Raw genomic sequence first — 72,089 nt, forward strand, 5'->3', positions numbered from 1 at the left:
CCTTCACTAGAAATTCTAAGGATTGAGTCTATACCATTATGGGAGAAATGGTATCCTAATGCTGAAAATGCAGGAAGTAAAGCTTTCTTTTATCTTAGAGAGATTCATATTGGAAACTGTCCCAAACTGAGGGGGGATTTACCAGATAACCTTCCATCTTTGACATTACTTGTAATCAGAGATTGTAAACGTCTACTTTGTTCACTTCCTAATTCTCCATCTCTGCGCGTGTTGAACATTCAGAATTGTGAGAGTCTAGAATTCAAAGTACACTCACCTCTGTGCCACCAATCACTGACATCATTGTTCTTGCATGGAAGCTGTGACTCACTCGTGTTCTTGCCTTTAGATCTCTTCCCCAATATCAAGTCTTTGGATATATGGGGATGTAAAAATCTTGAAGCACTTACTGTTTCAGAATCAGATGCAACCCGTCCAAATTTGAAGTCCCTCCATTCCTTGCGCATAAGGCACTGTCCAAATTTCACATCATTTCCCAAGGGTGGATTTGCAGCATCAAAGCTCACTTTGTTAACCATCAACTACTGTCAGAAGTTGAATTCTCTGCCTGAACAAATGCATGACCTTATGCCAAGTTTGAAGGAAGTTCAACTGAGGGGATGTCCCAAAATTGAGTCATCAAGTACGAGGCCACTAAGGATCAGGATTTGCAGCAAACACATGGAAGGCAAACAAAACCTCTCTGATCCTCTCTTTGCAAGGTTGAAAGGTCTGGCTACTGATCAAAGCCCCTCATCAAGTTAGACAAGATAAATGCAATGATGGGCAAGCAATCACAAGGAACTATGATACAAATTTACAGTGTAGTCAAGTAACATAACCTAGATGATTAACAATGGGTTTGATCAATCATAGTTTCTACCTATTACGTATATAATGTAGAACAATTCACTAATGTTCTCTTTGTAAGTTTAGCTTTTGGAAAAGATGATTCATGGGAGAAACATTTGACTTCTTCCACTTAAATAAATAATCTAGGATTAGACTCCAAAAACTAATCATTTTTACCTCATTGGATAAGAGAAACTATGATGACATACTGTATGATGGTAAAGGAATAAAAGAAAATAGAGCAAAGGAATTTGAAAAAAAAAAGGTAAAAGATTAATTATAACTAGAAAAGGTATATTATATGGAAACATCACTCGTACAAAGTTAAAGTTTAGATCTATATTTAAAAACCAGAGTGATTAATTCCTAAAACCTAACAACATGTTATTCCTTTACACTTAAAAAGTGCGATTCTTTTAATTATTAGAGAAAATAAAATATTTGTAAATATAAAAAGAATACAATATCATGAGAGTTTAATTTTATAATTTTCAAGAAATTTGAATACACTAAATTGTAAAGGATTTCCTTTCAAATTGTTTAATATTTTATGGGTTAAATATGCTTGTGGTTATTTAATTTTAGGTGAAAATTAGAATTAATCCATTTTTGAAACTTTTAGATCAATTTAGTATCTTATTTTTATAAATGTGTGGATTTAATCATTTCACTCAAATTTCAAATTTTATTAAGTTTATTTGAAGTTTTAAATATGTTTCTCAATTAACATTGAAGTAAAAATATGTTAAATATGTATACAACTTAAATGCTACAATGTTTAAAACGTGAAATAAACTTAATAAAATTTTGTTTAAATAACTAAATTTACGCATGTCTAAAGTTGTCGAGTGTAACATCCCATTTTAGTAATATAAAATCATTAAAATAAGAGATACAAAAAAGATAACTTACAACAAACTTTGAGATTTCAACAGAAGAAAAATCTAGACCTAAAAAGCAAAAGAGACTAACTATATTGTTGCTTCACCACCAACCCCTATGCTAAGATAACTGGAAAGATGTCTTCTCTAAGCTCACACCCATAAAGGTGATCATCGCAAAAGAGAAAACACACAGACAAACAAAAACAAAAGTAAGGGTAAGCTAGATTCAAAACATTACATCATATCAATTGAAATATCTCGCATAATAATCATACAGATAACATAGATCAACTCAAACATCTTAATGTAAAAAGACCTAGACTGAGTGTCCAGACTTAGAATGAATGTCAAGCTATGGCAGGTTGTTTGTGGTGGTCTCTACTACTTGGCAAAGTCATTGCTAATAGGTTTCACCCTACCACACTCACAAAGGTTAATCTATTTCATGCCTTGGATCGTACTGGAAACATCCAAGACTAAGACCTCCTGTTACTTTCACCACATGTGTAAATCTTCTCTACTTGAGAATGAAAGACCATTAGAGTTTCAGAATAACCCCCAAGAATGAGCTCCCTGCATTCATTCTAACACACTTGAAACCACACCAAGAAGTTCCACCTTGGAACTAACCTTCATAACTTTGAAACCATTGATATCACTTCACATTCACATAGTACATCAATACATGAGACTACTGATCATACATTAAAGAAATAGAAACAACAATACAAGTCATCAGAAATCACCCAATAACAATTTATTCATGGCATCTTGATACTCACATTTAGGTAAGGAAAACAACTCTAAAACTCTCATCAACAGCTTTGGAAGGGTCCAAAACCCCCAAAACGACCTAAAGAACGTCCAAAACAGACATCCAGAACCCTGAAAACTCCCCAAAAATGTTGTAGTGCAATCTAGTGGTGCCCAGTGGCACCACACCGTGCCGCCCAGCGGTATCAGACCAGTCAGCTAACGCCTAGAGACACCACACCTGTGCCGCTCAGCGGTATGACAGTAACAAAAACTACTACGAATTTGACTTTCGGGACCTTACCCCCAACTTCTATAAACCCCTAGGACCCTCCAAAACTTGAGAAAACTTAGGGAACCCTGTTGTCACTCAATTTGACACTTGAAAACTCATTTTTCAATCCTACAAGCTACCCAAGTTCACTTCTACCCTTTTAAACTCTCAAACCAGTTTGCAACCTGCATAAACAAGTCAAATTGCACTTGCTAAGACACTCCAAAACCACATAATACTCCCAACTGTCCTACTTCTCATTTTCATCCCTTAGAACCTTTAAAATGGGCTAAAAACTCAACCAATGAAGTCACTTTCCATTTTAGAACATATTTTACCGGTTTAAGCACCTAAACAAGTCCTAATAGGTGTAATAACATACCTCTAACCTTCCAAAACAGAGCAGACCACTTACCTCAACATTTCACTACTCAACACCCTCTTTTTACACCAAAAACATTTGAAAACAACCTCTATAAACTACCCTTTTTTATTTCACACAGCTTTTAACCATATAATCCCTCCTAACAAGTTCTAAATTATCTCATGACAGTCCCAAAACAAATCCCATGGCATTCCCATACCTATTTCTAAATTTCACTACCCAAAACCCCTTCTTTTAAGCTTAAAGTACTCTCACAACCACTTGAATTCATTTTCAAACAATCAAATATCCTTATCACACACAATTAAAACATTATACAGTAGCAAACATATTATCACATTAATTACAATAACATCATATCATTAAAATCACCAATTTACATACGCCAATTTATCCAAACACACCATATTTTACTAAAACGTCTAAAATTTATATAATTACTAAATTTACACTACAAACACAACTAAAACAAAGTATAGCTTCCCTTACCTCAAAATAACAGCTCAATCCACGAAAGCGTCCCACCGATTGCTTGAAACGCAAGAAATTCCTAAACGGACCCTACGAGGCACCAAACTTGAAACAGACAGAGTTCTTAGAACTCTAAATTCACCAAGAGCAAGAAAAGATAACTAAATGATACATGCATTGACCGAAGCAAAGCGGATAGAAAAATAAGTAGAAACTTACTTGCTCTAAAACAAAAATTGATCGGTAGGATTTGTAGGCCTTGACGCCGTGATCGTCTAGGTACCTCCTTATCGTCAAACACATGACTTAGGAGCAAGAACATTTAAAGAAAAGGTAAAGAACTCTAGAAAATGGGTTTCTAAAGAGATTATGTCTTTTAAAATAATGAAACTCGTTTATAATAAAACTATTTATAATAAAACCGTTTAATATTAAAATAATCGAGTCTCACTATTTTTACACTACCACCACTTCTAAAATCTATTTTTTTAAGGTTTTACACGAAAGACTAAATTGAACCAAAGTTTCAATAAATTTCATTTTTCACTAAAAGTTAAAAGATTATAAACATATTTAACCCATATTTTAAATAATTGTTCTGATGAGACAATTTAAAATTTTATAGAATATTTCAATTATAACAAAATAAAAAAAAACAATATTTTAACATTAAATAAAAATTATTAATTTAAAAAATACTTGTTAATAATTTTTCGGTACACACTAGCTTAGTTTGTTTTTGTATAAAGTGCACCAAAAACGTTTCAGTTAACAAAGTGTTTATCTTCTTTGTCAGTATTAACATATGTTATTTTTAATTTATGTTAACCATAATTATTTGTGACAAAAATTAGTTATTCTTTAAAGTTTTTTTTGCTTACATTTGTTTTCCAACTTCTATATCTTTATTAGTTGACATTTTTCCGGCAAATATTGGCCACAATCCTAGGAGTTGTTGGTTAAAATATTTCGGGTGTTGCTCCCTCCACCACCCAAAGTGCTCTTGCACCTCCCCACTATTTTCTTTTATTCCAAAAATACACTACACCTCCCCACTATTTTCTTTTATTCCAAAAATACCCTACACCTCCCCACTATATTCAACAATCTTTCTCTTTCTCTCTATATTAATGGAGCATTCACATGGCTCAGATTTAAACTTGTGATATATTACAAAATTTTATTTACATTTTCCCTTAAATAAGTTTGATTCAATCTTATTTTCACTGTTCAATATATTTTTTTTTCTTCAAATTACTTAATAAATGATAAAATTTTGTTCTAAATTTCTAGAAAAATGTTTATATATATGTGTGTGTTTTTTTTACATTTAATATCTATAATTTTTAACATTATATTATGTTTTAACTTACCGACATGTTTGACTCAAATAACTTGAATAAAGTATTTAATTTATTAGATAAATAATATAAAAATATTATTAAATACTTAAAATATAAAAGAAAAGTTATTTGTTAAAGATTTGGAATTTATTTAGTTCTTTCGTCATTATAAAGTTAGTATATAATAATAATAATATATTATTTACTATTAATATTATTATGTTTGTTATTTTGTATTTGCATCTAACTTTTAAGTTTATAAAATGGAAGTGGTAGAAGCACTAATATTGAAGTTTTCTCTGAATTTTATATTTTGAAATATATCACAAATTTAAATCTAAGCCATATGAATACTCAATTAATGCAGAGAGAGAAAGAGAAAGATTGTTGAGGATAGTGGGGTATTTTTGGAATAAAGGAAAATAGTAGGGAGGTGTAGAGTATTTTTGGAATAAAAGAAAATAGTGGAGAGGTGCAGAAGCACTTGGGGTAGTGGAGGGAGCAACACCCAAATATTTCTCACTCAACATTCGAAAAAAAAAAATCCTAATAACAATGAACCACAATATCTAAATACACCATAAAATAATTGTTACATCTTCAAGTGAAAAAATATGATAGACATTCACCAAAAAATAGCATCAATAACACTGGTCAAAGAAAATCATGACTAATGTTGATACTGAAATAATCCTGACCTACATCACCAGATAACAATCTTAGCACTATCAACCATAACATAAAATTTTTCAACATTGACAAAAGTATTGACATGCACAAGTGCAAAAATAGTCTTACAAGTGTTGACAAAAAAAATCCTAACTAGTATTGGTGAAGAAATCATCTCAACCATTATGTTGATTAATATTCTCAAGAAAAAGAATAACATTAATTGAAAGTTATCTCGATCAAAAAATGTGTTTAACACTAATAAAAAATACATTATCACTGATGTTAACCAAAAAGACTTAACTAATATTAATTGAAAAATAACATTGACCCCATATCAAGCTTTCACAAAGACACCTAAATACTAACTACCAAAAAATAATCGAATTCAACTTTAATATGAAAGAAACCACCAACAATATTAGTCAACAAAAAGATATTAAGTTGACGGCATAAATGAAAGTGACCAAATGATGTCTTCACCAAAATAAAGTTGACGAGAAATATAAAGAAAAGAAACAAGAATTTTAAAAACGGGAGAATATGAAGAATAGTAAATTCTTATAAATGAAATTTGAAATTATACAACTTTAAGTAATTAACATACTCTTGTTGAAATTAGTCCCACAACCACCTCAACTAATATCAAACAATTTTGACTAACATCATTCAAAAAGTGCAATAGTAAACTATTAATTAAATCCTTCAAAGTGCATATATTTAGCCATCAAATTACGATCTAAAATTAAGGAATTCATAAATGAGTTTTTAAAAATGTAATCTGTCAACTATATCAAAATTTTAAAAGATATGTATGATTTAAGTATTTAATGTTAACTTATATTTAGGAACCAAAATAGTACGTGCTTAATTTTAAAGGTTAGGATAAAACAATAGAAATTTTGAAAAACATATATTATATTTCTTTAGTTTTGTAATTTAATGGGATGCATTTTGAGGGACAAAATAGTAGTTTACTCTCAAATTTGAATTCCAATTCACATTTTGACAAGATTCAATTAACCTGCATTATCTATATAAAAATCTGCATTGAAATTTAGCTATGTGAAGCAAGGGGCTGGTTGGGAACATAGACGATTAGTTTTTGCTGAACAAATTAACTTTTAGATGAGTAAACTGTAATCATAAACAATTAGTTTCGTTGACCCTGCCACTCCATTCCCTTCATTTTGCAAGTGAAAATGATAAACAGCAAAAAAGACCACAACTAAAATTGGTAAGAACTTTGATTCTGAAACATACAACAAAGCTAATCTAAAGGGAACTAGGGGAGCCCATGAAGATAAATATATTATTTGCTACACCCATTAAGATAGAAATTCCCGAATACGGACAGGTCTTTTGACTGCATTAGTAAAGCCCTGCAAAGAAATCAACAAGACACAATGACCGTATTAACGAAACAAATATTGCTATTAACTTAAATCATAGCTCCATTTTTCTTAAAAGTAGCGAAATTACATGCAATAATTTTGATAATATGTTTCTCTTATCGTCTCCAATGCTCTCGAATATGGCTTTGAAACCACAACAATGCATCTTTATTAATTAAATGCAATTACATTTTATTTTTCTATCAAGTGCAAGATAAAATAAAGAAACTTCCATTTTCATTCATTACTAAAGAAATGTAGTGTACCTCATTAAATTTAAAAAGTAAAGGGTATCGATCTTTCTCCAAGATAGCTTCTTCTGGTAGAGATCTGTCATTACTTTGTACGCCCTTAGTATTTACCTTTTTAAACCTGCCATGAAGCAAAGAAAGATAAGCAGTAAATAAGGACTATAGAAAGACAATCATTTAGTAAGGAACAATTGCCATCCATTAACCCAACAGTACAATATAAACATCCAAGTGGAACCATTACAAAAACCAATGGACATAAAATCTTTTTTAATTAGTAGTAATCAGTTGAAGAGGAGATTTTCATTGTGTCTTTGCCCGATTTTACCAAAGTCAAAAATAAAAATCAAAGAAAAAGCCAATAATTAAAATAACCTTGATCCAGGCCACATGTAGCTGCCGACAGAATCAATATTTTTACCAGATATAAACATAGTGATATACTATGAACAACTGTAAGACAAAATAATGTGCTCTCGTACTAGATGTAGGTAAGAAAATGAATAACTGTTTCAAGAATCATGATGCTGGGTAACTTCTATGGGAGATAAGACCAGAGAGATTTATTGCACTGAACCTACTAGGAAAAAGGACTTTGGAGTGCGTTATTTCTCCTAATCAACCATTTACAACTCCAAGGTGCTTCTCCCTCCTAAATTTTTCTATTTGACAACAGTGATAACAACATCAACCAAGTAACTTCTCCAAAGAAGCTTCACCCAGTTAAAGAACCACTTCACGTTGAGCCCTTTTCTGTTCTCCTAGTATAAAAAATCCATAAAAGGAGGTCTAAGACGTGATTTCATTAAGCACATCAAATTTGAACTAAATTCTAGAAATACTTTTTAGGTACTGAAATCAATACCATGCAAGCCCAGGAAATATCTCAACCTGGACATACAAATTTATTAAGGAATATGGACTTCAGCTAGGTTTCAATTTAAAAAGACAAAATAAGTTTCCAATTTCAGACCCTTAATTAAGTTTCCCAAATTAGAAGCTCTTATTACAGTATATAGATTAGTTTAGCAAACATGATTCTCATAAGTCTTATTTTCAACAGTGGTATCAAAGACAGGTTTGTCTTGGTGACCGACTCAGACGAGTATAATGATCCCTATACCGAAAGTCTTCCTGGTAAAGGGTATTCAGGTAAGCAAGTTTCGTTAAGATACGGCTGTTGGAAAGGGCTACTCGTGGTTGTAGTTAGTTGGGAATGCCTCCGCTAGAGGGGAAGTGTACCTATGTGGAAGAGACTCGCCCTTCAAGGGGAGATTGTTGGGAATCCAAGTGAGTCCAAGTCTCACATCGGATAGAAATGAGAAAGTAAAGCAGTATATAAAGGTGAAAGACACATTAACTCATAGCCTTAAGGTTTTGGGTAAAGAGTGGTGTTGATCCCTTATATAGTTGGCTCAGATGTTATTGGTGTTTGTGTAACCCATAGGGAACCTCCTCCTCAATAGACCCAATAGTTTTAAGAAATAATAATTGACTCGACATACAAATAACTCAAGAAGAATCACCTATCAAAGAAACTGGAAGAACTTCTGGTTGCTTTTTTAATATTTCCCACGTTTTGTGGTTTCCCAATATCTGTTGTACTTGAACTTTTATTGGTATTCAAGTTTGATGAAACTATTGTGGGATTTGCATTTGATTTCCTTGCCACAGCATTGGTATTGGCTAATGGGATGTTGTGAGTTTCAGTCTCAATGATTCCATGCCCTTCATTTGCTAAAGCCCTAGTTTTGTCAACACCAACTTGTAAAATCTTATGCTTTTCAACCTGTAACCATAAAATAATGGAGCATAAATAGAAATGAAAAATGGATATAGACATCCCTAACATAACTACTATATTTTGAATAAGTTTTGGATAGTAAGATTATGAGTCAGTTTGTTTAAAATTAAAAAATAAGTATTTCTGAAATAAGTAAATTTTTTTAAAAATCACTTATTTTACAAGTAGATGGAACTTTCTTATTAAAAAAAAGCATAAAAATATTTATTTTTAAAATAAGCAAGTTAGATAAACACAAAAAAAAACATAAATTTGCTTATTTTATTAAAAAATATTTCTCTCTCAAAAAAATAAGCGCAAACAATCGCACCTTATATTTGACATTCAAATTTCATTTTCATTCTTTCAAACTTGAAGCTTTAGGCAAAACTAATTGTTAACCCTTCAGTCAGAGCATTAATTATACAAATAGGTATAACTATAGGTGTTTATACAAGTTGTAGAGCTAACCTAGTTGGGCTTGCAACTTATATTGTTATGCCAAAACCTTCTTTCTTTCCTTCGATTTAAAAACAAAAAGGACTATCATTGGTCAACAGACATATTTTGCATATATAAAAATAAGTTATACAAGAGGAGACAGAGGCCAAGGTTTGAATATCCTCCTTAAATAGAAAAGGATGAGAAAAATTTGTAACTAAACTAAAACGTCAGAGTTAATGAAATCTAACCTCATGTACCAAAAGCTGCTTCATAGCTACAGAAAGCACATAATGATTTGAAGTATAATCCTGCAGAAATGTAGAGAATAGAAAAGATATTAAAATCTGGCTGAGATTGACATACTTCAAAGACAGAAGTATGACCCATAATCCAAAGTCCAAACCTTGAAGTTTATAAAGTCACTGATAGGAGGAACAAAAGACAGTGCCAAACCATCTGCTACTTCAGACTTCAGGGTTTGATACGGCATATCTGATTTCACAGTTTTATATGTTATAGCATATGATACCATTTTGCTAACTAATTGAGCAAGATCATTCTTCTCCGTGTCAGATAGTACTTGTAATGCCACCTAAAGACAAGAAATCCACATCAAAAAAGGGAGAAAAAAAAAACAGTGCAACTGGGGCTGAACCAAGCAAATGAGTCAACTTGTCTTTCAGAAAAAGACACCAAGTCCGTTACTACAAACACTGGATTAAAAATCAAAGAACTGGTCTTTATACAGTTAGGAATTTATTAATGAAAACATAAACAAAATACATGAGCTAAATTAAAAAACAGAATTAAAGAAAGAAAACTAACAATGAAGGATCTTCATAAACAGAACTGTAAAAACAGTCTTACAGTCTGTTGCAAGGCTGTGAATATAGAGATTGGGGATTTATAAGTTCTAGTGATTAAATCAAACTGGACTAAGGTTTTGTTCGAACTGAATTCAATAATAAATAATAAGACTAAGGCTTTCTTCATCTTGACAATTTCTTTGTCATAAACATTTCCACAAATAATTTATCAACAAAGAATAGTCTCTCTCTACCAACACACTTGAACATCAAATAACAAGGAATCTGCAATTAAATCTACTCAAGCAACTATAGAGGATGAAGACAAGGTGACAACTGATTGGATAACAAAACCATATTCAGAACAAATAGAATTAGTACATCACCGGTCTTATAGTTGGCGGGGACAGAATATGTAACAATGGAGAAATTAAGTCTTCTACAAAGGAACTAGCTGATAAGTGCCTTCCAATATGCGGTGGGATTTTGTGGTGCCAATTATTCAAAATGTCCATCTTTTCCATCATCATTGTACGATATCTGAAGATGTTTATAAGATACATCAGGAAATTTGTTTTGTATGAAAAGTGCACCATAAAATTTTTCTAAACAAAATACAAGAAGAACAAGATACCTCTGATAGGACTTTGGCCATTCAATGTTTGGTTTCTGAATTTGAGATACTATATGATGTACAGTAATTGCAACTAGGGGCAAATATACTGATGAAAGGAAAGATAGAGAAGTAAGAGCGATATTTAACTTGTAAACAAAAATTAAAGTAGGCCAATTATTTTCTTACCATAAAGGGACATATGATGTGTATGCACTATATATTGATGCAATAGATCATAAACTCCAAGATTGTTGAAGCACTTGACCTTCAAACAGATATCAAAACAAAACTCTAAATGATTCAAAAGAATAAGTGAATGAATCCAAGGAAATAAGTTGTGTTTGATAAATGCTTACAGTTTTCTGCATCAGTGGGTCATGATAATTGAGCCGCAAAACATTTTCATGAATTCCATCCAGAATCAAGTCACTATCACCTCTGCATATAAATATTCCTATTTTACCATGAAGATATATTTGAAGAAAAGAGGAAGAAACAAGTAAGACAGTAAAACATGGCCAACCGTTTTGACACAAGGGAGTACAGTGAGTCAAAGTCAAAGGAATTCCCTCTATGAGATTTTCTTTCCAACTTTTTTGTTCTTCGCTTATGGAAAATCTACACAGAATATCAATCAATAATGAACAAGGTCAATTTAAAGTTGTAATATTAGATAGCTACTGGATAAATAGACAAATTTAGTAGAGATGAATCTTACCTCTTTCCAGATGTCAAAAACATTCTTTGATGTGTCCTTCTGGCCAACTACTTGAGAACCAATATCAAACTGTGCACCAAGTAAAACAAGTAAAAAATAATGCAGCATGTAATGAAAAAAAAAACACATTTCCTCACTCAAAAAAAATTGTTCTCCAAGTTCTGAAGTGAACATAAAGCCAAAAAAATGCTCATGAATTATAAGGCCAAAAAGAGACAGGTTTCTCTTCTTTATAATACTATATGCTGACAGGAGCTTTATAATACAACTGGATTGACGAGGTGCTATTGGCATATGGTCAGGTGACGGTTCAGAGTTGGGAAGGTGTGGGGTAGGCTGGTGTCTAGTATATGCATAGCCAGGTTTAAACCGTTCCACTTTGAGTGGTACAATAACCCATAAATGCACATTGGACAGACTGGGCCTCAAGTTTGTGATGTTCCGAAGGTGGAAGGTGTACAAAACATAAACAACCAAAAGGGTGAAGATCATCATAACTCAGCTGTCTGGAATAAAGATGAAAGAAAGGAGAATCGAGGCCAAGAACTTGGGAGGGAAGGCAATTGATCAAGTAGACAACAATGGTCAATGTCTCAACCCAAAAATGAGAAGGAAACGAAGCCTGAAGAAGTTATGTTGATCATTGTTTATTCATTGTTTTATTTTTCTTATTTTGTAATACAGTTGTATCTCTTTTTCTGTTTCTTTATTTTCTTTTTATTTCTGTAATTTTCGGACGTTATACACTAGTTTCTAACCACCCATAACTACTCAACTTCTTTCTTTTTCTCTATAAGTTCTGTCTCGCAGAACTGCAAAATGTATTGTAGGCACCCATATCTCTGAAATATTGTTCTCCCTTATCCATTTTTGAACCACAAAATGAGAACACATTTAAAATGTTATTCTTCTCAAACTTGTTTTCTGTTTTAGAGACAACATCTCAAATGTAACAAAGTTATCTTTCTATCTGATTTTATTTTTTCACTCAAACCACAACTCTAGTATTGACAAACTCTAACACACATTTCAAACGACACACTATCACTGTTGCACCCACTTTCAAAACATTCTAACACAATATCCATATAACAAATTTAATACTTATATGAATTCACTAGGCTTAAAAAATTTATCAGAACTTCGTGATCACACTAAATCTTACCACATTGAGAGCTTCTTTCTTCTTTGAGAGAAATTGGAGAGTGTTCAAGCATGATCTAATATCACATTCTGTAATGAATAAACAGGAGAGCAAGAGAAGGATTAAATGATTGCAAAGATGAATTGAAGAATGTAACATTGAGCAAAAAAAAATCTTTAACTAGACAAGGTGTCAACATGGACACATCACATAATCATTACCTTTATCATGAATCAACCATTCAAGATGCGACAAACACTATCCGTACTACATAAAGATTAACACAATATTTTGAACATGGGAGCATGTGGTAGATCACAAAATGGAAGTTCTTGTTGCTGAAATGGGAGAGGTTGTGAATGTGGTTAAAATGGTGACCCATTATTTCGTCAAGACAAGGCAAATCTAGAAAAGGAATTCTTGTATGCTGAACATAAGCCTAGACAGTATGTTGTATGCCAGTGAGTGAACGTCATTTCCCTTTGTTTTGCACTGTACATTTCTTTAATTGCTGTAATCTATTATAGTGTCTTTTAAGTTTAGCAGCAGCTTATGACCATATATAAAGCTGTACCTTTTGTTTCATTTTCTACAACACAGATTCTCTCTGCTATCTTCAATAGTATAAAGAGTGAAAAAACTCCTTATATAGACTTCTTTCCACTTTTTCCCCCTATAATTAACGCCAGACACTAAAGCATGCAAAAATGTATGAGCAGCACCAAATAATATTAACTTGCACAAAGGCACAAAATTAAAAATTTTAAGAAAAATACCTGTATATTCTGCAAGAGCAGTGAGTGCAATTGCACTGGCTTTCATCCCCTCCTTCTTGCATATGTATGTCAGCCTACAAAGATAATTTGTTTTAGGATGAATTTATCAAATTAAATGAACAGAGAAGACACTGCAAAAGATTAATGAGGTATCAAATATGTAGTCTAGAAACAACGAGCACTAATCCATAGAGTTTACAATTCAATCAAAGTTAAAAGTACAACCTCAATCCATATCTTATTAATATGTGGCTTAAAAACAGTGAATAGCTAGTTTGGTAAGTTTCTGAAATTTGTGACTTGGTTCTTAGCTTGGTGTCAGAATTTCTCTTCTTTAAAAAATACAGATCCATTGATAGTAATTAATAATTCTATTTCCTAATTTATTATATCCAAATTAGGAAAGCTTATATTCTACAATGAGTAGGCAGATATTTACTCCTAATATGTACAACTTATAACAGGAAACAAAATAATTAACAGAATCCCTTATTGGCATCCGCTCTCAAACTGATGAGGTTGATTATCAATTTGCTAACAAATTGATTGTAGGGCTGATCAAGGTATACAGCCTTGGTAAAGATGATTACAAGCTGAATTGAGATGTAACATGGGGAAAGAATTAACATGTGGAATGTCTCTTGAATAGAATGGAAATTCACCTCGATATGCTCCATACGCTCATGAAAAATTGAATTATCAAGAATCGTAGCTAAGTCAAGAGTCCATGGAGCCAAATGATTTCAGATGAAACCATAGACTTAGCTTAATACTCTAATTCAGTTGAGGACTTAGATACACAAGATTGCTTTCTACCCGTCCAAGAGAGCAATGTGGGGCTGAGATACACACCCCAACTAGTGATAGATCTTTTTGTATCAAGGTAACCAGCTAAATCTGTAACACTGTAGCCAACCACAATGGCGGCTTCTCCATAGGAAGGAATAGGTTGCAAGTCGAAGTGTCTTCAAAGAAACAAATAATAAGTTGAACAATGGCCATATGAAGATGCAAGGGGAATGCATAAATTGGCTCACTTGTTGGGCTGCAAATGAAATGGCAGGGCATGTAATGGTCATATAATTATGACTTCCAACAAAGTAGTAGTATAATAAAGGGTCTATTAAAGGACCTCCCTCATCGCAATGAAATTTGACACTAACCTCAGGAGGAGTGTCCATTGGAGAAAAACACTTGGGGAGTCAATATAAACTTCAAGGGCAATAAACTAGTGAAGACAACTCGATCTTTCAAATGAAAAGAAGCTTGGAGTTGTTGCTTAAGACATTGAATGGTTGCACGATCAAAACTAATATTATTGTATTGTCTTCAACATATATAAGAACAACAATTCCAATGTTTCTATGATGAATGAAGTCATAACTAAGTGAAAGAAAACCAAAGAGAGTAGAACAAAACATTTCAAACCATGTACAAGGAGCTTGTCACGAGCTATACAAAGAACCTTTAAGCTTGCACAGGCCATTAGATAAGGAAAACAGGCCCGGAAGAAGAGTCACATAAATATCTTCTACCAAGTCATTGTGAAGAAAGACCTTCTTCAGAACAATTTGAGCCAATGACCAGCCTAGAGAGGTAATGTTGTAAATAGCATATTGTTAATTTAAAAAAAATTCTCAATAACTATTAGGGTATAAGGTGGGAGGTAATGATAAGGGTTGGGAGGTAATGAGAAGGAGAAGAAAGGTAGGAGGGAAGTGAGGCCGAACGGTATTGATCGTAAAGACCGAACGGTGGAAGGCATTGAGAGGTAAGGCCGAACAGTAGACAAGGGGGAATGGTCAGACCGAACGGTGGACAAAAGGGGGGCGACCAAGCCCAACGGTGGGAGGCAGGAAGCAACCAGGCCCAACGGTGGGAGGCAAGGAGCAACAAGGCCCAACGGTGGGAGACAGGGAGTGATCAGGCCGAATGGTGGAAAGCAGGGAGCGACCAGGCCGAACGGTGGGAAGTAGGGAAGGACTGGAGTCGAACGGTTGAAGAATCACCATCTTAACTGCACAGCAGTTAGGGGGGACGAGAGCTAATTACAGTAAAAGGAGCCACAATAGGAGAGAATATTCAGTATAAGTTAATTAGAGTAAATAAATATATATATCCTAGGAAATATTCAATATAAGATATTCATATTAAATATAGAGATATTTATATTAAATGCAGATATATTATAAGGAAATATTTAGTAAGAGATGGAGCGGGAAATAATTAGTATAATTAGTATAATTAAGGGTATGCTTTTGATTATTGAGTTTTGTAAAGGAGGTTATGCTCCAGAATAGTTGATGGAGGTTATGCTCCCAATTATTAAAAATAATTGACGGAGGTTATGCTCCCAATTATTGTTTGTTTTCTATTTGATTCAATTATTCTTATCAATAAAAGATATACATCCGTTGAATTCCATTCTTTCATTATTCTTTTTCTTGTTGTGAGTGTGTGAGAGGGTGATTTCGTTACGTCTCCTACTCAGATACGTAACAATAACCCATAGTGATTAGGAAAAGTATATCTAGAATCTTCCTAATTATTTCAGCATATTTTCATTTCCTTATTTTAAGGAACTAATTATTACAAATAGAGATGATAAGAATGTAACTAGTGTGATTGTTATAAATAACTATTTATTTTCTTACATAGTTCAAGTTAGTATCAGAGCACCTAATCTTGGGAGCTTTGTTTCTACTACCACTTTAATAGCCATCACCGTTGTTATTCGCCATCACTTGCCAATGAAGGCCCAGAAAGGTTTACCTCACTTCAGCGATCACAACATAGATAGTTGCATCAACAATAGAGTTGCCAAATCCCATCACATGCCAACAATGATATCAACACATATAGAACACTATCCATTGCCACAAAGAGGGTTGACAAAGAGGGTTGACGGGACCTCTTCAGCTCATTCCAAGGAGTGTGACGTCTCTTTTGGCTCCAATTTGAGTAAATATAAACCTTTTGGTTCTTTTGCTAAATAGGTTCTTTGTTATGTCTTTGTTTTAGTTTTCTTCAAGGTCTGATATGAAAAGGTTATAAAGAAGAACTTGAAATTTTTTAAACAATGAGTCAATTAATGACTAAGTCCTCTAGATCATATACCATGTACATTTAATACTATTGGCCCTTTGTCTTAGGGTGTTTGGCTTCTTTATTCGAGAGCATCTACACATTTCATCGAGAAAAGGAAAAAGATAGTGTGTTATATATCCTATTTCTCAGTAAGTCTACACTAACAATCTTTCTGATGAATCGAAACTTTATTGTTGTCATTGATGCCACAAAAATTCCTACCTCAATCCATGAAGCCATAAAAAGTGAACCTGTTAGGTTCCTTTACTCAGGGAACCAAAATAGATCACTTTATTCTCACACAACTCTCAAACAGCATAATATGATAGTATATGTATGTATTTTATTAACACTGTAATGTATCGAAAGAAGAAAATACATGTAAGTATCCCCCTCCCAAGGAAGTCTCCCTTCCTCCACTGGAACAATATATCCAGTCTATACTCAAAAGAGAAAATATCTGATACCCTCCTCAGCCAACTCAGCCTTTATTTATACTCTCTTTCTCCTCCTAACAAACTAACAAACTTTCCCGCTATTTAATTCCCTAACATTAACTCTCTACCGTTCGGTATTATCACTTTATATCGTTCGACCCTTCACTCCCTCCTCTCTTGCGGCCACCGTTCGATATTAATATATATAAACATTTCGGCCCTTACTTCCCTCCTCTTTTATTCCTCCTCTCATATACTTTTAACTTTCTAACATTACCCTCCTCCCCAACATCAATCTTGTCCTCAAGGTTGAAGTCAGGAAACTGTTGTCTGATGTAGTGTTCCTCCTCAAGTAGCACCATCCAAACCACCCTCTTGCCATTGTATTAAAACTTGGGGTATTTCCTCCCCTTACTGCTGTTGGTTCCTTCGTTGTAGCACTTTTTCGGGACTTTGCAAATCCATGATAAACTGAAGGAGTAGCCACTTGATAGATGTAGTGCAGAAAGGCATTTCCGTCCAGTTTGACAGTAAGTGGAAAATTTCAATCCTAGTGTATATTCACAAAGAACTAGAATAAGCCAGTCCCATGGCCAGTTTCCTGTAAATCAAGGCCTGATAGAACATTAGCCTCGCTACTGCACTCCAATAGTGTACCAGATGTTGTCTCCTTGCAGGCATTGTGCATTGACTCTCTCTCAACAGAATTAACTTGATCATTTTCAAAAGATATAAACCTTGCTTCGTCCTTAAAGCATTCTGTCTTATACGTTTTCTAGTCATTCTTACATATGATCTGTTAGACTTAACCTTAAACTGATTATCTACAGCTACGATCCTTATGCTATTATTCAAATCATGATATGCTCCTTCCTGGCAAACTGTACTAAGTTAATTTGAATTTGAAGTCTATCTTCCTTCAATGGGATTCGATGGTCTATTTTCCTCTCAAGTGGCAGCCCCTGGGGTTCTTGACACACCCCCTCAAAATCTGCCAGAATTTGTTGCAATCCCGCTTCATGCACTGGTGCCAATCTCTTTGCTTCCCATTCTCCCTCAGTCACTTCTGCTTGGCTTAAGCTCCAAACTACAGTCATGGTTTCTATCTCCCTCTCCTTTAACAATGCCTCAGGAGTAACCACTTTACGTGTCAATGTTGGATCCCTTTAAATTTGTACTTCCTTTTTCTTCTGACTCAAATCGCATCATAAGTTCTCCCCAGTTTACCTTAATTTCTCCCAGTCTTGCTAGCCATGCCACCCCTAATATCACATCTACTCCTCCCAAGTCAAAGAGGTAGAATTTCTCTATCACTTCCAGTCCTTCCAAAACCAGTGGAATATAAAGCACTCTATTATTAGATGATATAATTATTGCGGGAGATGGCAAAACAAAAAAATTGGCAGCCCAAATTGAAGATGGTCTTAATGATTTGAGACCATTTGAGATAGTTCTTCCCATTTAACCTATAAGTGGAATGAATATTCTGCATTTCTCCAGTGGTTTGGGGACTGTCCCCAGTTTCCAGATTCACTACTTCAGCCATAACAAGGAGGAATCAAGGTGGAAGGAGTTACGCTGCAATGAAGGCTAGCTCCGGGGCGCAACAATAAAGGCTGCGATTTTAGGTTACAGATCGCGCAGCAATGAAGGCTGCGGCTGCAGTTTGGTGGCACCGTCAGAGACTCCCAGGGATCGGGAGCTCTGATACCATCTCAAATTTAAAAGGAATATTATTTCTTTCTTATTCTCATTATGAGGTTATTAACCTCTATAAATATACATGGGTTAGCTGCATATTTTAGGAAATGCAGACTGTTAATTCTAAGAAACAGATCCCTATGATTACGGGATCAATCATACATAAATAAACCTAATAAATGCAGCACATAACTGTTGCATAAATACAGCCCATCAAATATAAAAACATCCTAAAATATATCACGACAATTACTACCACGTCAATCATGGTTTTTGACACTATCCAATGTAAGGATTAGGCAATCTTCCTGTAAGTCCTATAGATGCCAGAATGACCTCCTGTGGGTGTTGCATGGAATTCCTTCAACAGTTTTGGAATTCACTCAGACGCTGCAGATATCATTAACCGCCCTCTATAGTGCAGCCTATCATTCTCCAAGGTATAGGAAGGGTGTGAATCAGCATCAGCTTTCAATCCTTCCACTATTTTCTATAGCACTGGATCTTCCTCCACCTCACTTAGTATGTCCTGAAAATCCTGCCAATAAGGCCTGGATATTCCCTTCAACTCCATTTCTCCCTCTTCCTACATTTCTCCTTTTCGTGACAGCGCATCTGCCCCTCTGTTAGAGGCTCCTGTTTTGTACTGGATCTCAAAATTATACCAAAGCAGTTTTGCTATCAAGTTCTGCTAGTTCTGAGTTGTAATCCTCTGCTCCAGCAGGTATTTCAAACTCCTCTGGTCAGTATGTACTATAAACTATTGTCCCAACAAATACGGTCGCTTGTGCTGAATGGCTAGGACCAGGGCCATGAGCTCTTCTTCATATATTGACTTGCTCAAAGATGTTGCTGAAAGTGCTTTACTGAAGAAAGCCACCGGTTTTCTGTTTTTAGATAGCACTGCCCCTACTCCTTTGCCTGAGGCTGAGGTTCAATGTGGAACTGTTGTGTGAAATCAAGTAATGCAAGGACTGGGGCTGTTGTGATAGCCTCTTTCAGTTTCCTCATTGACTCACTGGCCCGTGGCGTCCAGCAGAATTGTCCCTTCTTCAAAAGATCTGTCAAAGGCTTAGCTATCTGCCCATACCCCTTTACAAACCTCCTGTAATACCCTGTTAGACCCAGAAACCCTCTAAGAGCTTTAATGCTTCTAGGTTTTGGCCAGCCTATGACTGCTGCCACCTTGGCCTTGTCCATTTCCACCCCTTCGTCTGTTATCAAATGCCCCAGGTAATGTATTTTCCTCCTTCCAAAATCACATTTCTTCTTGTTGGCATACCACTTCTACTCCATCAAAGTTCCCAATACCTCCCTGATATGTTGTATGTGATCTGCCCAGGTGCTACTATAAATCAAGATATCATCAAAAAACACTAGGACACTCTTCCTCAAATACTTCTGCAGCAAGTTATTCATCACGCACTGAAATGATGCTGGTGCGTTTGTTAGGCCAAATGGCATGACCAAAAATTCATAATGGCCTTGGTGTGTTCGAAACGCAGTTTTCGGTATATCCTCTTCTCCCATCCTTATCTGGTGGTACCCAGCTTTTAAGTCCACCTTAGAAAAAAACATTACCCCCTTGAGTTCATCCAAAAGCTCCTCTATCACCAGGATTGGGAACTTATCCGATATTGTCGCCTTATTCAATGCTCGATAATCTATGCAAAATCTCCAGCTTCCATCCTTTTTCTTCACTAGTATTACTGGGCTAGAATAAGGACTATGGCTCAGCCTTATGATTCAAGATTCTAACATCTCTGCTACTTGCCTCTCCACTTCAGACTTCATTGTATAGGGTACCGATACAGTCTTATATTCATTGTATAGGGTACCGATACTCTCGGTTTGCTATGAAAACTATCCTTTTGTTATTTTGATATTTGTATTAGCACTCTTATACCTCTTGAAATGTAATCTTTCTTTATTATTATTATTTATGTGTGGGAACCCAACTGTTAGGTTAGGGTTTTAGGAGGTGTCTGACCTTTTGTATTCTGCACCTTTGTACTCTATAAATAAATAGTAAATTGTAACAGAGTAATAAGAAAAAATACACTGTTTTTACTTCATTCAAGTTCTTCAACTATACCTTAAAGATAGCTTCTATAAAATGCTCCCTTTGCACACTATTTTTTGTGTTGAAATAATGAAAACCCCCCTTTACATTTTCTTCTTCTCTAACATGGTATCCAAAGCTCCTTAATTTTTTTTTTCCATGGACCCAAACCCCATCCCTTTCACATCACATTCTTTTTCCACTATTGTCATCCAAACACTTGATAACTTCAATCATCTTCCTTTGCTAATTTAATTTAAACATTAATAATATAATCTATACAAACGTTTTTTTATCAACAGTCTTACTAACGTCAATTTTGTAATATATCTGTACGAGGTATGAACTATTTCAAGCTAATCATCACCTGCTCACTGCACGATTGACTGTTGGTTGAACAAATATATGAACCCTGACATGGAACAAAAGTATGTTGTCAACAAATCAGATTATATACACATTTGGACATACAAATTAAAAAGATGCAAATAGGAAAGACAGGAATGCTAGCTTAGAAAAGAGTAGTATTTAGGGATAAAGAATCAAAGGAGTAGCAAAAGAAACGCCATCTGAAATTCAATATATTAAAAGGTGTAAGAATATAAGATGATTATCCATATGGACGAATCCTTGTGTGTTTGAGCACAGTCAAGGAACTTATTATAAATAGATTGTTAGAGCCCAGAGGAACACTTTTACTTCAGCAATAATGGGAAGAAAAAGTTTGTATAAGGTGAGGAGGGGTTTGGCTGATGATAGTTGCTGGCTGTAAGCATCCATTCAGCAAAGGCCAAAACATAAGCGATGTTGTTGGTAGAGTGGTTGACAATTGACCACTGGCAAGGACACTAGTTTTTCAAAGTGCATGGCTTGAACATGACTCGAAGTCAGTTAAAAGAGAACAAAAAAATATTAGCATGAAGAAAATAATTTTATCGATTATTTCATATAAGCAGAGATAAATTATATAGAAAGAAAAGAAGGAAGAAAATGAAAAGAAATAAAACAAAAAATACTCCCAAAATTAACTAGTATTATAGAACACTAATAACTAGGAATGAGACACAAATAGAGTAACTGACAGTAATCCTTCCTATTAATGAGGTACCATGATTCTCTAACAACTCAGGAATCGATTTCCAATGAAAGTTTTCCGTCAAAGGTTTCTCAAATAGCAGGATAAGACTTCAGTCGCAGCTGTTAGGGATGAATTTTGTTTTTAAAGTTGTGGGAAATAATAATAGTAAATTTATGCAAAGAAAACAATGTACGATACTATGGAATATTTAACGCCTAAAAAACTAAGGAGATTAGTTATCTGAATCAGAAACTTACTTAGCTACCTGACGCAATGGTCTTAAGGCAGGTGCATATAGATCATTGCAAATGCATATCACCTACATTAACAATCAATATCATCATCACTGCAAATGATTTGTCTGGTAAACAATACTAACAATATGAACATCAGAACATCCAAAACTCACAGGTCTTGAAAGCGAAGCAGTTTTCGAACCCTTTTTTGATGACTTTCTCTCCAGTTGTCCTTTGCCCACAGTTTGTTTCCCTGCATAAGGCTTCCTTTCGGTAGAAATCTGCATGATTTGGTTTGAATAGAGATTTACGATTTCATATAACAAACTTTCATTAAAATATTTCCGTGTTACTGTTGTTTATACTTTTCCTAGAAAAAGGGGGCTCCACCTCAATCCCAACTTCCCCTACCCTATTCGTTGTAGGTTTACCAATGTTAAACTATATTACGAAATAGAAAGACATTCAACTGAAATAGCTGATGCGGGATCTCTAATAACCTATATAATTTTATTTGGTTGGAAGAAGCTACATATTAGTGGTAAATATTTGTATTTTAATTAAAGGTAGTTAGTCAATTACAAGTGAAACAATTGGCAAGGAGCTTCAGTCCTCTCAACCTAGGGAAATTTGTTAAAAAAGGTACAATTCTAAAACAAAATGCATACAAACAATACTTCAGATAATCATTTTGTTCAGATCCCCCCAACTCTACCCTATCAAAAGTGTATATCTACTTTTTAAAACCAGAAAAACAAAAAAATTGCATTCAGTTACATACAAATGTCAGCAAGCCTATCACATGTCTAGTAAGAAAATTTATGTTCTTATATTGTTCTCATTGATGAATGCGTAAATAGTGAACACAACCAGTAAATGAATTATATTGAAACCACAAAAACATCGAGGTATAAAACCTGTTTGATCATTGTGATGAAATTGAGACCTTGGACAATATTAAAGGAATCTTCAATATGACTACAATTAAATAGGTTTGCTTAGACAGCACACTTTAGGAGACAGATCAACATTTGCATCTAGCACTAACCATCTTTAGAAGGACCTCCACAGCACCCTTACCGTCACCAAGAGCTCCATCAATTTCATCCACCACCTAAGGAAATGGAAACAGATAAGCATTTCACCTTCATGCATTGATACTAAGATACAAAATGAAAATATTGAAAGAAAGAAAAGATACCAGACACTTCGGCCTTGAATCAGACAAGACAGAGTTCATTTGAACCACATCAAGAATCTTGGCTTCAATTGTTGATGTAGAACGATCATCACTAGCATTAATCTACAAAATTTAAAACTCTTGTTTAGTATATACGTTGAAATTATAGGAATTTATGTAGAGTGGGAGGAAAGAGAGAGCAAGCCAACGAATAATTAGGATCTGGTATTGATGTGAGTTGATAAGAAATACAACTATTACCACTAACCCCTATTTATGATAATACTAGACATCTAGACCCAATTAAATAAGGAAGCATATCCTGATATTCAATGACCAATGCCATTATGATACTTTAAATATTCTAACATATATAAGAACATGAGAATACTATCCAGAGATTATAACATTCTCCTTCAATGTAAATCTCACAAAGCTTTTGAGGGTGTTATAATTAAACAGCTAAAAGAGAAAAAAGGTAAATATAGCATAATGGCATTCAACAACTTAGACAAGACCAAGGAATACTGGACTAAAGACAAGGTTAAACTGAAACTGGGACAGAGACAACAAATGTGAGTTGTAGCCAATACAAATGATCAGTAGTATTATTCATCATCAGAGATAAGTCACCCACTGTTTTTTCATTCCCACAAATACCCCTCCTTCTGAAGCAATGCTGTTCAATGTATGGTTAGGAACTAAACGTAGGCATCTTCTTCAACAAAGATTCAAATATCAGTTCACCATATTATGGGGAACTAGCCTTTCCTACTACAGTGTCACCATTGTATAGCAAACTTCACACATGATAATAAAAACATGAACAAGTTAATATTTGTAATATAATCATTATTAATATTTGTAAGATAATTATTATTGCTGTTAGATGTTAAGATGTGTGTTTCTGTTATTTGGGCTTAGTCTATTCTGTATTAAGGGCATTGGCCCATATCTTACAATATAAATAAACTACCCTATATAAACTACCCTATGTGTATGCTAAACACACAAGGGATATTTTCTCTCAATCTTCTCTATTTCTCATGTGGTATCAGAGCACAGGAAAAGTTCCAGTCAACTCCACGGTCTCCGGCACCCATCACTGCCGCTGTCACTGCCGTCGCCGCTGCCGCCATCGCCGTCGTCGCCGCTGCCGCCATCGTCGTCGTCGCCGCCGCCGCCGCCGTCGCCGGAGTTCCAGAATCGACCGGCGACCACACCCTCAATATATACCAATTATGTGAATGTACACTTGTCCATTGACAAGTTAGATGGCATAAATTATGCAACATGGGCGTCCGACATCAAACTTTGGTTGAAGAGTCAGGGGTACTTAGATCATCTTACTCAAAATGTGACTACTGCTCCCATAGATGACACTTCCCGCTGGATGAAAATTGATGCTCAGTTATGCATTGTTATAAAGTCCACCATTCACTCCTCATTGAAACAAATGTTTCGATCCTATGAAACATGTTCAAAAGTATGGGCACAAGCGAAGTTGTTATACACAAATGACACTCAGCGTCTTTATGGTGTTTGTCAGGACCTATTAACTGTTATTGGTCCGCGCAATCCTGGTCCCATGGCAGAATATTTGGGTAAAATTCATGCCCTTCTTCATGACTTTAATGATATATTACCTCCTGCTTCCACTCCTGCCGAAGAATTGGAACAACGATCAAAGTTCTTCATGTTGTTGGCATTATACGAACTCTCTGATGATGTTTCTCATGTCCGTGATCAGATTTTGGGTTCTCCTGTCATACCCAACTTTACTTCTACTTGTTCTGCTCTTTTGCGTATATCGAGCAAACCCGTCATTGAGACATCCCCTCATACTGATGATTCCTCTGTTATGGCTGCTCAACGTGATGATCGAAGTCGGTCTCGCAAGCCAAGTAAAGGACGTCCAAAATGTGACCATTGTGGCAAGTTAGGCCACAAGATTGATAGATGTTATGCTCTCCATGGACGTCCTCCTCGCCCTGTAGCAATGGCAAATTCTGATCCACCTCCCCGATCACCGTCTGCAGACCATCCTACTTCATCTAATACCGTAGACAAACCTGCAATCTTTAACGAATTTCTCAGATGGTATGAGGATCATCAGCACTCTGGTTCCACTACATCTGCATCTGTTACACGTACAGGTACACCTTTTGTTGGTCTAACTCCACTCCCTCGGACCTTGGGTCCTTGACTCAGGCGCCACCGATCATATCACTGGTAACAAGTCCTTGTTTTCTTCCTTGTCATGTCCGAATAATTTACCCTCAGTAACAATGGCTAATGGGTCTAAAGTCTCATCTCATGGTATTGGTACTGTTAATATTTTTCCATCCATATCCATTGATCATGTACTTTATGTCCCTGGGTCTCCCTTCAACTTATTGTCCATTAGTCGTTTAACTCGTACTCTTAATTGTGTTATTTCATTTACTAAAGATTCTGTTTGGTTGCAGGACCGGAGTTCGAAACACATGATTGGCACAGGATGCGAGTCTCATGGCCTTTATCATCTCCGCCCTTCTCCACATGTTGGCGTAGTCATGGAGTCACCATCCCTTCTTCATGCTCAGTTCGGTCATCCTAGTCTTGCCAAACTACAACAACTTGTCCCGAGGTTGTCCACATTATCAAGTTTGTCGTGTGAGTTTTGTCAGTTAAGGAAGCATACTCGTAGTTCCTTTCCTCGTAGTGTCTCACAACGGGCGTCGTCCCCTGTTTCATTGGTTCATTCTGACATTTGGGGACCTAGTCGTGTTAAGTCCATTTTAGGTTTTCAGTATTTTGTTACCTTTATTGATGACTATTCCAGATGTACTTGGTTGTTTTTAATGAAGAATCGTTCTGAGTTGTTTTCTATTTTCCAATCTTTTTTCAATGAAATAAAAACACAGTTTGGGGTTTCTATTCGAAATTTACGTAGTGATAATGGCCGTGAATACCTTTCTCAACCGTTTAAACAGTTTATGGCTTCTCATGGCATTCTTCACCAAACCTCATGTGCTTATACCCCTCAACAAAATGGGGTGGCTGAGTGCAAGAATAGACACCTTATTGAAACAACTCGTACACTTCTTATTCATGGTCAAGTACCCTCACGTTTTTGGGGTGATGCAGTTCTCACAGCATGTTATCTTATCAACCGCATGCATCTTCCGTCTTAGATAACAAAATCCCTCATTCTATCTTATTTCCTCAAGACCCTCTGCATCCATTACCTCTTCGAGTTTCTGGGTCTACATGTTTTGTTCATGATTTTAGTCCTGGTCTTGATAAGTTATCTCCTAGGTCTCACAAATGTGTCTTCTTAGGATTTCCACGGTCACAAAAGGGCTATAAGTGTTTTTCCCCTTCCCTCAATCGTCATTTTATCTCTGCTGATGTCACTTTTGATGAGTCTTCTTTTTACTTTTCACATTTATCTTCTAGTTCTGTACCTCTCCCTGTTACTGTTGATATTCCTCTTATATGTGATCCTCCTGGTGATGCTCCACCCATTTTGTCTTCTCCTTCTTTAGACTCTCATTCACCACAGGATCATCCTTCACCTCCACCCCTTCAGGTTTATAGTCGTCGTAATCGTCTCCCTCATGACTCACTTCCGGTGCCGCCTCATGTGTCTCCTCCGGCTCCAGCAACTGAGTCTGACTTGCCTATTGCCCACCGTAAAAGTATACGCTCTACCCGTAACCCTTCCCCCCATTATACTGTTCTTAATTACCACAGATTATCTCCATCTTTTTATACTTGTCTCTCATCCATTTCTTCTGTGTCAATTCCCAAATCTGTGAGTGATGCCTTAACTCATCCTGGTTGGCGTCAAGCTATGATGGATGAATTAAGTGCTTTACAGGAAAGTGGAACTTGGGAGCTTGTCCAATTACCATCTGGAAAGTCTGTTGTTGGTTGCAGGTTGGTGTATGCTATCAAGGTTGGTCCTGATGGCACAATTGATCGTCTGAAAGCTCGACTGGTTGCCAAAGGCTACACACAGATTTTTGGTTTGGATTATGGTGATACTTTTTCTCCAGTGGCAAAAATGACCTCTGTTCGCCTATTCATTGCCATGGCCGCTCTTCGACAATGGCCTCTTTACCAACTTGATGTCAAAAATGCTTTCCTCAATGGTGATTTGCATGAAGAAATTTATATGGAGCAACCGCCTGGCTTTGTTGCTCAGGGGGAGTCATCTGGATTGGTATGTCGTCTTCGTAAATCCTTATATGGCCTAAAACAGTCTCCTCGGGCCTGGTTTGGTAAATTCAGTTGTGTTGTTCAACAATTTGGTATGTCTCGCAGTGAAGCGGATCATTCAGTGTTCTATCGCCACTCGAGTGCTGGATGTATCTACTTAATAATGTATGTCGATGATATTGTTCTCACAGGAAGCGACTATCTTGGCATCTCTCAGATGAAACAACACCTTTGTCATCATTTTCAAACCAAAGATCTTGGCAAACTCCGGTACTTTTTGGGTATTGAAGTAGCACAATCCAATGATGGTATTGTCATATCTCAGAGGAAGTATGCGTCAGACACCTATGGACCCTAACATCAAACTCCTACCAAATCAGGGGGAGCCTTTCTCAAATCCTGAACGGTACAGAAGACTAGTTGGTAAATTAAACTATCTTACTGTTACGCGTCCTGACATTTCCTTCGCAGTTAGTGTGGTGAGTCAATTTCTAAACTCCCCATGTGAAGACCATTGGGATGCAGCTGTTCGCATACTGAAGTATATTAAAAGATCACCTGGAAAAGGTTTGCTATATGGCCCTAACAACGATACAAAAATCGTTTGTTATTCAAATGCTGATTGGGCTGGTTCCCCTTCTGATAGGAGGTCTACTTCTGGATATTGTGTCTCTATTGGTAGCAACCTGATATCTTGGAAAAGTAAGAAACAAAGTGTTGTGGCAAGGTCCAGTGCAGAAGCAGAATATAGAGCTATGGCATCAGCTACTTGCGAGCTTTTGTGGCTTAAACAATTGCTTAGTGAATTGAAATTTGGAGATGTCACTCACATGATACTTATATGTGATAATCAAGCTGCTCTCCATGTTAGCTCTAACCCTGTCTTCCATGAGAGAACCAAACACATTGAAGTTGATTGTCATTTCATTCGAGAAAAAATCATATTCGGAGATATCAAAACTGAGTTTGTTAACTCAAGCAACCAGTTGGCAGACATATTCACTAAGTCCTTACAAGGACCTAGAATTGATTATCTTTGTAACAAGCTTGGAACATATGATTTATATGCTCCAGCTTGAGGGGGAGTGTTAGATGTTAAGATGTGTGTTTATGTTATTTGGGCTTAGTCTATTCTGTATTAAGGGCATTGGCCCATATCTTACAATATAAATAAACTACCCTATGTGTATGCTAAACACACAAGGGATATTTTCTCCCAATCTTCTCTATTTCTCATAATTGCAATAAAGGAACAGCTTTGCGTTTATGAAATTCAATTATCCCTTTTGTTCACTACAAATATGCGAACCTCTAAAATTCAACATTCCAACATTCATCTTTTCAACTTGTTATTCTTAATCAGTGGGTTAATACTAACTGAGTCTTACAAAATTGACTTGTGAGATGAGAATTACAACTCACTTACATATTATAATTTGGTTTTAATCGTAGTTAATGTGTGATCTCCAACACACTCAATTGCATTAAGGAATGAACATCTCGAGTGCATTATTAAATATTTACAGGTGGTCCAACAAAAGGCCGATAACGATGACATAATAGCTACAGAAAAACTTGACTAGGATGAATTTTGATGTCATCTTAGCAAGTAGGTTTATGTCTAACTCAACTTACTTATAACTTGAGGATCGCACTCCACTTATATATTATAATTTGGCCTTGTTCTTAATCAAAGTGGGATCTCTAAAGGTTAATAAAATTTAGGTTTAGATCCTAGCCAACCGTAATATTCTCTTTTTGTAGCTTCCATAACCCCAAGCCAACCATAGTTCAGATCTCTACACCAATGCTCCTTTCATGATTAGGCCACCACAGCCAGAGGCATACTTAGTTATTAAGCTTGCCACCAACCATGCAATCCCGTCACATTCTTCCCATTAACGCATCCTCTTCACAAACCCTAGTTACTCATCAACCCCAAGCACACCGTAGTGCTTTTTTGGCCTGGTTCAGTGTGTAACTGCTACAAATTTTAGGCTACAACTGCCCAATTGTGGCTTCGAGGCAAAGGTTGACAAACATACACTTTATCCCAAGGATACCCCAACCAAGGTCCAAGTTCATTATCACCAAATTTTGTGCTTCTCCATTGATATTGGATCCCAAACAGCAATCTCAATGATAAGCGTTTAAGACATGCTATGATGTCTAGATAAGGCCAAGGTGTACTCAAATGACATTTATCATTCTACAATGTTGTTTACAACCTTATTTCAGTTAAGGTATAAACCATGGACATGCTGACATGTGAACATACCTAAGCTTGATAGTTTAATTGTTGATTTTCGTAATCACAAGCCTTACGATAATAAAGTAATACAACATCTATGTTGGAATAATTATTAAGTCTACTTGTGTTAGTATAATCTGTACAACTAAAGTGGGGAGTAGTGTCTTGAGTTATCTCTTACTATACTTTTGTGCCTAGCAGTCTAGGACAATCCCTTGATCTTTCATCTCCCCATTGTATCAGCTCTTCATCAATATAAATAGAAGAACATAAGAAGAGTCCCTTAAGCCCTCCAAAAATATAAGTTTTCTATGTTTTAATATTAAGTTGGTATCAAAGTGGGTTGATCCCAATCTACCTATCTCTGTCATCAACGACAGCCATGTCCACCGTTGTCCGACCCCATCGGTCTCGAAAGTTAATTTGTCCCCTTGTCCCCTTACATGGTGATGATCTTTCGTGCTTTACATCCAAACTTTGATCAAATAAGAGATCAACTTCTGACCAGTCATGATGAGGACCCTTCCATGGATAGCTTGATCACATGTCTTCTTCGGTTCCCAATGCCTCAAACTAAGGAAGCTCATGAACTAATGTAATCATCTATCCTTGTTGTCACACGAAGAAGAGGACGTGGCACTAAAGGAGGAGAACATGGAGGTCAGGGGCATCCTTAGTGAACGTACTGTAAAAGGATGGTTCATACCTATTGGAAGTCCAACATCGACTACAGATAAAACCAATTTAAAGTATATAAGTGAGTACAAACGTCACATTACAAACCGATTTTGTAGGGTTGAGTTAGGCTTAAAGTTACTTCTTAACAATACCCAAGAAAATTGTTTTTCCTTGCATGGTTTTCCTACCAAAACAGCCAATGTCTATAAAGTTGAAATTGTCGACTCCAAATTCACTAAGAGTGTCTAAGGTTAAATTCTATTAGCTTGGCACAAACATCTAAGACTCCAAGTACATCAACAACGTGCATTACCCAATCCATGGTAGGTCAAAATTCATTGGTAATTGACTCAGGTGCTTCTGATCACATATCTGGTAATACCTTTGTTCTCAACCATTTCCTTTTAAGAAAAACATCATTTATATAACCTTTGCAAATGGCTCTAAAATTTCTTTAAAGGGAGTCAGTCAACTCTCCTTGTCTCCCTCCACAAATCTAAAGTTTGTCCTTTTTGTCCCTAATTGTCCTTTCAATTTAATTTCCTTAAGCCTGTTAACCAAAACGTTAAATTGTTCAATAACCTTTGATAACAAATCTTGTTATATAGGAATGTGGTTCAAGGAGACATATTCGAGAAGAATATCAAAGTGGAGGATTATACCATTTTGGATCTCGTTCACGTGTGTCCTGTGTTGCAACTTCTAGTCCTAAAATGTTACATGATTGACTTGGTCATCCTCATTGTTCAAAAATTTGGACTAAGATGCAGTAAAGCAGATCATTCAGTCTTCTATTATCATATCTCTCTCAGGAAATGTGTTTACTTAATAGTATATGTTAATATACTCATTACAGGAAATGATATTGTTGGAATATCTCAACTGAAGGAGTACTTGTGTAGACATTTTCAAACCAAGGACCTTGGAAGCCTTAAATACTTCTTGGGCATTGAAGCTCAATCAAAAGATGGAGTTGTAATCTCACAAAGGAAGTATGCTCTTGATATATTACAAGAAACAGGTATCATTGATTGTAGACAAATAGACAATCATATGGACCCAAATCAAAAATTCACGAAAAAGGTGAATTATTCTATGACCTAGAGAGATATAGGAGGCTGGTTGGAAACTAATTTATCTCACTATTACAAGACCTAGTCTATTTTTTTTTTCAGTTAGAGTGGTTAGTCAATTTATGCAAGCTCCATGTGTTGGCCACTAAAATGCCATCATTCACATTCTAAGGTACCTCAAAAAGGTTCCCAGACAAGGGTTGTTATATGAAGATAGAGGAAGCGTTCAAGTCTCTTGGTACTTAAATGCAAATTAGGCAGGTTTGCCTATTGGTAGACAAACTACTATTGGATACTGTTTTCCTTGGATGAAACAGTATTTCATGGAAAAGTAAGAAACAAAATGTAGTGACCCGATAGAAAGCTAAAGTTGAATATAGGGCAATGGCATCACTAACATGTGAACTTATATGGGTGAAGCAGTTCCTTAAAGAGCTTAACTTCGATGACATCCAAACTATGAAGATGTATTGTGATAATCAAGTTGCTCTCCCATTACATCAAATCCAATATTTCACGAGAGAACTAAATATATAGAAATTGATTGTCATTTTGTTCATGAAAAGAAATATGCATTGAGTTTGTTGAATCAAATTACCAACTCGCAAATGTGTTGACCAAGTCCTTAAGAAAACCTCGGATTGAGTTTATTTGTTCCAAACTTGATACATACAATTTGTATGCTCCAGATTGAGGGGGAGTGTTAGAATAATTATTAAGTGTACTTATGTTAATGTATTCAATAGGACTAAAGTAGGGAGTAGTCTATTGGGTTATCTCTTCTTACTATACCTAGTTTTGTGCCTAGCAATCTAAGACATTCTGCTGATCTTTCATCTTCCCATTGTATCAACTCTCCATCAATATAAATAGAAGAACATGAGAAAGGTCCTTTAAGCCTTCCAAAAATATAATTTCCCTTTGTTTTAATCTTAAATGTTTTGAACAACACAACAGGTTTTTCTTGGTCAATGCACTCGTTAGTTGTCTTCCTAAGCTTAATTCAATTCATTATCAAATATTGTTTGTCTGCTTCTTTTGGTCCGTGTAGAATATGGGTATAAATATTGCACACTTCTTGTATAATTAAAAATAGAATTTTGTATAATAAATATAGATTTGGTTGCAAGAAATCCCTACATTTAAGGGATTGGGATTAGACATTCCTAATTTATAGTCTTTATTTCCAAAGATTTATTCCCTTTATCTCATGATACTTATCTCCTTTAATTGGGATTATATTTTCCTTAAAATACCTATATAATGTTTCATTTTGGAATCAAGGAAAATAATCCAACAATTATTGCGTACTGCATACACAATTTGTGCTGCAGCATCTCAGCTCTAGGTTTTCCTAGAGTTGTGGTCTTTGTTCTTACCACATTGGGCCTTCATTGACACTTTATCTTCAGGTGGGTTCAGCCTCCATTGCTGCAATTTCGACTTGCCAATCTTTATTGCTACTTTTTTTGTAAAATCAGTCATCAGATAATAAGTCATTGATTTGCATCTCCTTGATTTTTTATCCAAAAACCAAAATGGAGGATCCAAATTTTCAAACAATACTGGGGAACTCCAAGGCTTCATACAGACTAGACAAAGAAAACACTCTCAGATGGTCCCTAACTTGTTTGGACCTATCTTAAGGTAAAGGGATGCCTTTGTCATGTTTTGGAAAAGGGTAATGAGGATCCAAAATTTTTTACATGGGATGAAAAATATCCCATCCTCTGACCAAGAAAAGGAAATGGAGGAAAGGTATAATCGGGAACCAAAAGAAAAGTTGAAGAGGACCTCCATTCCAGCAAAGCTAGAAGACAAAAAGCAGGTGAAATGGGGACAAGGGAAGTCAACAAAACCAACGGAAGTGTCACAACATCCTCCTGATGACAAGAAGGTTGGGGTGTATATGTCACGCAGCTATGTAAGCCACACAAAGAAGTGTGCTTGCTGCCAGGTGGTGAGGAAACATCCTTTGTGACTGATCAAGTTTGACTTTACTCGGAAAAGGTGCTGCAGATATAGAGGTCATCAGCCAAGCAGAGGCAAATTACATTTTATTTTCCTTCTCCTTTGTCGATAGTGAGAAGCATGGCAGAATCTACTTGCTCTAATACCAACTTCAAAAAAATGAGGAAAGGAACTTCAAAGATATCAACTTAGATCTCTTTAGATTCACTTTCATATTCTTGTAACAAAAGTGCAAAGAGAGAGCAAGACAAATAAAAAAAACTTCACTAGAACTTAGAATACATAACAAAAGTGCAAAGAGAGAGCAAAACAAATAAAAAAAAGACTTCATCACTAGAACCTAGAATACAAATAGTTACAGCACAAAAACAATTATTGCTTAGAAAATAATTTAAATTATTCTAAAAAAGTAAACGCGTACACAACTTGAAGACTTGTGATTCCATATGTAAAATAATTCAAAATACCTCTACCACATGATATCCACAATGCCTAGCAGCTACATGTGCTAGTGTTGTTTTTCCAAGACCTGGTGGTCCACATAGCAGAAGGATCTGTAATCATTTTAAAAATCTAGTTACCAATGGGATTCAACACTCGGCATCTAATATGATTGATATCATAAAACATTAATATAAATAAAATGGTTCCATCTTATGTCATGTACAAACAACCAAAGAGCATACTGCAATTGCAAGACTACAAGGATAATAATACCACCTCCAGTCCTTTATATAGAAACAAAAGAGAGCACTTTTTCATACTTATTATAGGATACATGCATTTCAAGTGTATTAATTGCTAAATTCCATATACGGTAATTTATTGTAAAGTTTGTTAATAAGATATCCACCCATTTTCCATGAAAGTAGACATGTATTTCTTGGCCTATTAACAGCATAAGGCACACATTGGCAGAAAAATTATTATAGGAACAATGGTAATAATATATGTATGAGAACGGCAAACCATTATTCTTGTGCTTATATATGTAGAAAAATCATTATTAGAACAATGGCAAAACATAATTGTCTGTGTACTTTTGAAATAAAACTCAAATTTATGACATTGCTAATCAAAACTAACCAACTTTTATTGGTCTTGATAACTTACTTATTAGTCTCTTTTGCATAGAACTGAACATAGTATTATCAAGAACCAATTTTGTCAAAATTATCAATAAACAACTTCACTATCACTTTCTAAGACCATAGTTGTTTTTTTTTCCCTTGGCCGTATAAAAAATACAAAAATGTTCCTTAAGGTCCCAAGAGTGCGTCTTTCTATGATATTTATCTCTCTCAAAGGAGACAAGTGCTTGTCTTCCCGTGGTCACACTTTTGTTTCCAAAGTTTATGTTTAAAATGAGCACAAGTTTCCTAACCCCACTTTATTTCCTTACTTGCAACCCCATCATCATTTAGTAAATAGGTCTATACTCATTTCAATCTACAAAACTAGTAATGTTTGCACTTCACTTATACAAAATAATTTGATTTTATCTCTCGTCCATGTGGAATCTTTAACACTCACCACCTCATTCTATTTTTCTTCCTTATATACCTCAAACTTGCCCAGCTTCTCACCCTCTCAATTTGTCCCTTCTCCACTAACTTCATATGCTTCTCCTTGTGACCCCCACCATCCTCACTCATCATTACAAACCACGACCCAATCTACATCCTCAACTTTTCAAGATGTTTATGTTGATTCCTCTATGCTCATTCCATCCTCAACTTTTGATATACACATCTTTCACAAAAAGTCAATCCTATTCAAATATGAACCAAGTTTGGCATAGTTTAAAGACATCTTCATCTCGATTACTTACTCGTGTTGAATCAATATCAATGAAACATGCCCTTGTTGATCCCACTTTGATATCGAGTTTGGAAATAAAGTTTGTTATTAGTTTAATGGATCTTTTTATCTTACTCGGTCCAAGTATGTTCAGGATATACTTTCAAAGACCAACATGTTAGCGGCAAGTCCAATTTTCTCACCAGTGGTAGAAGGTTGCAAGCTAACCAAAGATGGTTATGTTCTGATAGGAACTGAGATTTTTATTGAATCAAGAAAAAATCAACACAGGGAGTGTCCCTGTTGTTGCACACAATAACAATGGAAAACTGAGAATCTTATATATACCTTTTGTTCTGGGGGACCAATATTCCTTGACTTCGTACTCCATGCATCTTGAGTACTCTTTGAACTACCACTGTCATCCATACTTACAGAATTTACATACCTTCCCCCATTACTCCATTTGGATCCTCCATTCTTCCTAGGAAACTTTGAATTCAAAGGTTTCTGATTGTGGACAATAGAAGAATGGCGTTTCAAAGCAGACAAAACATCATCTGATGTGCTCCGAATTTCAGATCCAAACACAACAGAATCCCATTGCTTCAACCATAACAGTACCTATCCTAGTCAACCAATCAAATTAGTCACGGCAACATAAGCCAAGCCTAGAAAACCAAAGAATGAAATCCTTAACTGCAGCAGTTCTAATAAATTATTTCCATAACTAAATGGTACTTTAGATACCTCACGATTTGTCTGTTCATCACTGAGAAGCTCGGTGAAGGATTTCGGAGCATATTTATCAACCCAAAGTTTCTCACTAACCATTTGTGCTTCAGGAACATCTGGAACACTTTGAGCTTCAGAACTAGCTTCCAAGGCCTTCAGCATCACAAGAACAGGAATAAGCAATCACTAACATCAAAAAGCTACATTTGATTACCAAATTCAGATGCATTCCAAGTAACAAACAACACAACACAAAAACATTGAAATTTTCATTCAAGTTTCGCCCTTAGAAGCTCAGAAAGCACATTGTTAACCTTGAGTCCAAACCTTAGCAAAAGCCTCTTGCTCCAGCCTCTCAAGTATAACATTAATTGGTTCGGAACTAAGCTCTGCAACCAAATACAATTCATGCAAATAAGCTCAGTAATCAACAAGGCTCGTTATCAAAATTTAAGCCAAAACCTCACACCCAAATAATAGGATTCCTTAAGACATGTTTGGGTGACGGATTTTGCATTGGAAAAACAGGAGAATATATTTATTTATATTGAAAATCAAATCGAATATTTTGTGTTTATTTAATAGTTTTTTATAAGCAAGTCATATATCTTATCTAGAGGAACAAAATCTCCCCCGATTATATGCATCTATTTACTTTACAAAAATTAAATTAACTCCCTTAGTTAAAAAGTTACCCTTCCTTCTTTTTTCAAAAACCTTTCCTCCAAAAACGCCCAAAGGACTTGAAATTGTGATAAACACAGATAATATTAGTGCATATTCAGTTCAGGGTTTTTTTTCTTTCAGAAAAAACATTAATCTCATTTTTACCAGTTTCATCCCAACCACCAAACTCTTAGCCTTTACCCTAAGCAGCTCTTCATGAAAATAAATTACTCATGTAGACTTAGAAATATTAAAATCCATGTACCTCAAACATTGAAAGAAAATAAAAACATCATACTAATCTCAAATCTTACAATTAAAAGTAATAAAAAAAATGTAGAGAGAGAGACAGTTCGCGAGACAAAAAAATTACCAGCAGAATATCCATTGCAATCGAGCGTCTTCACGCGCTCTTCTCCTTGAAACCGGGTAAGCTTCGCATAAACCCTGTCGCCGTTGGGCGCGGTGATCGGCATGCACTCGCCATCAATCTCCGAGGCGAATCTCGACAACGTCTTCTCCTTCGCGAACGTTGTTTCCTTCGCCGCCGGCTCCTGCGGTGGAGGAGAGTAGCGAAGCCAGTCCTCGTCGGCGGCCTCCTCGGCGGAGGAAACCTCCTCGACGGTAACCCTAACTTTCGCTCTCTTGTCCTCTTCGGGAGGTGAACTCGAACGCGACCGCTTGTGACCGCTTGATTCGATATCCACCGAAGGAGCCTCGAGATCTGGTGGCGGTTGTGGAGAGTACGGTTCAGCCGGGGGTTCGAGGTCTGCGAAGTGATAATGATGATCTTCTCCTTCTTGATTTTGCTCGGGTTCGTGAAAATTTGATTCCAGAAACTCCAGTTCATCAGGGAGCGGAATATCCATTTCCATATCATCTATGTCCATTGTTGGAGTTTGATTCGTGGTACAAAGAAGCGAGAGAGAGAATGAGGTTTCAACTTGTGTGAGGAGAAAGGGTTTGTGTATAGGTTAACTGAAGAAGGTTTTGGCGGGAATGAGGCAAAAAGGTGCCATATCTGTGCTGTGTTGTGACGTGAGTTATGTTATACAAGTGTACTACAAAAAACAAAGCATGTCAAGGCTGATCAACCGTTGATTAAGTAGAATAAGGTACCACATATTGACCGCAATTGTTTCATGTGGAAAAGAAATATAATTAGCAACGTTTGATTTGAAAAAATACATTTTGATATACTATTATTTTCTTGAAATAGTTCTTTTTTCTATTATCCAGAATTTAGAAAAAGTATTCATTTTGGTTTTTTTTTTAGAAAACTAAAATATTTAATTAAGTGTTTTTTTAAATGTATTTTTTGGCTGTTTATTTATAATTTTTCGTGAAAGGATTTATTTAAATAGTTTCATGCAATAAAGAATATATTTATATATTTTTCTCAATTAAAAATTCATGAGTAAAAAGTTTCCAGTAAAGAAAGAATAGTGATCTTTTGTGTTGATTCGTTATAAATATAATTTTACAGCTTAATTATATTGCCATATCATAAATAATTATTGTAATCTAAGTATTGTATCACAAATAATTATTGTAATCTAAGTATTGTTGTATCATAAATAATTATTATAATCTAAGTATTGTGAAGTCTTTTGATTGAGTCGGGTTACACTAATACATAATGATGGGTTAAAAAGCTATTTCTTTATTTATAAACATAGTTTTGAAATCTTTTCTTTCAAAATAAATTGGTAGATCTTAGTTTTTATAACTAATTTTTTCATTAATAACTATAATTTGGAGAGTAACTTACTGAATATTGATGCTTTGTTCGTTTTAAAGGATGGTACTGTATAAGGTGATTTGGAAGGACGGATTGAAGTTGTTTTTTGTGTTCGTTTTAATTTATATTATTATTATTATATATATATATATAGTAATTTTATTTTAAAAATTTATAAAATGTTTTTTTATCCGTGGGTACGCGAGTATCCGCGAGTTTTAAAATACTCGTGGATATTTTCTAAACGGATATCCGCGTGGGTTGCGGGTAGGCAATCCGTGTCCGACCCACCAGTTGCCATAACTTGTAATATTCATTCTTTAAAATTGTGTTTGGATGAAGTAATTTAAGAATAGATTTATTTATTTGGGAAATTTAAAATATTTCAAAAGTAAAATAATTTGTTTGGATGAAACATTAAAAGAATTTTAAAATTAAAGAATTTTAAGGATGTATTAAATAACTAAAATAATATAATTTTTAAAATTTACTAAAAAAAAGAAGAAAATTGAAATTTTACTAAGTGAATTCATATCAAGTTTCGGCTAGATCAAATCATCTTGACATTTAGTTTGAGTCGACTCAGCTAAACTATGAGTTTCAACAAACTTAACTTGACCTTCGGTCAAAACCAAATATGAAGTGAACTAGGTTTGGATCAATGGTCAAGTTGAATGGACCGGGGCCAAAATTCAACCCAATTCATCAAGCTAAAGGATGAGTTATGTCAGTTCGTGTAAATTAGACAAAAACCAAAGCTCCAGTCGATTCAACCGGGACCAAAGATCAAGTTGAGTTAGATTGGGCCAAAGGTCGGGCTAAGTTAACCTGAGTAGTCGAGTCGAGTTAGTTTGGGATAAGGTCGAGTGGAGCTCAGGCCAAAGGACGAGTGGAATGGTACGACCCAGTGTCAAACGGAATTGAACTAGATTAAAGGTCGAATCAAGTCAGCTTGGACCGAAGGTCGAGTCGAATCAGCACGGGCCAAACGTAAGCCGAGACAGTCAGGGTCAAAGTTCGAGCCGAGTTGGTCCAGGGTGAATATCCACTCAGTCAGTTGAGGTCGAAGGTCGAGCAAAGTCGATCAGGGATGGAGGAGGAGTGGAGTGGCCCAAGCCAAATGTTAACCAGAGTAACCCCAGGTTGAAAGTCAAGTAAATTCGGTTTAGGACGAAGGTCGAGTGAAGCTAGTTTAAGCTTAAGGTTGAGTCAAGTTAGCCTAGGTCAAAGGTCGAGTCGATTTAGTCTGAGTTGAAAGTCGAGCCAAGTTGGTCCAGGCCGAAGGTCAAGTAAAGACAACATGGACCAAAGGTTAAGCCGAATTAGTCGGGGTTGAAGATCAAGCCAAAGGTTCACCCGAGCTAGTTGAGGCCGAAGGTTAAGTGAAGTAAGCTCAGGGTGAAGGATTAATGGAGTGGCTTAGGCCAAATGTCAAGGGACAAGGCTTGGGCCGAAGGTCGAGCCAAGATAATTTTAAGTTAATAATCGAGTCGATTAAATCAGGTCAAAGGTCAAGCCAAGTTGAGCAACAATGATGGTTGAGCCAAGTCAAGCTTAGCCGAAGGTACAACTGAGTAAGAACAGGTCGAATGACGAGCCAAGTCAGCCCGAGAAAAGTTAAGCTAAATCAACATAGGGGGAAGGTCGAGCTGAGTTGGTTTGGGTCCGAGGTTGAGTTATGTCAGTTCGTCCCAAAGGTTGATAGTGCCTTCAATTGTTATATGTCGTTCGGTTTGTATCTGCGCTCTTGTTTTTTTCCTCGCGGATCAACATATTAATATGCTTTTAAACTCAATACGGTTTTCATATTCTTCACTTTGTAACATCATCAAAATCTTTATTCTTAATACATCAATGCTCCACATTGGTAAATATCTCTCACTTTTTGATGATGATAAAAAATCCCTTGTTTAAAAGCATCTTTGTGTATCTGCATAGAATACAAACTCACAAACCAAGACATGTTAGAAGTAATTGCACTACTTGAAAACACTTTCTCCCCCTTTTTTATCATAAGCAAAAAGAAGTTAAAAGCACTCCCCCTCAAGTTGTTCTCCCCCTCAAGAAATCAATTTATGCAAGAAATGATAACAAGAGGAAAAAATTAATGTACCATATGGACCGTCCGGTTTAATTAAAAGAAGGAAAACCCAATTATTGTGTACTTCTTAAACCCGTTCGGTAGCTGACGTACTTCTCCTTGTGTACCATATGAACCGTCCGGTCCGTATCACAACTATAACCGAACAATAGAGCATGCGTCGTTCGGTAAATACACCAGGCAACCAACGTAATTAAAAAAACGAGCTAGGATAATCGATTACAGCCTCTTAATAATCGATTAAATACGCTAAACTTACGAAAAACTCAAAACTATTACGAATTTTACTTCTAAGACATATCTATTACTCCCAATTCTCTTATTAGGTCATAAAAATAAAGACAGCCTCTCAAGTGGCTTTCACCCTCAACAAAAGAACGATGCAATTCAAATATTATAAAATTTGAAATTTTATAAAATGAGAGGCAAATACATGATGAATACCAGAGTATAGATAAATAACAAGGTATCTAACAACCTTATATATCTCCCCCTTAAATGGGTATCAAGTATCACAAGATCATGACATAAGATGTTAAACAAAAATTTCTCCCCCTAAATGTGATATTTCCCTTAAACTCAAAAACAAATTCTGAAAAATATTTTAAGATTTGTTCAGTCCAATGCAATGTAGAAATGCTTACAAACCAGTTCAGATTAGTATTTGCAATTCCAAACCAGTTTCAATAATTCTTAGCAAATCAAATTCAACTTTTATCAAACTTAATTAATTCATGAAATCAGCAGTCATTTTTCAAGCGGTTAAGATATTAATGATTCATCAACTAATTTATAAACTAAAATAAATGCAACAACATAGTTTAAAAAACACTTAGCTCAATCACATGGTGCTCAAACCAAGGCTTTGGATACCACTTGATGGAGTCACTCCCTGACCTGGAGCATCAATTCCAAAAACAACATACCATAGAGCTCTTTTCTCCTTTTTGTAAACTTATCCTGCAAAATTAAGCAAGAGAGTTTTTGGTTCCCATAATCTTATTTGAGTCCTTTGAGGTTAGAGACAAATTACTTTATTATAGGAATCCAAACATATTTTCCATTAGGAACATCAAAATATTTGATTCTACATTTGTTAGAAGTGTGCCTCTTTTTCATGCAATAAAAACAACAAACATAATGCACCTTATTTTTCACAAAAGTCCCTTTTTCAACCCAAACTCTACGAGTTCTCTTAACTTTAGATTTTTTTATGATGATGCATGTTCTTACTACTATTATTGCTTCTTTTAAAGTTAGTTTTAGCATATGAGTTAGGCTTGGATGCCTTTGCAAGTAAATTTTCAAGAATGTCAATATCAAACATATGACTCTCACAAGATAAACCTTCAACAGGTTGTTCATTTGCATTAGACTCAAACAATTTAGTTTCTAGATTACTAACTTTATTTCTTAATATTACTTCTTCATCTAATGCTTTTTCATATTTCAATTTTAATTCATTATGTTTCTTTCTTTAGCTTTTTATGAGCAACATCAAGTTTTTCATATTCATTCATCAATTCAAAGAAAGCCTTTTGTAAATCTAACTCACTAGACTCAAAGCTAGAATCACTTACTTGACTTCCCGTGTCTTATGAGTCAACCATTAAGCAAAGATTTACTTCTTCATCTGATTCACTTAAGCTTGAAGAACTAGAAGCATTTTCTTCCCAAGCTATGTAAGCCTTCTTTTTCTTGGGAAATCTTCTTTCCTTCTTTTCTTCACTTTTCTTATTCTTAGGACAGTCAGTCTTCACATGTCCTCTTTCTCCACATCCACAACACTTCACGCTTGACGGAGAACCTTGATTTTCTTTTCTTTCTCCACGGTATTTATCCTTTCCTTTTGCTCTCATGAACTTGGCAAACTTATTTATCATGAGGCTCATGTTTTCCTCATCATCAGAGTCATCGTTATCATTTCTTTTTGAACTTTTTCCCTTAGAAATTTCAGATTTGAAGGCAAGAGTCTTCTTCCTTCCTTGATTCTCTTTCGTAGTCAATCTATTCAATTCAAGCCCGTGCTCACGAACACAATTTGGCCCACTCAATTGTGGATGAAACACATGTTGGTCATCATTGATGGTGTCAAGTGTATCGAAACACAGTTTCCCCCCACTCAATTGTGGAGGTAAAAACTCTTATAGGTGTTTGAACCAAGGTAGTTCAAGTTCATGACGATTTTTGCACAACTCGTAGAGCAAGAACTTATTAACTTCCGCAATCAATTTGATCGACAACCACCTTCTTATATTACATTACATTGTATACTATTATGTACCTTTTCATTTCAAAACTTGTTGTTTCGGGAAATGTCATTACGTTTTTTTATTAATGTAAGTGCTTTTTAATATTGTTATAATTTTTCATTACTCAATACCCTTAATTATTTCTTTTATATTTGTTTAATATTGAAGTATTCCAACTTGAAGTGTTCCATTAGTGATCCATCCACAAAACTTTCAAAAGACAGTCATAACGAATCCAAAATATTCATGGGGAGTGCTTAAGCCACGTTTGGGTAGCACTCTTCAACTTTCAGTACAAAAGGGGATTTTTCTACTGGTAAGCGATTACCAGCTCCCTGTAATCGATTACAACAACATCAGTCCTGTGTCAATGGTGCAGGAACTCACCTCTCAACCTAGAAACACCTTAACTTGGTCTTCCATCCACATAGGACTGACCTAACTTGAAATTTCTTGTTGTGAACACCTTCAACCATGGCCAACAGGGATAATCAATCCACACAACATTGAAAACATACTCGTAAGGACCCCTGGATAGTGTTTAAGCCATGTCTGGGTAGCACTCTTCAACTTTCGGTACAAAAGGGGATTTTTCTAAAAGCATCCAAATTGCGTCTTCGAAATAATGGACTTGTGCTCCTCACTCAAAATTCCATTCAAAGTAGCAATACACTTTGTTTTCAATGATGACGAACAAACAACTACAAAAAAAAAATATTTGTTAGTACAAATAGCCAACAAAAGTCACAACCCAAAAGCAAAAACCAGCAAAATGTCCAACAAAGGCCAAAAGCAAAAACCCAACCCCAAAATACGAATACGGAAAGGGAAAAGTTCATACCTTGTTAGAAGAACTAATGTCAGCAGACAAACCCATTGCACAAAAAAATCTCAGAACTTTGACAAAATCGACACCGAACGAGACACTTTCAACAAACCAACCACAGAGATCGCTGAACGTATATCGTTGAAATCACGAACTCGAGAGAGAAAGAGAGACTTTGAGGCCACCGACGACGGAACTTCCTCAACGTCCAGAGAGATTGCTCAACTTCACCAAATGGAGGGAGAAAATATCAAATGAAAAAACTGAAAACCTAAAATGGAGAGAGCAGAGAGTGTTTCGGAACAAGGAGAGAGTGCTGAAAGGAAGGAGGGTGGTTTCGGAATAAACAAATGTTCAACCATGACCCCTTTTCCAAATCGGTTTTTTTAAAAAAAATAATTTCAAAATGAGCCCATACAACGCTGACACGTGATGTTGTCAAAACGTTGTTAAATTCGCATTGTCAATGTATCGCGATCCAAAAATTTAAATACTTCAGTGTTAAAATCTTTAACCGAAACCTATTATACCAATTACTAAATTGAAACTTTAATTTTGATGAGAGAACACCAAAAGCACTAAGGGATTTCTATCTACGTTTTGTCCTTGGCATTATACTTACTTTATATGTTAATATTGGGTTTTCGTTAAATTTCCTTTTTAAGTATTTGGTTGAGTTAAATTTTTAAGTATCTCACCTATCCATCTTTGTTAGCAGCAGCACTCACTAGAGCTCAACTATTCTTTGCTTCCGCCATGCGTTCTTCGCCCTTTCACCGAATAAAATCATGATTTCTTTCCATTCCTTTGATTTAATCGGTGAATCCCTCTTTTCCACCGATTAGATCTCTTCTTACCTCTAACCCTAAGATCTACACCGATCAAACCTTCGAAGCCTAGGGTTCTTGAGTAGATTCGTTTTCTTCCGTTCGTTTCTTCAGCTCGATCAAGTCCAGATTTCATGTTTCTCGCTGATGTGCCTCGAGCCGCATTTTGCATTTTCCTCCAAAAATGGCTTCTCAAAATCCAGCGGAAGATGAAAACTCAAAGCAAAATTGGTCCCTCCAAGACTTCGAGATCGGTAAACCTCTCGGCAGGGGCAAATTTGGTAGAGTTTATGTTGCCAGAGAAGTCAAGGTTCTTAATTCTCGCTTCATTCCTATTTTCTTTAACATATATTCTCTGATTCATTCAAGTAATTGAAATATTAGAATGTTCACTTAAGCAATGATCTTTAGAAGTGTAGATTTTGTCCTCTGATTAGCCAATAGAGTTAAATTTTTGTATTTAATATAATTTGAGTTTGTTTTCAGAGCAATTTTGTTGTGGCGTTGAAGATTATATTCAAGGAACAAATTGATAAGTATAAAATTCATCACCAACTAAGGAGAGAGATGGAGATACAGACCAGTCTTCGGCACCCTAATATCCTGCGTCTTTATGGTTGGTTTCATGACACTGACCGTGTTTTCTTGATTCTCGAGTATGCTCATAAAGGTGAGGTCTACAAAGAGATGAGAAAGAAGGGTCACTTTACAGAGAAACAAGCTGCTACGGTAATCTATTTTCTCAAGCGTGTGCAATGTTTTGAAGATCTTTCATAATTCATGAGGGATTTTCTTTTTCCTTCGAGCTTACCAAAATTGATTTGTGTACTTTGGTTTTTGAAGAAATTACGAGTTTTCTGAAAGTTAAGTTTATGATTGATTTTTGTATCGGAGAGAAATTCAATTTTTACCATCTTATTCTCTTACCCTGTGAGTGTTTGTAGAGAAGTTTATCCAAATAGAACCTAGCTCTATCATTACTTTCCTCTGGCTTGATTTGGAGGAAGCTTTCATCTTTCTACTTGCAAGGAAGATAAATGTTTTTAATTGGTTCTTGCCATTTTTCAATTATTGGGTTTTAATTCTTGAGAAAAGATGAGTATGAGAAGAAAGCAGCTGTAGTTTTTCTAATTTTAGAAATTTGATTTTTGTTTCTGAAGAGGTTGAACAGAATGCAAAGTCGGAGTAATCTTTGAAAAGTTTTTTAAAAAAAAATTATGAGTTGTTTATGATGACTGCAGCAGATGTACTAGTTGTAGTGGCCTGCAGTGTGAAATGTTAATTTAGAGCAATGATACACATACACCTCCATATTATCAATACCTATTCTATACTTATTTTTCTTTCTATCTCTCTCTTCTTATAACCTATAACCTATCATTTTTACTCTCTCTAGGTGTATATTAAGTGTTGATGCACCTTTTTAATATTCATGAATCATTTTTCATTGATTTATAGAGATGTTAATTGTGTAAACTTCGTGAAAAGTCCACGGAGTCGTTTTTTTGTGTATTTTTTTCTACGTGATTTAAATTAAAAGATATGTATACAAATTATGGATATTTTTTGTATTTTTTGAATTAAAACAAGAAAAAAACAATATTTTAGGGATTTTTGCGAGCAAATGATAATTTTTTCGGAAGTACTGAAAAATCGTGCAAGAAAATTCCTTTTGTTTATAAAATAAATAAATGGACACTATGTTATATTATATTTTGGACAAGGCTGCGTTATGCATCAGGATCTAACAAAAGATAAGAAGAAATTTCAAATTTTCATGTGTCTTTCTTCTTACACAAATAGATCTTATGAAGATCTTGAATTGTTTTTGTGAGTCAATCCCTAACTGACATTTGTCTCTAATTCTAACGAAAATATTCCCAAGTATTAGATAATGACATTGACATCTAATATCTAGATGCAATTTTTGAACTTTTGATATTTTCGTAGTGGGCCTTTATTAAGATATTTTAGGAAGTTTCAGATTTGATTTCTATTGTTTTTAATTTTGTCTACTGGGTGTATTATGTTTTTATTTCTAGCATATCACTCCCACAATATTAGGAGGTGAAGGGAAGCATGGTTGTGTAAGAGTTTGGTTGTACCGTGTAGGGTTATGAGGGAGCCATTGTGAGTAAAGAAAGTTGGGTCTGGAAAAATTGGCCTATAAACGGTTTAGAGAATGTAACCAATCCATACTGAGAATCATGTCAGCTCCTTCCAAAGGAATGAGGTAGAAGTGAATAGTTAATGTCTGTGTTTGGATAAAAACCATGACATTGGGACAAAGGAAAAAACATCGGATTCTTTCCCATTGCCAACCATAACGGAGAAACATTGAATAGAGATAGTACAAAGGTGAAGGTGATGGGCTACGTGGGTTTGTAAAATGTTATAGGAACTGCTAGTATCAATTAAGATTTTAATCGGGAAGTTGTTGATATGGCCTTGAAACTTGTTAGAAGTGGACTTTAAGCCTAACTCAACCCCACAAAACAGGCTTGTAAGGTGAGGTTTGCACCTCACTTATATATTATAAATTAGTCTTATCTCTAGTCGATGTGGGACTTCCAACACACCCCCCTCACGCCGAGGTATATACATCTCGAACGTGGGATTAGACAGTTTTAATGGGTGGTCCGATAGCGGTCCGATAGTGGGTGGAACAATATGCCCAGTAAACAACAAATATCGCTAGGATAGGCTCGAACCATGACTCTGATACCATGAGCTTTGATAGGTCCTTCGACTCCTCGACGACGCACACAAAACTCTCGAAATCATCTATCAATGATTTCAAACTCTTCTCCACAACTCGACTGGCAGGCAGCGACTCTCCATTTCTGCCGAGTTGATCTGCCACTTTCTCCTTCAAATTTTTAAATTCCCCTTCCAGCGGAAGCATTCCTAACCAACCCCAACTACAAGTAGCCCTTTCCAACCGCCGTATCTTAACGGAACTTACCTGGATACCCTTTGCCAGGAAGACTTTCGGTATAGGGATCATTATACTCGTCTGACCTAGTCACCAAGAGAAACCATTGGCTCTGATACCATTGTTGGAAAAAATGTGACCCACATAAATAATAATACTCTTCATTTCAAGCGAGTTCTATGTGGGCATTCTATTCTTCTATTCCACCCGTTATCGGACCACCCAATTTCTACTATCACGCACGAGATGTCTATACCTCGACGTGAAGGGGGGGTGTTGGAAGTCCCACATCGACTAGAGATAAGACTAATTTATAATATATAAGTGAGGTGCAAACCTCACCTTACAAGTCGGTTTTGTGGGGTTGATGTAGGCTTAAAGTGCACTTCTAACAGATATCAATACAAATTCATTCTTTTGTCATTTGTGTTCTTGTTTGGGTGTGTGTGTAGAGTTTAGATAGGTTTCATATTCAGAAACCTATCAGTGTTGAAGATGGACTTTGAGTTTGTGGTAAGGGACTTTAGGAGGGTTGAGGAAGGGTGTTTAGGGTTCATGTATCGGAATCGTTATTTTAGATTCCAAAAGCTTGGCAAGACATAGAGCTTGGGTGATTGAAGTGGGTTGAAGGACAACTACTTCTCTGTGAATCTCAGGGATGAGGCCAGAGATTAGACAATTAAGTATCATCTCGGGAGTGAGGCCCAAAACACTTGGAAAGTTTTTCAAATCTGTTTGATATGCTGTAACAGTGCCATGTTGGCAGAGTTTGAATAGCTTGGCCTAATTGTTGGCATATGTTGATGGGCCAAAACGAAGTTCTAGAGCATGATTGAAACAATTCCAATCACTGAGTTGTTGATTCTAGTACATCCACTTGAGCCAACTGAGTATCTCGCCTTTCATATAAAGAACAAACATGTTTAATAAAAAATCCTAAGAAATATTATAAAATTCAAAAAATTGGTCAGCTTGAAATAGCCAATCTAAGGAATCTGTTCCATAAAAAAGAAACATATGGATTTTTTGGTGGATAGATAGGGGAAGGGATTGATGGTGGAGGAGAGTAAAAAGGTGGAATGGTGGTGGTTGTTGCTGTAGTAAAAATGGTCTGGAAAATATTGGGAATTGGGGTGGAGTGGAAGGCGTGGTGCCTATGGACATATTGAAGAGTGTCAAAAGGTATATTGTGGGGTGGTATTGTGGTAGTAGTATGAGAAGATAAGGTGGATAGTAAAGTAGTGAGCGCATGGTTGATGGTGTCGTGCTTGGTTTCCAAAGCCGTTTGATGAGATTCCAAAGCTTGTTGAAGGGTGATGTAGCGACCATCGTGGTCTTGAGTAGTGAGAAGTTGTGTTTGAAGGTTGGCTAATTTGTCCAAAAAGGTATCCAAGGTTTCATCTGGGTCATTTTTTGGTTTAGGAGACATGGAAGTAGGTCATTGAAAGCCCCAGAATGTTATGCACTGGAAAGAAGATGAAAATAAACTGATGAAAGATATGAAGAAAATGCAAATTTTACTCTCTATCTTTCTTGTTACATGGATAGGTCTTATAAATACCTTGAATTATTTTGGTGAATAAAACCCTAAGAGGCATCTGTCGCTTATTCTAGCATAAAATATTTCCAAGTGTAACATAATAACAACTAATACCTAGATGTACTCTTTGAACCATATGGGCTTTCATATTTTTCTGGTGGGCCTTGATTACTCTGACATGCTATCACTTTGTGTCATTATCTTTGTTTGCTCCTTTATTGAGGTAAATTGTTTTATGTTGACTCATAACTCGTCTTTTATTTTTATAATTCCAGTATATTTTGAGCCTCACAAAGGCGTTGGCTTATTGCCACGAGAAGCATGTTATTCATAGGGATATCAAGCCTGAAAATTTGTTGCTGGATCACGAGGTATGCTAAAATATCTTTCCTCCGCCAACGATGTATTTTTCCACACTAGTGTTCACTTATGGCAATGTTTGGAACTCTCGTGCCTAGAGTTTTAGTGTAGGTGCTCGAATCTATTTTTTGCTGTAATGCTAAAAGATATTGATGTCAAATCTCTAATGCCCTTTCTTGAAAAAGAAAATGAATTTTATTATTTTCATTCATGTCTATTACATTCTCCTTACCTTTATTTGTAACAATCTAATCTTCTAAAAAAAGGAAATAAGGAAAAAACATACTGAAATTAAAAACAGAACGGAACACACACTAACGACACAAACACACCAAACAGAACACAACAAACACTAACGACACAAACACAGATATTAAAAACAGAACACACACACACTAAACAAAACATAAGACAGAACATTGGTCCCCGGCGACGACACCAAATTTGATGTTGAGGCCGCACCCGACTCAAATTGAATTGTGCAATTAAGTGCAGTATACTAGGATGTGATTTCTAGGTCGTCCCTTAAGGACTAATTTTGGTTCCGTCAAAGGATCAAACACGTAGTGGGGTTTTTGAGCAGATCTACGAATTGAAATTAACATAGCAAACAACTTAGACTAAACAATGATTAAAAACAGGTTGGCTACTAGTTCAATTGCAATGCTTCCAATCCTGGATTAGCAATAATTCATCCGCTCCTCTCACCACTAATTCAACACAAATTAATCAACTAAGTGAAGATTAAAACGGTTTTCATAATAGTGAATTAAGCAAACGCAATGCACATATTTAATCACTTCTGCGCCACCACAGATTAAGCAACTGCGGCTCTAATCAATTAAGCGGAGATTAAACACAAATTAGACCACTAAGTGTGTACCTAATTGCAAGCACATAATAGATTACATATGATGCAAGGTATGAAGAGCAAAATCACATTGACAGTGCAGTAATCTCAAAGAAGCAATGCAATCTCCCTGGTTACCAACCCAGCAGATTCAAGCTTTCACTAAAACGAATTGGAAACAGCAAAACGAATTGGAAAACATCAGAGACAAAGGAGAACGAAATTGGAATACGAAAATGAACTGGAACACGTGAAACTGGAAAATGAAAGTGCAGAAGCAAGAGCAGTAAAATGAAATTGCAATGAAAACGAAATTAGAATGAAAACTGGAAAACGACAAATACAAAAACCTAACACAGAGCAACTCTTTACATCCCAACACAATGGAATGGAATAAAATGTTTCAAAGTTCAACTGCATGGGTACAAAACCCTAGGCAACAACCCTTAAAATGGGCTTCTCCCTAATACTAAAAATGGGCCCAAAGTTTAAGTTGGACCCAAAATACAAAGGAAATAAAATTCCAAACGAAATTAAAATAAAACGCTGAGGTGGACGATGGTAGATGACGTGGTAGCCCTCTTGAAGTCCAAAATATAATTCTAGAATTGCCCTAAAAGTAATAATGGGAATAATTAAGCTCAGATAATTCAAATTAATTAAAATATGAATTACTGGTCAAATTAAGTCCAAATAGCAAAATTGAGAAAATAATGGACAATTAAGCAGAATTCAATAATTAAATTTGGTACAAAAAGCTAAGTGAATAGGAGAAAATAATGATTCATAAGACAACCTTCTTGGTTAAAGAAGGATCCCCCTTGATTATCACTTCTTTTCCTCCTTGGATGAAACATTAAACGTATTGTTAACTCCTTCCAATTGATTCTAACTTCTCCAGGTGTTGCTAACCAAGCCACCCCTAAAATAAGGTCCACTCCTCCTAGTTCAAATAGCAAAAAACCTTCCTGTAGTTCCAGCCCTTCCATCTGCAAAATTAAATCTTTACAAACTCCACTTGTAACTTTTTGATGGCCATCTCCCAAACTAACCTTACAAGGAAGGGTTTTATCTACTTCCAAACCCAGTTCAGCTACTAATTGATTAGAGATAAAGTTGTTACTGCAATCACTATCAATCAAAATCAAAATTTCCTCCCTTGCAACCATCCTTGTAACTTCATTATATTTGTTTGAGTTAACCCTCCTGCAGAAAAAAACATATAACTCCATCTGTTTTTGCTCTTCTTCTCTGACTTCAAATTCTTCTTCCTCTTCATTCTCTCCCAAAATTAACACCCTAAGATTCTTTTCAGGACATTTATGGCCAGGACTATATGGTCCCCCACATTGAAAGCACCTTCTCTCTTCCCTATGCTTGATATATACAAGATATGGTAAATTTTAGAATCCCTTGGTCTTGTTTTCCTCTGAACTAGAACTGCCCACCATAGATTCCAAAGTTACTCCCCCTCCGTCTCTCTTTGTCGTGCACAAGTGATTGGAGCTTCCTTGTTTAGTTCGAGTTCCCTTCTTGGTTTCTACTCGAGAAACTATTCCCTCTTGGCTTGGATATAGATTATTCTTGAACGTTGTCTGTTCTCCAGTCTTGACATCCCTTGAGACTCCTTCCACATCTGTTTCAATCTCCGTTGCTCTCATTAAATCTTTGGGATTATGTGGTCAGATCTAGATTCTAATATTGATATGCAATCTTGCAAAGAAGTATCCCATTAACTGTTCTTTCGTCAAACATTTAAAACATAATAACTACATCACACCCACCAAGAGGAACCGTTTCCCCCTTAAAAGAAACCTTTAAAACATAATAACTACCAATAACTACTGTACTAACCACTCCCCTAAACCATCCAACCTCTCTTAATTGCCCTGTAACTTCTGGTTTGACTTCTTCGTCCTAACATACACCTTTAAAGTCCTATCAAAGTACTAGATCAAATGATGGCTTCCTGTTATGAGGTAGTATGATTTACCCATCTTTGAGCAGACCTTTTGTTGTTTCCCATGTGCTCGAGAACATTATTTCTTCCATGAAGTTTGAAGCATGTTTCCTTGGTATGTGTAGATCTTTTACAGTATGAACAATAGTCTCCACGATTACTTTTTTCAAATGACTTTCCCTAACATTTGTTCTTTCCAGTTGTCATGTGTTGTAGATCTTCCCATCAAGCATGATAACTCTCCGAGTTTTTTCCCTTCTTACCATAAAAAATACTTCTGATAGGGATGATAATTTTTCTCTTTCTAAGATTTGTACCCAGATTAGGTTGTACTCATGATTCAGGCCATGGAGAAATTTAAAGATTCTTCCTCTTTCCACAGCTTCAACATGTGCGGCAGCATCTGTTTTACACATCTTTATTGTTTGGCATTGATCTAATTCAATCCAAAGTCCATTCAGGATTCCGAGATATTCTGATATGGAAAGGGAGTCCTGTTTTTGTGTTAAATATCCTGCTTTCAATGTCATAGCTTGCAACTTAATCCTTTTTTAATGAAAAAGTACTCTGTAAATCATTCCATATCTCTTTGGTAGAAGAATGCAACATATAATTTCGACTTATCTCAGGAATCATGGAATGCCACGTCCAAGTCATAATTAGTGAATCTTCATTGTCCCAAATAGGAAAATAGTGTCGTCTAGTCCTGGCCCTCCTCTATCTTTGTGATCTAGTCTTGAACGTCCCTTGAGAATCCTTCGAGTCACTGTTATCGAACTCGCGAGTTAACTCGTTAACTCGGTCGAGTTTACGAGTTCACATAGTGCTTTTGAGTTAACTTGTAAGCAAACTCGGTTTTGGTGTAGGATCGGTGGAATCGGTGGTAGACTCGATAAACTCGCCTGAAATCGCGAGCCTGGTTATGATTTTGCGAGTTTGGGAAGAAATTTCGAAAACATAAAACAACTTTGTTTTTAGGGCTCACCAGATTAGGTTTTTTGAGCTTTCGTTCAAGAGATTTTGTTACGTATCCCAGTAGGAGACGTAACTAAAACAACCTCTCAATCACTCAAAACAAACAAAAGAATGACAAAATAATGGAATTGAACGAATGGATATCTTTTATTGTTGGTAATGCAACCAAACAATGGAAGAAAAGTGAAATGGAAGTATTGTTCAAAGATTGTAAGTTGAGGCATATTTAAATTTAAGCATCATCTTTTTGGAACTAGGGAAGATTTTGAACCTTGTGCTTCTGTTTCGGATGAAATAAAAAATTTGATGATAAAAATAGTTGTGGAAGCTAAGAATTCTTCATGAAAGAAAAGAAAGTTAAATATCATTGATGAAGATGACGAAGAAAGTGAGAGTGTTGAAGGAGGACATAACGTATTCAGTTTTAAAGGAAAACAAAAAGTTGCTACTACTACCAAGGGGGAAGTTCAAGCAACTATAAATCAAATGATGAAAAAAGGATACAAAGAAGAAGTTGATGCTCAAGTGGCTGAATTCTTTTACCCTAGTGCAATTTCTTTTAATGTAATTAGAAATTCAGCTTTTACAAAGATGTGTGAAATGATTGGTAAGTATGGAGTTGGATACAAACCAACATCTTATCATGATATTAGAGAGAAGCTCTTGAAACAAGCTGTGAAGAAAATAGATGTAGTTCTTGAGGAATATAAGGAGGAGTGGAAGAGAACTGGATGTACAATTATGTTTGATGGTTGGACGGATAGAAAAAGATGTTTTATTTGCAACTTCTTGGTGAATAGTTCTAAAGGATGATTTTTCTTTATTCACTTGACACTTCAGACATTTCAAAAACAGCTGATAAAGTTTTCAAAATGTTGGATGATGTTGTCGAGTTTGTTGGAGAAGAAAATGTTGTTCAAGTTGTCACTGATAATGCTGCAAATTTCAAGGCAGCCGGAGAGTTGTTGGTGCAAAAGAGGGAAAAATTGTATTGGACTCCATGTGCAGCACATTGCATTGATTTGATATTTGAAGATTTTGAAAAAATTTGAAGGTCCATGAATTGACCATTAAGAAGGGAAGAAAGATTACCACTTACATTTATGGAAGATCAATATTGATTTCCTTGTTGAAAAAGTTCACTTAAGGTAGAGACTTGATAAGATCGGGTGTGACTAGATTTGTCACGGCTTATTTAACTCTTGCTTGTTTTCATGTATTGAAGGCATTGTTGTTGACCATGTTTAGCTCTGAGGAATGGAAGACAAGCAAGTTTGGGACTTCACAAGAGGGGAGAAAAGCAGAACATGTGGTATTAGATAGTCGGTGTTGGAAGAATATCTCCACATGCTTGAAAGTTGCTGCCCCTCTTATGGTGGTCTTAAGATTAGTGGACTCAGATGTAAAACCCGCAATGGGTTTCATTTATGAAGAAATGGATTGTGCAAAAGAGAAGATTAGGTCTAACTTTAACAATATCAAAAAGGTAAATTTTCAAACTTTTACTCAATCAATGTTTAATTACTTATGTGTGAAATTATTTCTGATATAGCATAATTGATGTAGTTATGAAGAGGTTCGGAGAATAATTCATGCTCGATGGGATAATCAACTTCATAGGCCTTTGCATGCAACTGCCTATTTTTTGAACCCTCATTTCCACTATGAACCTAACTTTAGATGTGATGATGGTGGAGAGGTGAAAGAAAGATTGTATATTTGCATGAGAAGATTGATACCAGATATGGCAGAAAGAAGAAAAATTAATTTACAAATTGTTGAATTTCATTATGCTAGAGGACTTTTTGGAATGGAAGATGCAAAGGAGTGTAGGAAAGAGTTAAATCCTGAGAAATGGTGGGATATGTTTGGTGATGGAACTCCGGAGTTGAAGAGATTTGTTATTCGAATTCTAAGCTTGAGTTGTAGTTCTTTTGGATGTGAGCGTAATTGGAGCTCATTTGAAATGGTAATTTAAATTATTTTTAATTTATAAATTTTTTTATTATGTTTATATCTTCACTAAAAATATTATATTTCATTTTAGGTTTATACGAAGAGAAAGAATCATTTGCATCAAAAAAAGATGAATGATTTAGTTTATGTGTTGTATAACTCCAAGTTGAAAAGTAGACAAATTTGAAAAATTGTAGTTCTTCCATTTGATGACATTGAATCAGATGATGAATGGATAACTGAAGAGGCAGATGATGTTGTTGAGATTGAACAAGTTGAAGGTGAAAATGATGGTGAAAATGTTCACTTAGATGGAGCAACAACATATCCTACTCTAGATGCTCTTGATCTTGATAACATAACATTTGGGGACAATGAGGATGCACAACATTCATCATAGGAAGAGTTAGATGGGGATGTTGATGCCATTATTATAGGATTAGACATAGAGACTTTGACATTTCAATTTATGTTTTACAATATTTCTATGAACTTATGTATTTGAATTTATATAATTTTGTTATCTTATTTGAGTTAGGAATGTTATTTATATATTTTTTTCATGCAAAGTACATTCTTACGAGTTTACGAGTCGAGTTTATTGGACTCTCACGAGTTTACGTAAACTCTTGAGTTTGACAATCTTGCTTCGAATGTACTAGATCCATTTTAAGAAATTCCGACCATCCTATTGATAGGCACCCACCACATTTGGAACATCATTAGGACCCAAAGGAATAATTTTTACCTCAGACATCCCTTGGAACACAATCAGGTTTCTCCGGTGGCCCTATTCGAGACGACGACGACGTGTGGGCTACACTGGAAAAAGAAGCAGAACTTAAAACTCAGATCTACTCAAATCTGGGCTAGGAGGCTCCGGGGACCTATGGAATGGACTCAAGAGGCTCCGACGACCCTTTCTGTGATGGTGGCGGTGAGTGGGTCTCGCCGGAGCTAAGCGTGTGGGCTACATGCGTCGGCAATAGTGGTGGCGTGTGGCGGCGTCTTTTCCAAAGCGATTTCGAGCGTTGTGTGCGTCGGAGTTGGGCACACCTTTCTACCCTATCAACAAACCCAATCGACTATGGCGGCAGTAGTAATGGGCAGACAACGGCGACGGTGGCTACTGATGAGCGGAACGGAGCTCCCAAGATTAGGAGTTCTGATACCATCTTGAAAAAGAAAATGAATTTTATTATTTTCATTCATGTCTGTTACATTCTCCTTACCTCTATTTGTAATAATCTAATCTTCTAGAAAAGGAAAATAAGTAAACAACATACTTAAAAATAAACTAGAAGATTATATAGATATTTTCTATGATTAGAAAGATTTTATAAATATTTTCTTTAATTAGGAAGATTTTCCTCTAATTACAACACCCTTTTCCCACTCTCATCAAAAAGAGACTAAATGAAAGTGAATCCATTCGGTAGATAGTTGGAGCCAATTGATTATATTTGGGGTTTAAGGGCACTTGTATGTTCAACTAATAGTGACTTGATTGCAGGGTCGTCTTAAAATTGGAGACTTTGGTTGGTCTGTTCAGTCTAAAAGCAAAAGACATACCATGTGTGGCACATTGGATTATTTAGCACCAGAAATGGTTGAAAATAAAGCTCATGACTCTGCTGTTGATAACTGGACTCTTGGTATCCTTTGTTATGAGTTCCTCTTTGGTGCCCCTCCATTTGAGGCTGAGAGTCAAGCTGATACCTTCAAAAGGTACAAAACTTCTTGGGCTATATGTTTATTTAAAGTAGACGCTGTTCTTTCATTGTGTATTTAATGTATTTAGCTTTGTGTAGGATAATGAAGGTTGACCTAAGCTTCCCTTCCAACCCTTCTGTTTCTTTAGATGCCAAAAGTCTGATTAGCCGGGTAAGTTAACATCCAGTATTGATATCTTGGCCAAAGTAAATTCTTTCAGTGAACAAATTAGTCGTCTTTCTGACAGCAATCTATAAAATAATGTAGCTTCTGGTGAAGGACTCCTCACGAAGGCTCTCTCTTCAGAAGATAATGGAACATCCTTGGATAGTCAAGAATGCAGATTTTTCGGGTATTTGCTTGTAATACCGACTTAATTACTCATTTAACTGGGAACGAGGGATTAAAACTGAATTCTGTATGTGATGTAAAATGCAAGCAATGTGAGTGTTTTGTAGTGTACTATCATCAGCTTGAATGACTCATTATCTTCGCCGTGAGGTTAGGAGCATTAGGATTGTGTATATGCTGATCTAAACCAGGCATGACGAAGATTTATTTTTGTCAATACTGAATGTCACCCCTCAGATTTAACGATTTCTCTTTGATGAGTTAGGCCTACGTTGAAATTTGGATAATTAATATTGATATTTTGTCTTTCTTTTTCGTAAGTTTTAAATGGAAAAATGATTTTATAATATGAAATCAGTTACCAAATTAGGATATTTGCTGTTCATGATGAAATTTGGATTCTAATTCCAGCGGAGCTGCTTCAAAGGGTGCTGCAATTCTAAAACCAAAAGCAAATTTGTCAAATAATGTGTCCTGTGATATTAACTTATTTATTATTATTATTATTACTTCTTTCTCTGCCTTTCAATCAGAGGAACAGAATTTTTGTGTTGTCAAATAATGTATTCTAGGTTGATGAGATTAACTGTGAATGAGTACTTTAATAAAAATAAGAAAAACTAATGAAATAGAAGTCCGTTGCATACAATTGAAACTCTACGTAACACACGGATACTTTAGTTGATATTAGAATCAAGAAACAAACGGATACTTGCAGACAACGTATCTCTTTATGTGTATGTTCTCTTTGTTTGAGTATATGTACGTATCAAGAAACAAACGGATACTTCTTTCTATTTTCTCTTGCTCTTTTATTGTTGTTCTTCAGAATGTATTGGATACTAACTAAACTTCTGTTCTTCATTGATCTCCAATTATGATAAGCTTGATTTGTGCTTTGAAAATCTTCATGGAGTCATCGATGTAATCTGCAGCTTTGAAGCTTTTGGATAATTGGATAACTTTATTTTTGCTTGACTTTTGTAACTTCTACTTTGAGATCTTAGCATCATCGCTTTGTATCGGTATCCTCATCTTCATGGATTATCTTGATTTAACTCTTCAATGCATCTATTTCCGTTTTTTTATATCACTATCTTCATTCTTTCCTTGAATTACTTCATTCTTTCAATCATAGTTGTAGATGACCTTGTAGCATATATTTGTGTAATTTGATGAATTTGAGGATCATGCTCAACTTGGCATTTAGAAATTCTTGATTGAAATATTCTTTAATCTTCAAGAATAGGCTCATTTTATACAAATCTTTTGTTGCATCATATTATCTTGTTTCCTTTTCTTGATTAAGAAGGCTTGGATATTTTGTCTCCGACTTTCTTTAGGAAACTTTTTTACCTTATTAAATAATATCTCAAATATATTCAGAGCAAATAACTCTTGATATGATTTATCAAAGAATGAAACAAATTTTATGTCAATAAACCTGTCAGGACCCTTAAAATTCCCTGTTAGTGAAAGACAGGTGTAGGTACAAGGGTTTCTGGAAATTAGAAAGTGGAAGACAGGTGTGCAGCGCTGAGTGGTCAATTGATTTAGTGACGGTAGTATTTAAAGCAAAATTTTAAACTTCGTGTCACTTTTCTGCATGCATCCTTCATCTTCAACCTTCTGAATTTTTCATTTTCTCCTTCTCTCTACAATCTTCTTCTTCTCTTTACAAATTCTTACCTTTTCTTTCATCCGATCATCATTCAAGTAGTGCTTGAGTCTTCCTGGTGTTAAGGGCTTCGCTTTGCATCGATCAAGTTGTGGTTTTAAGTTGGTGAGTTCCTTCTCTTCTTAAAACATTCGTTTTTTGACACATGCAAGTCAAGTTCTGGTTGCATGAGTTTATCATCTCATTCTAAGCACCTTTTTGGTCTTTTGTTTGATTTAGTTTCATAAATCGTGACCTGTAGGATTCTAAGATTTCAGGTGGTGAGCTATTCTATACAAACTGTGAGCGTTTGGCTAAGTTTAAGAGGTAAGGGAAGCTTGTAATTTAATTATAATTCTTGTTTTGAATGTTGGCTTGGGTGTTTGATGTTCTATATATATATATATATATATATATATATTTGGTTGAGATGAATTATAAAGGTTGTTGTATGATTGTCTGTATGTGAGTGATGGTTATACATGGTGAAAACTGGGTATGAATAGAGTCTGAGTTTCAATCTACAATATTCCGTAATTGTTTTCGAAAGTCAGTCTTGACTGTTCGGTTTTACTTTGAGCATTCGGTCTGAACTGAATTCTTCTTCTGTAGAGAATTTCAGTTAATGACCGATCGATTTTATATTATTATACTTGTAAATAAGCGTTCGGTCTACGTATAGTTTCCTATTTTTACTTCTTAAATCAGCTTAGTTAAGGTATTCAATAATACTTAAATTCTTAAATATTATATTTATCCTTTGATGAAAATAAGTTATATGTATTTGTATTTAGAATATATTCTTTCATTGCATAAGTTCAGTAGTGCTCGGTCTTGAACCAAGCGCTCGATCTTGAAACAAGTGCTCGGTCTTGTCATAATCCTCAATTATGTACTTATATTTGAAACTGGAAGTGTTAAGGTCCAACTTAGTAGTGTTCGGTTAAAAGCTTGTGGTGTTCAGTTTAAGTTCTTAGGTTTCGGTTAAAAGTTTTCATGATTTTAGGGTAAGTCTAATTATATGCATTTCGTACATTCTTAGAGTTCTATACAGTAAAGACCGTTCGGTCATAACTGTTGAGTATTAAGTAAACATTTTGTGTCACCAAAGTCTTACCTAGTATGGACTGTTCGGTCCTGTTCTGTGGATAAGTGAAAGACCGCTCGGTCTTACACTGAGTATTCCGTTAGATTATTCGAAAAAGTATTCTCTCGTTCGGTCTTGCTTCTAAGATGGAAGTTGTTTCTTTCATTGCTGTTCTAAGATGGGATCTTGTTTTCAGTGTTCAGTCTGATTGTATTGATGATGAAATATGATGATATTTAAAATGTGATATGAATTGAATAGTATGGATATGAAAGAGTATTCCAGGGAGGAATATCTCAGGATTTGTTATGGAATGGTAAAGTATGAATATGGTCATGCTAAGGTGGCGTTTATCCTGATATTCTATGATTACTCATTCTCAAGTAGAGAAGAGTAAATCATGTATGAGAATGGCAGGAGGTCCTAGTCCATAAGGTTAAGATGGGCGAAGTATAACAGACTAACCCCGGGTGGCAGCTGTTGAGGGCATCCCAGTTACTACATCACCCGGGTGCGAAAACGTCGTAGCTACACAAAATTCATACAGTCCGGACAGTCAGAGGAAAGTGGTCGGTCATTGTATGCATTGATGTATGATTATGGTTGGAAATGCATGATTGGTTGTTGCATGATTGACTATTGAATTATATTAGGTTTATGTGAAATATATGTTTTATTGAATTAATTAAATTACATAAGCTTACCCTATTTACTGTCTTGTTTGTATTGTCTGTTCGACCGTCATTTCCTGTTGCAATGATCATCCTGTGGATGTGAGTAAGAGGAGAAGAGTGTCTATTGGAAGAGGCTCTGGAAGAAGTGGAAGTAAAAGCTGAACCGTAGGACCGTTCGGTCGATAGAATTAGTTCTGTTTTAATATAAACGTTTGGTGTAGGTTTGGTTTTTGAACCGTTTGGTCTAGTTTATTGTTTTGTAGAGTTTAAATTCTGAAGTCTGGTTGTAAGGTCGTTCGGCCAAGAGCGTACCTTTTCCCTTTCTGAACTGAACTGTAATATTATTAATTGTGAATATTCTGGTATTATTTTTGGGATGTTACAAAGCATAAATCATTCAAACAGTAAATCAAAACATTAATAAACATGTCAGTCATTATCTTATAATCGTTTGATGGTTATTAGGAAACAATTTTGTTCAATCGTCTGATCATGACATTTTGAACCATTTGGTCTAATGAAGGTTTCATTTATTCCTCATTGGTAGTCATATGAGGATCAACTTTAGTGGGCTCATATCGTCTGAGCAATGTAACTTATAGTGTCTGATCAATGTAACTATTGTATCGTCTGATTAATACTTTTCACGATATTATCTGATGATTTTGAATGATTTTGAATAACCAGTTGTAATCTAAAATATTATGTGTTAGATGATGTATCCATTCTTTGTCTATTCCTTGTAAAGCATAGTTGGGAAAACCACTTGAAGCATGGGGTTTGTACTGTATGGACTTAACAATTATTGTATGACATAAGCTCTGAAAATTGTTATACATTGATACAATGAAATTCTAAAAGATGGTTGATAAAGTAATACATGTACTATGATATTTTATATAGTTAAATGCTTATGATTTATTCCTATAGATTTGTCATCATAAAAAAAAGGACATAAAAAAAAGGGTTAAATATGATTTTAGTCCCTAAACTATCAAACGATTTTGTTCTTAGTCCCTCTTTCAAACTAAGGTACCTTTTGGTCCTTGTCCTTTAGGAAAACATAATTTTTCGTCCTAAAAAATGAACGGCATTAAGTAGAGGTTGAGCTGGCTAACGTCTGGCCACGTCTTCAGACAAATTTCCTTGGTAAGTTTTGGCACGTGTTATTGGAAGTTTGATGACATGTCTTTAGAGAGACGAGGCTATGAAAGAAATTAGGGTTCTTGGGATTTATTCACGCGAATGAGATTTGGTTTTGCGATTGCTGTGGCTCGAGTGAAAGAAATTAGGGTTCGTGTTCGATCGATTTGCTTTGGCGATTGTTGTGGCTCGAGTGGTCTCAAGGGTGAAGAGCAACAACGGGGAAAGAAGCTTCAAGAGCAGAAGGTTTGATTTCATCTTCTTCAGCATTGTTGCATTTGGTGACGTAAGTTCACTCTTTTCTTTCGTTTGAATAAAGGGATAGATTTGTCATTTATAGTTTTGTTGGGATTAAAGGGATCTTTCTTTACTTTCGAAATCACTGTTGAAGGGAAATGAAAGCTGACAGTGGTGGAATGGTTGCGCACGAAGGGGCATTGGTTCAGGAATGTCCCAAACATGTGGATCCTCCTCTTAGTTAGGTTCAAAAATCTGTGGTTGTGGAGAACAATTGTTGTTGTTGAAGGCAACTACATTGAAGAACAAAGAGAGACTATTTTACATATGTAGAAATTGGGCAGTAAGTGAGAAGAAGTTCTTTACTTATTCTACATTGTGTTTGTATTCATGATTTGTAATTTTTTTGCAAAGTAATTTAAGTTGTAATTACTTTGAATGGGTTGATGAAGGAGATTATGAAATGGAAGGAAGCTTCCAAACGTAGAATGAAGAAGTTGAAGTCTGTATTGAAAAGGTTGTATTGGATTTGAGGAAGAAGAAGGAGAAGTTGAAGAGGAAATTAGAGCAAGACAGAAAAAAATTTGAAGATGATGATGTTCTTCTTTGTATTGTCATGGGCATTAACAATAATGTTTTGTATTATGTTTGTGTTGAAGATAAATTGTAATTAGATTGGTAATGGTGTGATGTAGCAGAATTATGGCCTGATGTTTGTGTTCTGTGCATTTGTATCAGCATTATTGCTGTAATTTGAAATGAATGAGTTTGAACATATAAGTGGGTGATGGAAATGAATGAGTTTGTGTTCTGTGTCATTTCTATCAGCATTAACCAAAGCAAATTAAGAGAGTGTGTTAGACCGTTCGGCTTGCTTCACTAAAGTTTCAAAATGAATGAGTTTGTGTTCTGTGTCATTTCTATCAGCATTAACCAAAGCAAATTAAGAGAGTGTGTTAGACCGTTCGACTTGCTTCATTAAAGTTTCAAAATGAATGAGTTTGTGTTCTGTGTCATTTCTATCAACATTAACCAACGCAAGTTAAGAGAGTGTGTTAGACCGTTCGACTTGCTTCACTAAAGTTTCAAAATAATGAGTTTGTGTTCTGTGTCATTTCTATCAGCATTAACCAAAGCAAATTAAGAGAGTGTGTTAGACCGTTCGACTTGCTTCACTAAAGTTTCAAAATGAATGATTTTGAGTTGTGTGTCATATGTATCAGTGTTAAGCAAAGCAAAATAAGAGTGTTAGACCGTTCGGATTGCTTCACTAAAGTTTCAAAATGAATGATTTTGTGTTGTGTGTCATATGTATCAGCGTTAAGTAAAGCAAATTAAGAGTGTTAGACCGTTCGACTTGCTTCAATAAAGATTCAAATTGAATGAGTGTGTTCTGCTTGCATTAAGGGTGTGTAAAAGATTTCATGGCAATTTGCTTTGCTCTTCCAGCTTTCCAGGGAGTAACTCCAACACTAAAAGATTTTTTGATTTCATCTACGATTTGGATCACAGTCATGCCTCCGACATTAACAAATTTGTCTATCAATACTTGTGCAATCCACTGTACACTTGCACTTTTGTTACCAAAAAGTCTTCCAAACTTGTGACGCCCAACCAGTGTTTTCACTTTAAAAGTTTGGCTACCTCCTTCCTTGCTAGCCATGATTACAAAACCACATATCTTTTACAAACTGCCCTCACTCTATTCAAATCATTCTTCACAAACTTCAATTCTTTTCCATTTAAAAGAATATGTTCCTGTAGCGCACTTTTAAAATCTTTCAATGACTTAAACTCTATCCCCAATTTAAATTTGAAGCTCTTGGTCATATCATCTGCTCTATACTTTGGAAACTTCCTCTTATTCTCACTCACACCCTCATCACTATCTACATTTGAAGACAACTCATTTGAAATGTAGTCTTCATTTATGTCATGCTCTCCAACTTCTTCGTTAATCATAAATGACCCATCACTCTCTTGGTTTCTGTTCCTGATAGTCTTATTATTCTTCTTCATTCTACTCCACCTATCCAAAACAGGATTAATATTTCTTCTCTTTGCCTCCACCCTATCATTGTCCATCCCAAACCCATCATCATCATTTGCCATTCTTTCCTCTTCACTGTCATCAAGATTGTCCATCACTTCGGCCTCAACCACATTGGCCTCTTCCTCCTTCTCTTCCTCTTCCCCATCCTCTTCCCCATCCTCTTCTTCTTCATTGAAATTACCATGTTCTTCAACAACATCACCATGTTGTTCATCCACAATAACCTGTTCTTCGTTATCCATGTTTACCTCTTCCTCTATCTCCTCTATCTCTACTTCAGGTGCCTCTTCACCAAAAGTAACAAAGTTAACTTAAACTGGCTGACTAGGTTGGACATGTTGGACATAGATTTCGACCTTATCATTTTCTGCCTCTGCATAGTTAGCCAACAACATTGCTTCGTTGTCATCGCTGAGTATTCTCAGATTGTTCATGGCCTTTTGTTTCGACCCGTTCCACCATAGCTTGAACTCTGCATCATACTTGAATTCTCTAGCAAATCCCATTGCTTCAAAGTAAAACTACCTGTCGGGATCAATTCCTTTTATAACATGTATTTCTCCTCCCACATATTCTAGCCCCTTGTTCTTCATGAACTTCCCCATGTGATGCAGAGAAACGTCAAAAACCATTGCTAATCACTGCATCGACAATGAAAAATAATTACCTTGTTCAATGAATAATGCATCCACAACATGGTAATATGAAAAACTTACACACATAATGCACCGCAAACACTACATCCACAGTAAACCAAAAGTAAATAATTACCTTGTTCGATGGAAGACGAATCCTAATCGCGAAAGTAAATAATCACCAACCACTCCAGCCAAAACAAGGCTGAAGAAGATGAAATCCAACCTTCTGCTCTTGAAGCTTTTTTCCCGTCGTTGCTCTTCACCCTTGAGACCACTCGAGCCACAACAATCGCCAAAGCAAATCGATCGAACATGAACCCTAATTTCTTTCACTCGAGCCACAACAATCGCAAAACCAAATCTCATTCGCGTGAATAAATCCCAAGAACCCTAATTTCTTTCACAATCTCGTCTCTCTGAAGACATGTCATCGAACTTCCAATAACACGTGCCAAAACTTACTAAGGAAATATGTCTGAAGACGTGGCCAGACGTTAGCCAACTCAACCTCTACTTAACGCCGTTCGTTTTTTAGGACGAAAAATTATGTTTTTCTAAAGGATACCTTAGGTTTAAAGAGGGACTAAAAACAAAATCGCTTGATAGTTTAGGGACTAAAATCATATTTAACCCTAAAAAAAAGGAGAAATTGTTAAAGTTCTGACGATACAAACCTAGAGGAAAGCTTCCAAGTGGTTTTCTAATTATGTTTTAATGATAATAAAAGCTATACAATAATGAATATATATGTTAATATGTCTAACATATTTTCATAAAAAGGTCTTTAAGTGTAGAAACCTTCAATTACAAAGAGTTTTGCAAGGAACAAATGAAGATAAGATTATATTGTCTAACATATAAGCTAAGTTTTAAATGGATATTTAAACCCATAAGACAATACAATGAAATGTGTTCATTAGACACTCCAAAAGATTAGAGTCAGATGACACAAAGTTATCAAATGCTCCAAGGTATAAGTTGATTAGACAATTGATCAAACAAGTTGGTTTTCAACGATAAGACAATTAGTTTTGGTATAATATCAAACGACTACTTAAATTTGTCTACTATTGATACAAGTTGATTAAAGAATATAAGCATTGTTTATACTCGAGTTCAACAAACACAGATGCATAAACATGATTTGTAGAATCAAATTATTTTGATGAAGCCACGCGAATGAATTCTAGCATTGGACTTAAAACACTTCATTAAAAGCACGACAATTGTTTGATCCATGTCATTTGGACTATTCCAAGACAAGTGAATGAGTTGTCACTTGAATCGCCTTTCTCAAGATAAGACTCTCTATCAAGAACACTAACTCTCCAAAACGACAGAGTTTTGTTACTCATTAATCAAGTCTGAAAAACTTATATAAATGATGGCTTTTATTTATAGGTAGATATGCTTAATGGGGAAAGGGCCAAAAAATATAACAACTTAGCAAAAAGTAATAACGTAACGGAAATTCAATCCCCCTTCTTGCGAGAATGTGCGAGGAGCACCAAACAAATAGAACAAAAAATAGAATCCAAAGCACAAAGAGACACCAACAATTTTTAACGTGTAAAACCCCTCAATGTAAGGGTAAAAACCACGAGTCGTCCAGACCAAAGAAAAATCCACCATGATCAATAATACGATACAAAAGAGTCTCCAATAATAACACCAAATGGTATTTTCAATAAGCCAATTTAAGTAAGCACAAATGCTTACAAATGAGAACAAAGAAGATGAAAATTCTCCAAAATAAGGCTGCTGGTGCGGGACAATTTTCTCCCCAATTAGACCTCCGATTCATAATCCGACCAGTCAGATTGAAGAACCATACGTCTGGAACCCACTGTCTAAAAATCAGCCCGATCCAACGGTGAACGACTTCACAACGACGAAAACACCAATGTAGGTTTAGGGTTATGCGGGAAATGCTTTCTATCTTCCTTTTTCTCTCACCTGGCTTTTTCCTCTCTTCAAATGACTCTAATGTGCCCAACTAGTCTGACCCATCTCCATTTAACCTAGTGAGACATAATGGTCCACATTATTTTGCCTATTCTCCACATAGGAAGGGAACCCAATAACCTAACAAATCTTCCCCTCACGACTATGTGGAGATATCCGCCAAATCAGCGGTCTCACAATAAACTTCAAACTTTCCTCTTGGCAATGCCTTGGTCATCATATTAGCACCATTATCATCTGTATTAACTTTAGCTAATTCCAACAACTTAGCATCCAAAACATCATGTATCCAATGATACCTCACATCAATATGTTTGGATTTAGAATGAAAACTTGGATTCTTACCAAGATGAATAACACTTTGACTGTCATAATACAACAAGTATTTACCTTGCCTAAAACCAAGCTCCTCTAAGAAATTCTTCACCCATAACAACTCCTTACATGCCTCAGTAAGTGCAATGGATTCTGCCTCAATAGTAGACAACGCTACACACTTTTATAACTTTGATTGTCAAGTCAAGGCTCCCCCTGCAAACTGAATCAAATAGCCTAAAGTGGACTTTCTGGATTCAATGTCTCTAGCCATATCTGAATATGAGTAACCCACCAAAGTAGATTTATCACCTCCAAAACAAAGCCTCAAACCACTAGTACCACGAAGATACCTCAAAATCCATTTCACAACATTCCAATGCTCTCTACCTGGATTTGACAAAAATCTACTAACTGTACCAACAACATGTGCAATATTAGGCCTTGTACATACCATTGCATACATCAAACTATCCACCGCAAAAGCATAAGGAACTTTGCTCATATCTATCTTCTCAGCTTCACTTGAAGAACTTTTTTTAACACTCAACTTAAAATGAGTAGCAAGAAGAGTTAAAATATATTTTTTTTGGTATCCGCGGGTACGCGAGTATCCGCGGGTTTTAAAATACCCGTGGGTATTTTCTAAACAGATACCCGCATAGGTAGCGGGTACAGTTTTATCTGGCAGGTCGGGTTGCGGGTAGGCACTATCCGTGCCCGACCCGACCAGTTGTCATCCATACTTGTAATAGTCATTCTCTAAAATTGTGTTTGGATGAAGTAATTTAAGAATAGATTTATTTATTTGGGAAATTTAAAATATTTTGAAGTAAAATAATTTGTTCGGATGAAACATTAAAAGAAATTTAAAATTAAAGAATTTTAAGGATGTATTTTAAATAACTAAAATAATATAATTTAAAATTTACTAAAAAAAAGAAGAAAATTGAAATTTTACAAGTTATGGAATTTTTCATTGGTCAGAATGAAGAAAGTTTATAAATCCAAAATGTTAATTCATATCAAGTTTTGGTTATATCAAATCATCTTGACATTTAGTTTGAGTCGACTCAACTCAACTATGAGTTTGGACAAACTTAACTTGACCTTCGGTCAAAACCAAATATCAAGTGGACTAGGTTTGGATCAATGGTCGAGTTGAATGGACCAGGGCCGAAATTCAACCCAATTCATCAAGCTAAAGGTTGAGTTATGTCAGTTCGTGTAAATTAGACAAAAACTAAAGCTCGAGTCGATTTAACCAGGACCAAAGATCAAGTTGAGTTGGACTGGGCCAAAGGTCGGTCTAAGTTAACCCGAGCAGTCGAGTCGAGTTAGTTTGGGGTAAGGTCGAGTGGAACCTAGGCCAAAGGACGAGTGGAATGGTACGACCCAGTGTCAAATGAAATTGACCTAGATTAAAGGTCGAATAAAGCCAGCCTGGACCGAAGGTCGAGTCGAATCAGCCCGAGCCAAACGTGAGCCGAGACAATCAGGGTCAAAGTTCGAGCCGAGTTGGTCCAGAGTGAATGTCCAGTCAATCAATTGAGGTCGAAGGTCGAGCAAAGTCGACAGGGACGAAGGAGGAGTGGAGTGGCCCAGACCAAATGTTGACAAGAGTCACCCTAGGTTGAAAGTCCTGTAAAGTCGGTTCAAGATGAAGGTTGAGTGAAGCTAGTTTAAGCTTAAGGTTGAGCCAAGTTAACCTAGGTCGAAGGTCGAGTTGATTTAGTCTGAGTTGAAAGTCGAGCCAAGTTGGTCCAGGCCGAAGGTCAAGTAAAGATAGCTTGGACCAAAGGTTGAGCCGAATTAGTCGGGGTTGAAGATCAAGCCAAAGGTCCACTCGAGCTAGTTGAGGCCGAAGGTTAAGTGAAATCAGCTCAGGGTGAAGGATTAATGGAGTGCCCTAGGCCAAATGTCAAGGGACTTGGCTTGGGTCGAAGGTCGAGCCAAGATAATTTAAGTCAATGATCGAGCCGATTAAGTTAGGTCAAAGGTCAAGCCAAGTCGAGCAACAGTGATGGTTGAGCCAAGTCAAGCTTAGGCCGAAGGTAGAGCTGAGTAAGAACAGGTCGAATGACGAGCCAAGTTAGCCCGAGAAGAGTTAAGCTTAATCGACATAGGGGGAAGGTTGAGCTGAGTTGGTTTGGGTCCGAGGTTGAGTTATGTCAGTTCGTCCCAAAGGTTGAGCCTTGTCAGTCCATCCCAAAGGTCGAGCTGAGTCAACCTATTTCGAAGGTCAAGCGAAATTGGCTTGGGTCGAAGTTCATGTCGAGTTGATAGGGCCTAAGCCGATTGTCGAGCTGAGTCGATTCATGCCGAAGGTTGAACCGAGTTGTCACAGTCGAAGGTCGAGCCAAGTTAGTGTGGCCAAAGTCGGGCCAAGTTGGTCTCGACCGAAGGTTGATCAAAGTCAGATCCAAACTAAAGGTCAAGTCAAGTCATCTGAGCGAAAGTCTAGTTATGTTGGCCTAACCCAAATGTCGAGTCAAGTTGATATGGGCTAAATGTCAACCCAAATCGATTTGTGTTGAATATTGAACTAAGTTGTCTCGAATTGAAATTAAAACAAGTTGTTCTAGATTGAAAGTTAAACTAACTCAACTTAGACTCAATGATAAAGTTGAGTTTTGATTAAAATATAAATTAAATTATTTTATCCAAACAAAAATAATTAAAATTTAAGTTATTTTAATTACTTTATCCAAACAAATTATTTAAAAAATTAAAAAAATCTCAATCACTCAAATATTATGTATTTCAATTTTTTAAAATTATTTAAATCTCTTGTCCAAAACACAAGGTACAGTTTGCAAAAAAGGCATTATAAAATTTATGTTATCGCTTATGTCTTCTATTCACCCTTCGACTATGTATTTAAGGGTGTGTTTACTTTGGGGAGATGATTTGGGGAAGAGTGACTGAATGAATTTGAGAGTAAATTTTTTGTTATTTATTTGAGTGAATTTAAAGGTAAGTGAAACTGAATTTGAAAGTAAAGTTTATGAAAATTAGTGTAGGATTTGATCTGATGTGACATATGAAATCACTTAGTTTCATTAAATTTAAATTTTAAACATTTCGAAAACTTGACCACTATTTAATTTTACATTGTGTAACAACAATTAACATTAAATTGGTGACTATTCAATTTTTCACAAATATTAAATATGTCAAAAAAATATATAATATTAAGTTTAGTTTGAATATATATATATATATATATATATATATATAAATTGAGCATCGAGTTAAAATAGCCGAGTGAAAAGTTTAATTCGTAGAAGAGAAAAATTAGGAGAAGAAATTGTTTGCGAAGAGCTTGAATAGCCGCATTTTCGGGGTATCATTACAAACATTGGAGATTTCCAAACCAAAAGTCTTGTCTTCTCTACTCCTACCATTTTTTTTTTGTCTATTCTTCATTCTGCCCCTCTCTTCATTCTCTTTGCATTTTGAGATATTCAAAACTTTTTGTGTGGTTTTTGAAGATGGGGCAACAATCTTTGATCTACAGCTTTGTGGCTCGAGGCACCATGATTCTTGCTGAGTACACTGAATTTTCTGGGAACTTCACCACCATTGCCTCTCAATGCCTGCAGAAGCTTCCTTCTACAAACAACAGATTCACCTACAATTGTGATGGCCACACTTTCAATTATCTTGTTGAAAGTGGATTCAGTACGTCATGCATCTTTCCATTTCATTTCATCATCCATACCTTTTTCGTCATTATTTGATCTAGATCTTCATCATTCTAGCTTTTGTTTTTCCATTTTTTTGGTTTCAATCACTGCACATGTTTGATAGCACATGTTTGAAATTGTTTCATATTATGTTGTTCCTTTTACAAAAGAAACAAGGATTGTAGGATCAGAATTTGATTGTATATGTTTGACTTTAAGAAAATAGAAACAGTTAAAAGGGGATCAAAGTTTAATGATGTTTTGTAAAATATTTGGTTGAAATTTTGGATTTTGTAGCCTACTGTGTGGTGGCTGTTGAATCTGCTGGTAGACAGCTTCCTATTGCTTTTCTGGAACGTGTGAAGGAAGAATTCAGCAAAAAATATGGTGCAGGAAAAGCTGCAACTGCTTCTGCTAAGAGCCTAAACAGAGAATTTGGGTACATTTTTTAATTACTATGATACATTTTCATGCACTTGAGAAAAAACAAATAATTTTTTATATGATGTCGTTCAATTATTTATGAGAAACCCTAATGTCTCTAACACTCTTTCTGATACTTTATTTATCATTAGATAGAGTTTTATTTCATCATTATATAGTTAATTATAAAAATTATCATGAGAATTTGGAAAATTTAAACATAATGAATGCATGGTTTTTGAAATGTTCAGGCCAAAACTGAAACAGCAAATGCAATACTGTGTTGATCATCCTGAAGAGATCAACAAACTTGCCAAAGTGAAGGCTCAAGTTTCTGAAGTGAAGGGTGTGATGATGGAAAACATCGAGAAGGCAAGATTTATATAAAAATGGTTAATTTAGAGTTATTTAAAACGGTTTTTTCCACCATTAATTATTATTATTATTATTATTATTATTATTGATGATTTGATTTGATTGAAATATCTATGAATTTGGTTTATTTTATAGGTGCTTGATCGAGGAGAAAAGATTGAGATGTTGGTGGATAAGACTGACAGTCTTCGCTCACAGGTTCCATTAATTTTTCTGTTTTTTTTTTCTGAGACAAATATATGTTTAATTTCTATAACATGATAATTTTTACTTAGTTTTTCTTAGTATTTTTTTTCGTAATATTTAATTGTTTTACATTATTCTTGCTTATGTCTTACTTAGATATATTAATTACTGTTGCAACATGTCATGTGATGACATGTTCTTTTACATAATTGTTAATTTAGTTCTTACAAATGAATTTTATTTTTACTTTTTTTCTCCAGTCACCCAAAAACTAATGATGAGTAGTAGAACAGAACACAGAAAAAAAAACATAACACAAGAACAAAAAAAATTATATAATTCTTCATCTAGTCTACATATTTACTAAGTTACTACATTTTAGCATTCTATCAAGTTTTAGTTATAAAAAAATCTCTATTAAAAAAAACTAACTTTAAATTTAAAGATATTTTAATAATTTTAAAATTTAATTTAAAATAAAAAAAATAGTTATTTATTATTCATTATTAATAGTTATTACCTTTTATTTTAAAAAA

At 35.5% G+C, this 72,089-nt stretch overlaps 4 protein-coding genes and 1 pseudogene across 8 annotated transcripts in view; 4 read left to right on the top strand and 1 right to left on the bottom strand.

Moving 5' to 3' along the window:
- LOC124831962 (NB-ARC domain-containing disease resistance protein) overlaps positions 1 to 965 on the top strand; it is a 3,757-nt gene extending 2,792 nt beyond the window's left edge. The window contains exon 1 of the mRNA XM_047306071.2: positions 1 to 965. This exon is cut by the window's left edge and continues 2,792 nt beyond it. Coding sequence (XP_047162027.1) covers positions 1 to 765 — 765 coding nt within the window. The 3' untranslated portion in view covers positions 766 to 965.
- A 5,768-nt stretch (positions 966 to 6,733) lies between these two features.
- On the bottom strand, positions 6,734 to 37,741 carry CTF18 (P-loop containing nucleoside triphosphate hydrolases superfamily protein). 3 transcript variants are annotated; one of them, XM_047306066.2, is made up of 23 exons: positions 37,098 to 37,739; positions 36,386 to 36,447; positions 36,074 to 36,211; positions 35,672 to 35,947; positions 33,991 to 34,077; positions 23,366 to 23,467; positions 23,213 to 23,278; positions 22,338 to 22,445; positions 22,186 to 22,247; positions 21,218 to 21,262; positions 13,564 to 13,637; positions 12,809 to 12,876; positions 11,644 to 11,712; positions 11,449 to 11,543; positions 11,282 to 11,363; positions 11,112 to 11,190; positions 10,944 to 11,031; positions 10,696 to 10,849; positions 9,907 to 10,095; positions 9,752 to 9,811; positions 8,803 to 9,065; positions 7,292 to 7,397; positions 6,734 to 7,013 (listed from the first exon to the last, which is right to left on the bottom strand). In XM_047306066.2, the coding sequence occupies exons 1-23, from the start codon at positions 37,612 to 37,614 to the stop codon at positions 6,960 to 6,962; spliced, it is 2,844 nt and encodes a 947-aa protein (XP_047162022.1). In that variant the 5' UTR covers positions 37,615 to 37,739; the 3' UTR covers positions 6,734 to 6,959. The 3 variants fall into 3 exon arrangements, with proteins under 3 accessions (XP_047162022.1, XP_047162023.1, XP_087953639.1); XM_047306067.2 differs by having other exon boundaries at positions 36,373 to 36,447; positions 37,098 to 37,255; XM_088097513.1 differs by lacking the exons at positions 6,734 to 7,013; positions 7,292 to 7,397 and adding an exon at positions 9,531 to 9,579 and having other exon boundaries at positions 8,925 to 9,065; positions 37,098 to 37,741.
- On the top strand, positions 23,837 to 25,550 carry LOC148194006 (uncharacterized). The gene is made up of 3 exons (XM_088096357.1): positions 23,837 to 23,919; positions 24,403 to 24,532; positions 24,615 to 25,550. The coding sequence occupies exons 1-3, from the start codon at positions 23,837 to 23,839 to the stop codon at positions 25,548 to 25,550; spliced, it is 1,149 nt and encodes a 382-aa protein (XP_087952483.1).
- Positions 37,742 to 44,310: 6,569 nt separating the features above from the next.
- Positions 44,311 to 57,371, top strand: LOC124831961 (serine/threonine-protein kinase Aurora-3-like). 2 transcript variants are annotated; one of them, XM_047306069.2, is made up of 6 exons: positions 44,324 to 44,781; positions 44,958 to 45,200; positions 49,222 to 49,317; positions 56,561 to 56,775; positions 56,859 to 56,931; positions 57,028 to 57,371. In XM_047306069.2, exons 1-6 carry the CDS (start codon positions 44,656 to 44,658, stop codon positions 57,124 to 57,126), a joined length of 852 nt encoding a protein of 283 aa, XP_047162025.1. In that variant the 5' UTR covers positions 44,324 to 44,655; the 3' UTR covers positions 57,127 to 57,371. The 2 variants fall into 2 exon arrangements, with proteins under 2 accessions (XP_087951826.1, XP_047162025.1); XM_088095700.1 differs by lacking the exons at positions 56,561 to 56,775; positions 56,859 to 56,931; positions 57,028 to 57,371 and adding exons at positions 54,317 to 54,577; positions 54,658 to 54,678 and having other exon boundaries at positions 44,311 to 44,781.
- Positions 57,372 to 70,189: 12,818 nt separating this feature from the next.
- The window catches only part of LOC124831957 (putative vesicle-associated membrane protein 726), a 2,966-nt pseudogene continuing 1,066 nt past the window's right edge, over positions 70,190 to 72,089 (top strand). The window contains exons 1-4 of the transcript XR_015781581.1: positions 70,190 to 70,564; positions 70,867 to 71,008; positions 71,244 to 71,364; positions 71,503 to 71,565. The product of XR_015781581.1 is annotated as a putative vesicle-associated membrane protein 726 (transcript). The remainder of the gene's footprint in view (positions 70,565 to 70,866; positions 71,009 to 71,243; positions 71,365 to 71,502; positions 71,566 to 72,089) is intronic.

Source organism: Vigna umbellata, chromosome 8 (assembly GCF_029865625.1).
Source record: "Vigna umbellata cultivar VRB3 chromosome 8, Vumbellata_1.0, whole genome shotgun sequence".
Taxonomy (NCBI): Eukaryota; Viridiplantae; Streptophyta; class Magnoliopsida; order Fabales; family Fabaceae; genus Vigna; species Vigna umbellata.

What these genes read in the sequence shown, in the direction of transcription:
- LOC148194006 (XM_088096357.1), top strand. Translation starts at nt 23,837, where the DNA reads ATGGCATTCAACAACTTAGACAAGACCAAGGAATACTGGACTAAAGAC. An exon ending in CTGGGACAGAGACAACAAAT is followed by an intron (nt 23,920 to 24,402) that starts GTGAGTTGTAGC and finishes ATGTGGTATCAG; the next exon opens with AGCACAGGAAAAGTTCCAGT. An exon ending in TCGTCGCCGCCGCCGCCGCC is followed by an intron (nt 24,533 to 24,614) that starts GTCGCCGGAGTT and finishes TCCATTGACAAG; the next exon opens with TTAGATGGCATAAATTATGC.
- CTF18 (XM_047306066.2), bottom strand. Translation starts at nt 37,614, where the DNA reads ATGGACATAGATGATATGGAAATGGATATTCCGCTCCCTGATGAACTG. An exon ending in TGGAGGTCCTTCTAAAGATG is followed by an intron (nt 22,446 to 23,212) that starts GTTAGTGCTAGA and finishes CAAATCATGCAG; the next exon opens with ATTTCTACCGAAAGGAAGCC. An exon ending in GTCAATCGTGCAGTGAGCAG is followed by an intron (nt 13,638 to 21,217) that starts GTGATGATTAGC and finishes TTATCTTTGTAG; the next exon opens with GCTGACATACATATGCAAGA.
- LOC124831961 (XM_047306069.2), top strand. Translation starts at nt 44,656, where the DNA reads ATGGCTTCTCAAAATCCAGCGGAAGATGAAAACTCAAAGCAAAATTGG. An exon ending in ATTTGTTGCTGGATCACGAG is followed by an intron (nt 49,318 to 56,560) that starts GTATGCTAAAAT and finishes ACTTGATTGCAG; the next exon opens with GGTCGTCTTAAAATTGGAGA. An exon ending in CCAAAAGTCTGATTAGCCGG is followed by an intron (nt 56,932 to 57,027) that starts GTAAGTTAACAT and finishes AAAATAATGTAG; the next exon opens with CTTCTGGTGAAGGACTCCTC.